Genomic DNA, 71,521 nt, shown 5'->3' with positions numbered 1-71,521 from the left:
TCCTCCTTCACTACTATTAGCTGTGTCATGTGTTCCTCTCCCTCCTCCTTCACTACTGTTAGCTGTACCACATGTGCCTCTCCTCCTTCACTACTGTTAGCTGTACCATGTGTTCCTCTCCCTCCTCCTTCACTACTATTAGCTGTGTCATGTGTTCCTCTCCCTCCTCCTTCACTATTGTTAGCTGTGCCATGTGTTCCTCTCCCTCCTCCTTCACTACTGTTAGCTGTACCATGTGTTCCTCTCCCTCCTCCTTCACTACTGTTAGCTGTGTCATGTGTTCCTCTCCCTCCTCCTTCACTACTGTTAGCTGTGTCATGTGTTCCTCTCCCTCCTCCTTCACTACTGTTAGCTGTGTCATGTGTTCCTCTCCCTCCTCCTTCACTACTGTTAGCTGTGCCATGTGTTCCTCTCCCTCCTCCTTCACTACTGTTAGCTGTGTCATGTGTTCCTCTCCCTCCTCCTTCACTACTGTTAGCTGTACCATGTGTCCCTCTCCCTCCTCCTTCACTACTGTTAGCTGTGTCATGTGTTCCTCTCCTTCCTCCTTCACTACTGTTAGCTGTGCCATGTGTTCCTCTCCTTCCTCTTTAAGTTGTCTCACCTCAGTCCAATGAGCAGCCAGCTCTCTCAGACAGCCGTCCGTCTCCACCTTCTGCCCTCCGGGTCTTGTTGGGGGGTTGTTGTTGTGCGGGTCTGTTTTGTGGTCTGTTCTGTCTGGATAGTGTGGACTAGATCTCTGAGCTCCATGTCTCTCTCCAGCTCTGTGAATGTATCCCTCTCAGTGATGGATGCAGTTGTGGGACCTGGGTGTGTTCAGTGCTGAGGGGGGCGACTATCCTCGTCTACAGGACAGTTTGAAGAGATGTGATCAGACTCACTCAGGATGGGGGAGTCGTCACAGAGAGAGATCTTGTCCTGCTATGCTTTCTCTTTGATCTCTCTCTCAATTCAATTTCAATTCAATGGGCATTATTGGCATAGGAAACATATGTTTACATTGCCAAAGGAATCTCACACCTCTCAAGATCAAACCAACAACATGTGCATGACAGTGGTGATCAGATGTTTTGTAAGTAGTAGTAAAAACAGACAAATAGCAACTGAAAATAATATCACTCTCTCCCAATGCATCTCTCCCTCCCTCCCCTATCCTTCTCTTTTCTCCTTTTCTCTCCCTCTTTTCTTTCCTCCCTCCATCTCTATCTCTTCCTCCTTCATCCCTCTGTCCCTCCGTCCCTCCCTCCGTCCGTCCGTCCCTCCCTCCATCTCTCTCTATCTCTCCCTCCTTCATCCCTCTGTCCCTCCGTCCGTCCGTCCCTCCCTCCATCTCTATCTCTCCCTCCTTCATCCCTCTCTTTCAGTCGGGTAGTGATGGCTACCCATCGGGAGCTAGAGTCTCTTCGCCGTGGCAACAAGACCGCGAGGCCTCCCCCACGCCGCGTCTTCCCCCCACGACACTCTGAGATCTAGATTGCCTCCCAAATAGCACCCTATTCCCTATATAGTGCCCTACTTTTGACCTGGGCCCATAGACACTATATAGGGAATAAGGCTCTGGTCAACAGTGGTACACTATATAGGAAACAAGGTGCCATTTGGGACCTACAGCGAACCATCATCGCAATGCCCCCAAAGGCTCATGGGTAACAGTCTTCACATAGTGGAGGCTCACTTGAAGGTTGATTTGTATTTATGTTTTGACTTGAATACTCAAGATCAGTTTGAGAACAATGATCCAAAGTATCAACCCAGATGAGAACTGAATGTTTGTCAAGTTCTATGGACACAACGTTATAATAATAAAGCTGGTCTATAATACCATTTAGGGGTTATTTTCTTCTCCTCTGCCTTTCCTAATGCTGAGGACATCAGTTTGGAACAGTATGTAGTTACTGTGTTTTGTAGAATGTGTTATAAAATAAATGATCACTAAGGTGAATCTTTGGTTATTGTACATCTCCTCATCTCAGTCGTGTCTCTATGAAACATGTGGCTTTAATAACTAACCAGTCTAAAGATTCCCAGCATAAAGATCACCTTTACCACTAAGACCTAAAGTCCAGCTGTAGACAATGCCCTATATAGTGCACTACTTTAGACCACAGCCCTATATAGTGCACTACTTTAGACCACAGCCCTATATAGTGCACTACTTTAGACCACAGCCCTATATAGTGCACTACTTTAAACCACAGCCCTATATAGTGCACTACTTTAGACCACAGCCCTATATAGTGCACTACTTTAGACCACAGTCCTATATAGTGCACTACTTCAGACCACAGTCCTATATAGTGCACTACTTTAGACCACAGCCCCATATAGTGCACTACTTTAGACCACAGCCCTATATAGTGCACTACTTTAGACCACAGGCCTATATAGTGCACTACTTTAGACCACAGCCCTATATAGTGCACTACTTTAGACCACAGCCCTATATAGTGCACTACTTTAGACCACAGTCCTATGTGATAGACTGCATCCAATTTGTTGAGTAGGGTATTGGAGGCTATTTTGTAAATGACATCGCCAAAGTCGAGGATTGGTAGGATGGTCAGTTTTACAAGGGTATGTTTGGCAGCATGAGTGAAGGATGCTTTGTTGCGAAATAGGAAGCCAATTCTAGATTTAACTTTGGATTGGAGATGTTTGATATGGGTCTGGAAGGAGAGTTTACAGTCTAACCAGACACCTAAGTATTTGTAGTTGTTCACGTATTCTAAGTCAGAGCCGTCCAGAGTAGTAATGTTGGACAGGCGGGTAGGTACAGGTAGCGATCGGTTGAAGAGCATGCATTTAGTTTTACTTGTATTTAAGAGCAATTGGAGGCCACGGAAGGAGAGTTGTATGGCATTGAAGCTTGCCTGGAGGGTTGTTAACACAGTGTCCAAAGAAGGGCCAGAAGTATACAGAATGGTGTCGTCTGCGTAGAGGTGGATCAGAGACTCACCAGCAGCAAGAGCGACCTCATTGATGTATACAGAGAAGAGAGTCGGTCCAAGAATTGAACCCTGTGGCACCCCCATAGAGACTGCCAGAGGTCCGGACAGCAGACCCTCCGATTTGACACACTGAACTCTATCAGAGAAGTAGTTGGTGAACCAGGCGAGGCAATCATTTGAGAAACCAAGGCTGTCGAGTCTGCCGATGAGGATGTGGTGATTGACAGAGTCGAAAGCCTTGGCCAGATCAATGAATACGGCTGCACAGTAATGTTTCTTATCGATGGCGGTTAAGATATCATTTAGGACCTTGAGCGTGGCTGAGGTGCACCCATGACCAGCTCTGAAACCAGATTGCATAGCAGAGAAGGTATGGTGAGATTCGAAATGGTCGGTAATCTGTTTGTTGACTTGGCTTTCGAAGACCTTAGAAAGGCATGGTAGGATAGATATAGGTCTGTAGCAGTTTGGGTCAAGAGTGTCACCCCCTTTGAAGAGGGGGATGACCGCAGCTGCTTTCCAATCTTTGGGAATCTCAGACGACACGAAAGAGAGGTTGAACAGGCTAGTAATAGGGGTGGCAACAATTTTGGCAGATAATTTTAGAAAGAAAGGGTCCAGATTGTCTAGCCCGGCTGATTTGTAGGGGTCCAGATTTTGCAGCTCATTCAGAACATCAGCTGAGCAGATTTGGGAGAAGGAGAAATGGGGAAGGCTTGGGCAAGTTGTTGTGGGGGGTGCAGTGCTGTTGACCGGGGTAGGAGTAGCCAGGTGGAAAGCATGGCCAGCCGTAGAAAAATGCTTATTGAAATTCTCAATTATGGTGGATTTATCAGTGGTGACAGTGTTTCCTATCTTCAGTGCAGTGGGCAGCTGGGAGGAGGTGTTCTTATTCTCCATGGACTTTACAGTGTCCCAGAACTTTTTTGAGTTAGTGTTGCAGGAAGCAAATTTCTGCTTGAAAAAGCTAGCCTTGGCTTTTCTAACTGCTTGTGTATAATGGTTTCTAGCTTCCCTGAACAGCTGCATATCACGGGGGCTGTTCGATGCTAATGCAGAACGCCATAGGATGTTTTTGTGTTGATTAAGGGCAGTCAGGTCTGGGGAGAACCAAGGGCTATATCTGTTCCTGGTTCTAAATTTCTTGAATGGGGCATGTTTATTTAAGATGGTTAGGAAGGCATTTTAAAAAAATATCCAGGCATCCTCTACTGACGGGATGAGATCAATATCCTTCCAGGATACCCCGGCCAGGTCGATTAGAAAGGCCTGCTCGCTGAAGTGTTTCAGGGAGCGTTTTACAGTGATGAGTGGAGGTCGTTTGACCGCTGACCCATTACGGATGCAGGCAATGAGGCAGTGATCGCTGAGATCTTGGTTGAAAACAGCAGAGGTGTATTTAGAGGGCAATTTGGTTAGGATGATATCTATGTGGGTGCCCGTGTTTAAGGCTTTGGGGAGGTACCTGGTAGGTTCATTGATAATTTGTGTGAGGTTGAGGGCATCAAGTTTAGATTGTAGGATGGCTGGGGTGTTAAGCATGTTCCAGTTTAGGTCGCCTAGCAGCACAAGCTCTGAAGATAGATGGGGGGCAATCAGTTCACATATGGTGTCCAGAGCACAGCTGGGGGCAGAGGGTGGTCTATAGCAGGCGGCAACGGTGAGAGACTTGTTTTTAGAGAGGTGGATTTTTAAAAGTAGAAGTTCAAATTGTTTGGGTACAGACCTGGATAGTAGGACAGAACTCTGCAGGCTATCTTTGCAGTAGATTGCAACACCGCCCCCTTTGGCAGTTCTATCTTGTCTGAAAATGTTGTAGTTTGGAATTAAAATGTCTGAATTTTTGGTGGTCTTCCTAAGCCAGGATTCAGACACAGCTAGAACATCCGGGTTGGCAGAGTGTGCTAAAGCAGTGAATAGAACAAACTTAGGGAGGAGGCTTCTAATGTTAACATGCATGAAACCAAGGCTATTACGGTTACAGAAGTCGTCAAAAGAGAGCGCCTGGGGGATAGGAGTGGAGCTAGGCACTGCAGGGCCTGGATTCACCTCTACATCGCCAGAGGAACAGAGTAGGAGTAGAATAAGGGTGCGGCTAAAAGCAATAAGAATTGGTTGTTTAGAACGTCTGGAACAGAGAGTAAAAGGAGGTTTCTGGGGGCGATAAAATAGCATCAAGGTATAATGTACAGACAAAGGTAAGGTAGGATGTGAATACAGTGAAGGTAAACCTAGGTATTGAGTGATGAAGAGAGAGATATTGTCTCTAGAAACATCATTGAAACCAGGAGATGTCATTGCATGTTTGGGTGGTGGAACTAATAGGTTGGATAAGATATAATGAGCAGGACTAGAGGCTCTACAGTGAAATAAGCCAATAAACACTAACCAGAACAGCAATGGACAAGGCATATTGACATTAAGGAGAGGCATGCTCAGTCGAGTGATCAAAAGGGTCCAGTGAGTGGAGAGGTTGGTTGGGGGTCACGGCGATTTAGACAGCTAAATCGGTAGCAAGCTAGCATAGGAGCAAGCTAGCATAGAATGGAGGTCTGTTATTAGCCAACTCTTGCGTTCCGTCAGTAGATTAGTGGGTTTCCGTGTGGTAGAGGGGATTAATCCAAATCACACAACAACAACAAAAATAAAAACAATAGATATAGTTATAGAGGCCCAAGAAGAAAAATAAATAAATAAATAAAATAAAATAAAAATTGTCCGATTGTCTATTCAGATAGCAGCCGATAAGATAGCCAACGGCTAGCAGGCCGCAGATGGGCGCCCAGGCAACGTTGCGCCGGAGGAGCCAGCCGGACAATTCCCTCGGGTAGACAACGTCGGCAGTCCAACTGTGAAGGCCCGGTGGGGCTCCGCGTAGGCAGCAAAACGGGTCCGGATAGGTGACTGCAGCCCAGGAGTGATTGATGGAACTCTTCAGCTGGCTAGCTCCGGAACAATTGATGTTAGCTCCGGAATCGACGAAAGCCGATAGTCACACGGATAGCAGCTAGCTAGCTGTGAGATCCAGGTATGGATGTCCAGAGCCAGCGGCCGAAATCCGGTATGTTCCGTTCCGAGCCGCGCTGCGCTGCACCGCGCCGTACAAAACTGGCGATAGATTCTCGAGCCAAAGGACAGCCGATGACCACAAACCGTGGTTAGCTGAGTACTAACGATTAGCCAGTAAATAAGCTAACTAGATTCTGAACCAGCTTCAGAGTAGCTTGTGGACCAGCTTCTGGCTAGCTCCCGGCTAGCTTCTGGCTAATTTCTGGCTAGCCTCTCGGAGGATTACAGATCTGAGGTAAATAATACTTTTGTATATAAATATAAATTGGTGAAGCGGATTGCAGGAGAGTGTTCTGAAGATGAGTTTTTGGAAAATTAAAAATGTATGTGAAAAAAAAGTTGTAAATATATCTATATATTTATATACACGACAGGACGAGGACAAAAATACGTCTGAACTGCTATGCCATCTTGGGATGTATATAAAATAAAATAAAAAGTAGCATAGTAAAATAACAGGAGGCTGTGGGTACCGGTATGGAGTCAATGTGTGGGGGTACAGGTTAGTTGAGGTCATTTGTTGGTGTAGGTAGGGGTAAAGGGGAACAACAGTTCTGTTTTTTTCCTCCCCAAAGTAGCAGGGAGAAACGTGGATAAACGTCTAATTCTCTAATGAGAGAGAATTACGTTGTTAATGTTGTAAATGACTATTGTAGCTGGAAACGGCTGATTTTTAATGGAATATCTACAGAGGTGTATAGAGGCCCATTATCAGCAACCATCACTCCTGTGTTCCAATGGCACAACATTACAACATTAACCATGTCTACACTGTATTTCTGAGCACTGATGTTATTTTAATGGACAAAGGACATTTCTAAGTGACCCCAAACTTTTGAACGGTTTTGGTCGGCCAACATATGTTTTATGACTGCATATCACCGGGAAGAGTTTTGGTTGGCCAACATATGTTTTATGACTGCATATCACCGGGAAGAGTTTTGGTTGGCCAACATATGTTTTATGAGCGCAACAATACCCACTAAAATTACGTGAAATCAAGCTTATTAAACAGTATTGCCATTGATTAAAAAATAAATATATATTCACATATATGTATATAAATGTTCCCTGGCAGAGAGCCCAAAGAGGACCATTACTTGGAGTAAATCCTGAACGGTTTCAAAATGACGACCTGTTGAATATCCTCGTCTGCAGCCAAGAAAGGTATTATAGAGCATTGGTTAAATGAGGACATTCATACTACGGAAGAGTGGAGTGGTAGACTGAAAGAACTGTATTTAATGGAAAAGATCACCCATAACATAAAACCGGCTTGGGGGAGAGAAAGCTGTTCCTAGATAAGTTACTACACTACCATTCAAAAGTTTGGGATAATTTAGAAATGTCCTTGCTTTTGAAAGAAAAGCAAAAAAAAATGTCCATTAAAATAACATCAAATTGATCAGAAATACAGTGTAGACATTGTTAATTATAGAACATTGGTTAAATGAGGACATTCATACTACGGAAGAGTGGAGTGGTAGACTGAAAGAACTGTATTTAATGGAAAAGATCACCCATAACATAAAACTACAGACAGATTTAGTCTACTTAAAAAGAATTGGAACCGCTCGTTGTAAATAATATTGTGTAGACACGACTCAGTCTCAAAGCAACCAAACAGATGATAATTGTATATATATATATATATTATTTTATTGTTTAATTATTATGACTTTAGTTTCTTAGTACTAAAGTTATCTTGTTTATTGTATAGCCTATTTGCTGGTATCTCAGACGACCAGAACCTTAATAATAATCATCACACTTACGTCACAGACAATAATTCTACTAGTTGACTGAACGGACACATAGCAGGATACTGAAACTCAGTCCGCAGTGGTCGGGAATGCGTTTTGGGGCTGGACACAAAGCAGGATACTGAAACTCAGTCCGCAATGGTCGGGAATGCGTTTTGGGGCTGGACACAAAGCAGGATACTGAAACTCAGTCCGCAGTGGTCGGGAATGCGTTTTGGGGCTGGACACATAGCAGGATACTGAAACTCAGTCCGCAATGGTCGGGAATGCGTTTTGGGGCTGGACACAAAGCAGGATACTGACATTGTCTGCTCAGAAAAATCGACAACAGTATATATAGCAATACAAACACCATTTATAAAACGGGATTAAATAAATACAACATTACGATATATTCATAACGTTCAATAATGCAGAAAATATATATATATATATATAGGCTATCGTGTTTAAAATATTGTCTTTTCTCTCGAATTAAGCCACAAAAAACGCACGAAATCTGCTGAAATACAATATGTACATGCACGAATTGAATGTGAGATTGTGTTGTCAAATTGGCCTGAACCGGTTTTAAGTGTCCATTTACAATTGATTTACAATCAATTTACAGAATAATAGCAAACCACTCAAGTCAATGGGGCACACATCAATTCACGGGAGACGGCCAGGGTTGGGTCACTAACCTTGATTTACAGAATAATGATGATTAATGGCCCATTTCAGGGACCGAGACTCATATTGTCATTGGGGCCTAAACAACAATGGTTTGAGGATTGTCCATCTGTGGAGCATTCTAGAAGGACTGGGCTGATCCAGAAAGCTGGTTGTGTGTCTTGTGCTGCACTACTTAGTTTGTTCATTTGGGAGTAAAATATTGCCTGTTGACAACATTGAAACGGCGTCTGTTTCTTTACATCAGTGTTTCCCAACTCCAGTCCCCCAACAGCACATATTGTTGTTGAAGCCCCGGACAAACTCAGCTGATTCAACTCATTGAGGGCTTGATGATTAGCTGCCATAGTCTACAAAACTAGTCAGCCTGTTCCAAACGATTTCTAAGCTAAATATCCACTCCTAAACCATCTTACAATTGTCCGCATACAGTATGTTAGAGACGCTAAAGGAAGTCGCCAACACAACAGCCTGAACAGTCTCTTCAGCGCGTCTCTAGCTCCGGTCCCACCCATCTCGCAACAACAAGTATCCTCAGGCCTGGGGTAGTGTACCAACGGCCTGGTTGAAAAAGTACCCACCTAATACTTGAGTAAAAGTAAAGATACCTTAATATAAAATGACTCAAGTATAAGTGAATGTCACCCGGTAAAATACCACTTGAGTAAAAGTCTAATAGTATATGGTTTAAAATATACTTAAGTATCTAAAGTAAATGCTAAAATATACTTAGGTATCAAAAGAAAAGCAAACCAGGTGGCACCTTTTTGTTGTTCTTTATTAATTCACAGAAAGCCAGGAACACACTACAAGCATGTCGCTACAGTCGCATTAACATCTGCTACCCAATTGTATGTGACAAATAAAATTTGATTTGACACTCCAATACTCAGACATCATTTACAAACGAAGCTTGTGTTTAGTGAGTCGGCCAGATCAGATGCAGTAGGGATGTTCTCTTGATAAGTGTGTGAATTACACAATTGTCGTGTCCCGATAAGCATAAAACATCTGAATAATAGTTTTGGGTATCGGGGAAAATCTACGGAGTAAAATATACATCATTTTCTTTAGGAATGTAGTGAAGTAAAAGTAAAAACCGTCATTTAATTAGGGATGTCAATTAAGAACAAATTCGTATTTACAATGACGGCCAAACCCGGACGACGCTGTGCGATACCCTGTCTGTAGTGACGCCTCAAACACTGAGTTGCAGTGCCTTTAGACCGCTGCGCCATTCTGATGCCCAAGTAAAGGACAGATACCCCAAAAACTACTTAAGAAGTAATTTCAAGTACTTCACTAAAGTACTTTACACCAATGGTGGACAATGGTGCATGGTGGCGGCTTGGGCCCCGGTGACCCCGCAGAGAGGGCAAAGACTTAGCTGCAGGTACCGGCACATCATGTCCCCATCTTGGTTCTTGATGCTGTGGGACAGAAACACCGACTCAGGCTGCCCGTTGTATTTGCAGAAGCTGCAGAACTTGCGCTCGGGTGATGGCATCTCCTCCGGCGTGTTTCTCCCACTCTGGTACCAGGTGCGCTCGGGTGATGGCACCTCCTCCGGCGTGTTTATCCCACTCTGGTACCAGGTGCGCTCGGGTGATGGCACCTCCTCCGGCGTGTTTCTCCCACTCTGGTACCAGGTGCGCTCGGGTGATGGCACCTCCTCCGGCGTGTTTCTCCCACTCTGGTCCCAGGTGCGCTCGGGTGATGGCACCTCCTCCGGCGTGTTTCTCCCACTCTGGTCCCAGGTGCCAGCGGGGGATCTGGACGGTGCTGTAGGGGGCTCGGGACCCTTGGTGCTGCTCGGCGATAAAGGAGCGTCTTCATGCAAGAGGACGATTTCGGAATCCAGGGGTTCCATTTCGTGCCATAGGGGTGGTGTCGCCACGGGTGTTATCGGTGACAGCAAGGCTCGCGGCGGAAACTCCTCAAATTCCACCATGGTCGACCATATCCCGGAGTCATGACCCTCAACGGTTGACGGTTCTGGGGTGAACTTGCCTAACTGCATCTCACGCACTAGGTCAGCTAACTTCATGTAGTCACGCCACGGTTCGAAACTCTTGTTTTCGGACTCCATGTAAGGCGGTAGGTCTTGGAGTTGACAAATCATAGCGTTCATACTCCCACTTGTATTTTTTATAGCCCAACAGACTAGTGTCTGATAACGATCAGAATGTACCAGAATAAAGAACGCTGGGTCTGAACTTAACTGAAGGCAAATTTGACAACGTTCACCTTTTAACCTGTCCGTGTTTTGTTTACCAGCCAACCACATGGCGTTGTGCGGAGTCCGTGGAACGTGACAACAGCCAATCAAATGGTTTCAAACTGACAACCGCTGAATTGGTCAACTATTTGGGATACAATTTTACACCTCAACAATATTAAAAACGTCAAATATAACTGTTTAATCTATTCTAGGTCTAAATTGATAGGACTTATAATTCTTAGTTATAGGAAGCTGTTTGATAATAGCCTATTTTAATAAGAAAATATCAGTAAAATAACCGTTAAAATTCAAAACTGCTTTTTTTCTTTTTTAATATTTATTTGATTTCATCTTTATTTAACCAGATTGGCCAGTTGAGAACAAGTTCTCATTTACAACTGTGACCTGGCCAAGATAAAGCAAAGCAGTGCGACACAAACAACAACACAGAGTTACACATGGAATAAACAAACACACAGTCAATAACACAATAGAAAAAAGTCTATATACAGTGAACTTCCTTGCTGTTTACTATGCTTCGACGTCCTTGCTGTTCACTATGCTTCGACATCCTTGCTGTTCACTATGCTTCGACGTCCTTGCTGTTTACTATGCTTCGACATCCTTGCTGTTCACTATGCTTCGACATCCTTGCTGTTCACTATGCTTCGACATCCTTGCTGTTCACTATGCTTCGACGTCCTTGCTGTTTACTATGCTTCGACGTCCTTGCTGTTTACTATGCTTCGACGTCCTTGCTGTTTACTATGCTTCGACATCCTTGCTGTTCACTATGCTTCGACGTCCTTGCTGTTTACTACTGCCAAAACGATTTTATAACACATTGGAAATGACAAAGGAACAACAACTTAAACATACCATATAAAACATACAATGGAAACGACATAAACAGGCATCCTACTGAAATGACCAGTCCAGACGGGGACGGGAGTTGGGGTAATCGGGGTTTGGAGAGAGGGATGGGGAACGGAGGGGAATACCGGGATCAGAGGAATGGGGAGATGGAGGAATTTAGTTACAGTCAAATAAATACACACGCAACAATCTACACAAAAGTCCTTCTGTTATCATATAAGATCAACGATTCCCTCAATCACCAATGACGATTTTCCCTTTGGGGATGACTAATAAAGTTACGTTGAAATCAATCGAATTGAAGAAAGATGACAAAGAAGGAAGGATTTAAACAGTTTAGTAACTAGGTCTGCGTGATAAATGACACCACATTCCCATCCAAAGTATCAACCCAGATGTGAACTGAAAGTATGTGAAGTTATATGGGCCCAACGTTATAATAATAATGCAAGTCTGTATATCACATTTTATTTTTATTTACACATATTTAGCAGATGTTATTGTGGGTGTAGCGAAATGCTTGTGTTCCTAGCTCCAACAGTGCAGTAGTATCTAACTATTCACAACAATACACACAAATCTAAAAGTATGAAATTATGAAAATATAAATATTAGGCATTGACTTACATACAGTAGAATATAATTTTTAATTTGATTAATCTGGGCAAGTCAGTTAAGAACCAATTCTTATTTTCAATGACGGCCTAGGAACAGTGGAACTGCCTTGTTCAGGGGCAGAAACGACAGATTAGTACCTTGTCAGCTCTAACCACTAGGCTACGCTGTATAGTATATACATGAGATGAATAAAGCAGCATGAAAACATTATTAAAGTGATTAATGTTCCATTATTAAAGTGATTAATGTTCCATTATTAAAGTGATTCATGTTCCATTATTAAAGTGATTCATGTTCCATTATTAAAGTGATTAATGTTCCATTATTAAAGTGATTCATGTTCCATTATTAAAGTGATTCATGTTCCATTATTAAAGTGATTCATGTTCCATTATTAAAGTGATTAATGTTCCATTATTAAAGTGACTAGAGTTCCATTATTAAAGTGATTCATGTTCCATTATTAAAGTGATTCATGTTCCATTATTAAAGTGACTAGAGTTCCATTATTAAAGTGATTCATGTTCCATTATTAAAGTGATTAATGTTCCATTATTAAAGTGACTAGAGTTCCATTATTAAAGTGATTCATGTTCCATTATTAAAGTGATTCATGTTCCATTATTAAAGTGATTCATGTTCCATTATTAAAGTGACTAGAGTTCCATTATTAAAGTGATTCATGTTCCATTATTAAAGCGATTAATGTTCCATTATTAAAGTGACTGGTGTTCCATTATTAAAGTGATTCATGTTCCATTATTAAAGTGATTCATGTTCCATTATTAAAGTGACTAGTGTTCCATTATTAAAGTGACTAGTGTTCCATTATTAAAGTGACTAGTGTTCCATTATTAAAGTGACTAGTGTTCCATTATTAAAGTGATTCATGTTCCATTATTAAAGTGACTAGAGTTCCATTATTAAAGTGACTAGAGTTCCATTATTAAAGTGATTAATGTTCCATTATTAAAGTGACTAGAGTTCCATTATTAAAGTGATTCAGGTTCCATTATTAAAGTGACTAGAGTTCCATTATTAAAGTGACTAGTGTTCCATTATTAAAGTGACTAGTGTTCCATTATTAAAGTGATTCATGTTCCATTATAAAAGTGACTAGAGTTCCATTATTAAAGTGATTCAGGTTCCATTATTAAAGTGACTAGAGTTCCATTATTAAAGTGACTAGAGTTCCATTATTAAAGTGATTAATGTTCCATTATTAAAGTGATTCATGTTCCATTATTAAAGTGACTAGTGGTCCATTATTAAAGTGATTCATGTTCCATTATTAAAGTGATTCATGTTCCATTATTAAAGTGATTAATGTTCCATTATTAAAGTGTCTAGAGTTCCATTATTAAAGTGATTCATGTTCCATTATTAAAGTGATTCATGTTCCATTATTAAAGTGACTAGTGTTCCATTATTAAAGTGATTAATGTTCCATTATTAAAGTGATTCATGTTCCATTATTAAAGTGACTAGAGTTCCATTATTAAAGTGATTCATGTTCCATTATTAAAGTGACTAGTGGTCCATTATTAAAGTGACTAGAGTTCCATTATTAAAGTGATTCATGTTCCATTATTAAAGTGATTCATGTTCCATTATTAAAGTGATTCATGTTCCATTATTAAAGTGACTAGTGTTCCATTATTAAAGTGACTAGTGTTCCATTATTAAAGTGACTAGTGTTCCATTATTAAAGTGACTAGTGTTCCATTATTAAAGTGACTAGTGTTCCATTATTAAAGTGACTAGAGTTCCATTATTAAAGTGATTCAGGTTCCATTATTAAAGTGACTAGAGTTCCATTATTAAAGTGACTAGAGTTCCATTATTAAAGTGATTAATGTTCCATTATTAAAGTGACTAGAGTTCCATTATTAAAGTGATTCAGGTTCCATTATTAAAGTGACTAGAGTTCCATTATTAAAGTGACTAGTGTTCCATTATTAAAGTGACTAGTGTTCCATTATTAAAGTGATTCATGTTCCATTATTAAAGTGACTAGAGTTCCATTATTAAAGTGATTCAGGTTCCATTATTAAAGTGACTAGAGTTCCATTATTAAAGTGACTAGAGTTCCATTATTAAAGTGATTAATGTTCCATTATTAAAGTGATTCATGTTCCATTATTAAAGTGACTAGTGGTCCATTATTAAAGTGATTAATGTTCCATTATTAAAGTGATTCATGTTCCATTATTAAAGTGATTCATGTTCCATTATTAAAGTGATTCATGTTCTATTATTAAAGTGACTAGTGGTCCATTATTAAAGTGATTAATGTTCCATTATTAAAGTGACTAGAGTTCCATTATTAAAGTGATTCATGTTCCATTATTAAAGTGATTCATGTTCCATTATTAAAGTGACTAGTGTTCCATTATTAAAGTGATTAATGTTCCATTATTAAAGTGATTCATGTTCCATTATTAAAGTGACTAGAGTTCCATTATTAAAGTGATTCATGTTCCATTATTAAAGTGACTAGTGGTCCATTATTAAAGTGATTCATGTTCCATTATTAAAGTGACTAGAGTTCCATTATTAAAGTGATTAATGTTCCATTATTAAAGTGATTAATGTTCCATTATTAAAGTGATTAATGTTCCATTATTAAAGTGACTAGAGTTCCATTATTAAAGTGATTCATGTTCCATTATTAAAGTGATTCATGTTCCATTATTAAAGTGATTAATGTTCCATTATTAAAGTGATTAATGTTCCATTATTAAAGTGGCCAGTGATTCCATGTCTGTGTATATAGTGCAGCAGCCTCTAACGTGCAGTTGAATTGGCATAAAAAAGCTACCACCCGGTTTAAGAGTATAACTTAAGGGTTATTTTCTTCTCCTCTGCCTTTCCAAATGGTGAGGACATCAGTTTGGAACAGTATGTAGTTACTGTGTTTTGTAGAATGTGTTATGAAATAAATGATCACTAAGGTGAATCTTTGGTTATTGTACATCTCCTCATCTCAGTCGTGTCTCTATGAAACATGTGGCTTTAATAACTAACCAGTCTAAAGATTCCCAGCATAAAGATCACCTTTACCACTAAGACCTAAAGTCCACCTGTAGACAATGCCCTATATAGTGCACTACTTTAGACCACAGCCCTATATAGTGCACTACTTTAGACCATAGCCCTATATAGTGCACTACTTTAGACCACAGGCCTATATAGTGCACTACTTTAGACCACAACCCTATATAGTGCACTACTTTTCACCACAGCCCTATGGCCCATGATCAAAAGTAGGGCACTATTTATGAAATACAATGCCATTTGGGACACAAACATGATGTGCAGACAGGGACCTCCGCTTTGAGGATAACACAGTGCCACCAACGCGGCCGCTACCAAGGACTGTGTGCTCTCCTCCTCCGTGGCCGACTTTAGTAAGACATCTAAGCATGTTAACCCTCGACAAGCTGTCTGGAGTGTTTATGGACATATTCAATCTCTCCCTATCCCAGTCTGCTGTTCCCACTTGTTTCAAGTTGTCCACCATTGCTCCTGTACTCAAGAAAGCAAAGGTTATCTGAACTAAATTACTATCGGCCCATAGCACTCACTTTGCTTTGAAAGGCTAGTTAAGGATCATATCACCTCTACCTTACCTGACACCCTAGACCCACTTCATTTTGCATACCACCCCAATAGATCCACAGACGATGCAATCGCCATCACACTGCACACTGCCCTATCCCATCTGGACAAGAGAAATACCTATGTAAGAATGCTGTTCATTGACTATAGCTCAGCATTCAACACCATAGTACCCTCCAAGCTCATCATTAAGCTCGTGGCCCTGTGTCTGAACCCCGCCCTGAGAGCATCCTGTCGGGCTGTATCACCACCTGATTGGGCAAGTGCACTTCCCTCAACCACAAGGCTCTCCAGAGGGTAGTGTTGTCTGCCCAACACATCACCAAGGGGCAAACTACCTGCCCTCCAGGACACCTACAGCACCCGATGTCACAGGAGGGCCATAAAGATCATCAAGGACATCAACCACTGCCTGTTCACCCCGCAATCATCCAGAAGGCGAGGTCAGTACAGGTGCATCAAAGCTGGGACCGAGAGACTGAAAAACAGCTTCTATCTCAAGGCCATCAGACTGGTAAATAGCCATCACTAGTCGGCTCGCACCCGATTACGCAACCCTGCACCTTAGAGGCTGCTGCCCCATATACATAGACTTAGAATCACTGGCCACTTTAATAATGGACCACTAGTCACGTTAATAATGTTTACATGCTGCTTTACTCATCTCATATGTATATGCTGTATTCTATTCTACAGTATTTTTTGAAAATGTCACTCCCCTTTATTGTTCGATCTAATGTGTACATATTTCTTAATTACGTTATTTTACTTCAATTTGTGTGTTTTGCTGTGAATTGTTAGATACTACCGCACTGTTGGAGCTAGGAACACAAGCATTTCGCTACACCCACAATAACATCTGTAAAATATGTGTATGTGACCAATAAAATGTGATTTATTTGATATGCAGAACAAGGCAGAAAGTTATCTCCCCTGCAGCCGATTGTGTTGACGAGCTGGAACGCGCTCTGCATTACGTTGGGTTGAAAGTTGCCCATGTACAGCACTGATCTTGGGTCAGTTTTCCATTATTTTCTGGTCGGCTTGGGGAGAGAAAGCTGATCCTAGATAAGTTACTGCACTACCATTCAAAAGTTTAAGGTAATTTAGAAATGTCCTTGCTTTTGAAAGAAAAGCAAAAAAAATTGTCCATTAAAATAACATCAAATTGATCAGAAATACAGTGTAGACATGGTTAATTATAGAGCATTGGTTAAAGGAGGACATTCATACTACGGAAGAGTGGAGTGGTAGACTGAAAGAACTGTATTTAATGGAAAGGATCACCCATAACATAAAACTTGCAGACAGATTTAGTCTACTTAAAAAGGATTGGAACCGCTCGTTGTAAATAATATTGTGTAGACAGGACTCAGTCTCAAAGCAACCAAACAGATGATAATTGTATATATATATATATTATTTTATTGTTGAATTATTATGACTTTAGTTTCTTAGTACTAAAGTTATCTTGTTTATTGTATAGCCTATTTGCTGGTATCTCAGACGACCAGAACCTTAATAATAATCATCACACTTACGTCACAGACAATAATTCTACTAGTTGACTGAACGGACACATAGCAGGATACTGAAACTCAGTCCGCAATCGGGAATGTGTTTTGGGGCTGGACACACCGCGAACCAGCCCCTACTGTTGTCGATCGCACATACTAATGCCACGTTCACGTGCTATTGGAGTTATCGGAAATCCATAGTTCCGACTGGGATAACCCTCAAAATTGGAATTACAAGTGGGAAACAGAGAAAATGTTGTTGGCAATCTATTGGTTTATTAATTGTTCCAACTTGAAAATAACTTGAACACAATCATGTTGGACTTACGACTTCCAATTTTCTAGTGTCCCAGGAGAATATGAAGCCAGCATAATACAGCAGTCAAGTGCTAGTCGGTGCTAGGAAACGGACACTTCTGACTTTACAGAATAATTTACAGAATAATTTACAGAATAATAGCAAACCACTCAAGGCAATTGAGCACACATCAATTCACTGGAGACGGCCAGGGTTGGGTCACTAACCTTGATTTACAGAATAATGCTGATTAATGGCCCATATCAGGGCCCTAGACTCATATGGTGATTGGGGCCTAAACAACAATGGTTTGATGATTGTCCATCTGTGGAGCATTCTAGAAGAACTGGGCTGATCCAGAAAGCTGGTTGTGTGTCTTGTGCTGCCCTACTTAGTTTGTTCATTTGGGAGTAAAATATTGCCTGTTGACAACATTGAAACGGCGTCTGTTTCTTTACATCAGTGTTTCCCAACTCCAGTCCCCCCAACAGCACATATTGTTGTTGTAGCCCCGGACAAACTCAGCTGATTCAACTCATTGAGGGCTTGATGATTAACTGCCACCACATCATAGTCTACAAAACTAGTCAGCCTGTTCCAAACGATTTCTAAGCTAAATATCCACTCCTAAACCCTCTTACAATTGTCCGCATACAGTATGTTAGAGACGCTAAAGGAAGTCGCCAACACAACAGCCTGAACAGTCTCTTCAGCGCGTCTCTAGCTCCGGTCCCACCCATCTCGCAACAACAAGTATCCTCAGGCCTGGGGTAGTGTACCAACGGCCTGGACCAGAGTTAGGCTTCTCCGACTTGAACCAGTGGTGGAAAAAGTACCCACCTCATACTTGAGTAAAAATAAAGATACCTTAATATAAAATGACTCAAGTATAAGTGAATGTCACCCGGTAAAATACCACTTGAGTAGAAGTCTAATAGTAAATGGTTGAAAATACACTTAAGTATCTAAAGTAAATGCTAAAATATACTTAGGTATCAAAAGTAAAGCAAACCAGATGGCACCTTTTTGTTGTTCTTTATTAATTCACAGAAAGCCAGGAACACACTACAAACATGTCGCTACAGTCGCATTAACATCTGCTACCCATTTGTATGTGACAAATAAAATGTGATTTGACACTCCAACACTCAGACATCATTTACAAACGAAGCATCGGCCAGATCAGATGCAGTAGGGATGTTCTCTTGATAAGTGTGTGAATTACACAATTGTCGTGTCCCGATGAGCTTAAAACATCTGAATAATAGTTTTGGGTATCGGGGAAAATGTACGGAGTAAAAAGTACATCATTTTCTTTAGGAATGTAGTGAAGTAAAAGTAAAAACCGTCATTTAATTAGGGATGTCAATTAAGAACAAATTCGTATTTACAATGACAGCCAAACCCGGACGACGCTGGGCCAATTGTGCGATACCCTATGGGACTCCCAATCACGACCGGTTGAGGTACAGCCTGGATTCGAACCAAGGTGTCTGTGGTGACGCCTCAAGCGCCTTAGACCGCTGCGCCACTCGTAAGCCCAAGTAAAGTACATATACCCCAAAAACTACTTAATACTTAAGTAGTACTTTCAAGTATTTCACTAAAGTACTTTACACCACTGGACGTGACATAGACAGAGCTGTAGGTGGTGTCGACCAGGGGACAATTGTGCTTGGTGGCGGCTTGGGCCCCGGTGGCCCCGCAGAGAGGGCAGACACACAGCCGCAGGTACGGGCACATCATGTCCCCATCCTGGTTCTTGAGGCTGTGGGACACAAACACCGACTCAGACTCCCCGTTGTGTTTACAGAAGCTGCAGAACTTGCGCTCAAGTGATGGCACCTCCTCCGGCGTGTTTCTCCCACTCTGGCCCCGAGTGCCAGCGGGGGATCTGGACGGTGCTGTAGGGGGCTCGGGACCCTCGGTGCTGCTCGGCCATAAAGGAGCGTCTTCATGCAAGAGGTAGATTTCGGATTCCAGGGGTTCCATTTCGTGCCCTAGGGGTGGTGTCGGCACAGGTGTTATCGGTGACAGCAAGGCTCGCGGCGGAAACTCTTCAAATTCCACAATGGTCAAACTTATCCCGGAGTCATGACCCTCAACGGTTGACGGTTCTGGGGTGAACTTGCCTAACTGCATCTCCCGCACTAGGTCAGCTAACTTCATGTAGTCACGCCACGGTTCGAAACTCATGTTTTCGTAAGGCAGTAGGTCTTGGAGTTGACAAATCATAGCGTTCATACTCCCACTTGTGTTTTTTATAGCCCAACAGACTAGTGTCTGATAACGATCAGAATGTCCCAGAATAAAGAACGTTGGGTCTGAACTGACAACTCAACAAAAGGCAAATTTGACGACGTTCACGTTTTTAAACTGTCAGTGTTTTGTTAATCAGCCAATCAGATGGCGTTGTGCTGAGTCCATGGAACCTGACAACAGCCAATCAAATGGTTTCAAACTGACAACTGATAAATTGGTCAACTATTTGGGATACAATTGTACACCTCAACAATATTAAAAAATATCAGTAAAATAACCGTTAAAATTCAAAACTGCTTTTTTTCTTTTTTTAATATTATTTGATTTCATCTTTATTTAACCAGATTGGCCAGTTGAGAACAAGTTCTCATTTACAACTGTGACCTGGCCAAGATTAAGCAAAGCAGTGCGACACAAACAACAACACATGGAATAAACAAGCGTACAGTCAATAACACAATAGAAAAAAGTATATTTACAGTGAACTTCCTTGCTGTTTACTATGCTTCGACGTCCTTGCTGTTTACTATGCTTCGACGTCCTTGCTGTTCACTACTACCAAAACGATTTTATAACACATTGGAAATGACAAAGGAACAACAACTGAAACAGACAATATTATAAAACATACAATGGAAACGACATAAACAGCCATCCTACTGAAATGACCCGTCCAGGCAGGGACGGGAGTTGGGGTAATCGGGGTTTGGAGAGAGGGATGGGGGACGGAGGGGAATACGGGATCAGAGGAATAGGGAGATGGAGGAATTTAGTTACAGTCACACGCAACAATCTACACAAAAGTCCCTCTGTTATCATATAAGATCAATGATTACCTCAATCACCAATAACGATTTTCCCTTTGGGGATGATTAATAAAGTTACGTTGAAATCAATCGAATTGAAGAAAGATGACAAAGAGGGAAGGATTTAAACAGTTTAGTAACTAGGTCTGCGTGTTAAATGACACCACATTCCCATCCAAAGTATCAACCCAGATTTGAACTGAAAGTATGTGAAGTTATATGGGCCCAACGTTATAATAATAATGCAAGTCTGTATATCACATTTTATTTTGTCACATACACATATTTAAGCATATGTTATTGTGGGTGTAGCGAAATGCTTGTGTTCCTAGCTCCAACAGTGCAGTAGTATCTAACTTTTCACAACAATGCACACAAATCTACAATTAAAATAATGGAATGAAGAAATAAATAAGAAATATATAAATATTATGATGAGCAATGTCGGAGTGGCATTGACTTAAATACAGTAGAATATAATATAGTATATACATGAGATGAGTAAAGCAGCATGAAAACATTATTAAAGTGATTAATGTTCCATTATTAAAGTGATTCATGTTCCATTATTAAAGTGATTAATGTTCCATTATTAAAGTGATTAATGTTCCATTATTAAAGTGATTAATGTTCCATTATTAAAGTGATTAATGTTCCATTATTAAAGTGATTAATGTTCCATTATTAAAGTGATTAATGTTCCATTATTAAAGTGATTAATGTTCCATTATTAAAGTGATTCATGTTCCATTATTAAAGTGATTCATGTTCCATTATTAAAGTGACTAGAGTTCCATTATTAAAGTGATTCATGTTCCATTATTAAAGTGATTACTGTTCCATTATTAAAGTGATTCATGTTCCATTATTAAAGTGATTCATGTTCCATTATTAAAGTGATTCATGTTCCATTATTAAAGTGATTCAGGTTCCATTATTAAAGTGACTAGAGTTCCATTATTAAAGTGATTCATGTTCCATTATTAAAGTGATTACTGTTCCATTATTAAAGTGATTACTGTTCCATTATTAAAGTGATTAATGTTCCATTATTAAAGTGATTCATGTTCCATTATTAAAGTGATTACTGTTCCATTATTAAAGTGATTCATGTTCCATTATTAAAGTGATTAATGTTCCATTATTAAAGTGACTAGAGTTCCATTATTAAAGTGATTCATGTTCCATTATTAAAGTGATTCATGTTCCATTATTAAAGTGGCCAGTGATTCCATGTCTGTGTATATAGTGCAGAAGCCTCTAACGTGCAGTTGAATTGGCATAAAAAAGCTACCACCCGGTTTAAGAGTATAATTTAAGGGTTCTTTTCTTCTCCTCTGCCTTTCCTAATGCTGAGGACATCAGTTTGGAACAGTATGTAGTTACTGTGTTTTGTAGAATGTGTTATAAAATAAATGATCACTAAGGTGAATCTTTGGTTATTGTACATCTCCTCATCTCAGTCGTGTCTCTATGAAACAGTGTATGATACTTAGATTGGAGAGGAAGGCCCATCAAATGGTTGGAGTCATCCAAATCATGCCACTGCAAGCGATACCAGAGCGCCAAGTCTAGGTCCAAAAGGTTCCTTAACAGCTCCGACACCCGAGTCATAAGACTGCTGAACAATTAATCACGTGGCCACCCGGACTATTTACAGTCACACATTATCCGCCCTTTGTTTTTACACTTCTGCTACTCGCTGTTTATTATCAAGGCATAGACACTTCACCCCCACCTACATGTACAAATGACCTCAACTAACCTGTACATTGACTCGGTACCGGTTCCCCCTGTATATAGCCTCATTTACTGTTGTTGTATTCTGTTACTTTTTCTTTTATTGTTTAGTGCCCTACTTTTGATCAGGGGCCATAGGGCTGTGGTGAAAAGTAGTGCACTATATAGGGCTGTGGTCTAAAGTAGTGCACTATATAGGGCTTTGGTCTAAAGTAGTGCGCTATATAGGGCTGTGGTCTAAAGTAGTGTGCTATATAGGGCTGTGGTCTAAAGTAGTGCACTATATAGGACTGTGGTCTAAAGTAGTGCACTATATAGGACTGTGGTCTAAAGTAGTGCACTATATAGGGCTGTGGTCTAAAGTAGTGCACTATATAGGGTTGTGGTCTAAAGTAGTGCACTATATAGGGCTGTGGTCTAAAGTAGTGCACTATATAGGGCTGTGGTCTAAAGTAGTGCACTATATAGGACTGTGGTCTAAAGTAGTGCACTATATAGGGCTGTGGTCTAAAGTAGTGCACTATATAGGACTGTGGTCTAAAGTAGTGCACTATATAGGGTTGTGGTCTAAAGTAGTGCACTATATAGGGCTGTGGTCTAAAGTAGTGCACTATATAGGGCTGTGGTCTAAAGTAGTGCACTATATAGGGCTGTGGTCTAAAGTAGTGCACTATATAGGGCTGTGGTCTAAAGTAGTGCACTATATAGGACTGTGGTCTAAAGTAGTGCACTATATAGGACTGTGGTCTAAAGTAGTGCACTATATAGGGCTGTGGTCTAAAGTAGTGCACTATATAGGACTGTGGTCTAAAGTAGTGCACTATATAGGGCTGTGGTCTAAAGTAGTGCACTATATAGGGCATTGTCTACAGGTGGACTTTGGGTCTTAGTGGTAAAGGTGATCTTTATGCTGAGAATCTTTTTAGACTGGTTAGTTATAAAAGTTTTAAAAAACAAACAAGAAACCACACTGTCTAGATCTATTAAAAAACAAGTATAACACTAAAATAGTAGCTAGCATGGTAAATTACAATGACACAAAAGTAGCTCTGCACACCACGTCATAAAACAGAAGTTATCTTGATGTCAATGGTAATGTTCTTATAATAGTTAATTTAGGCCCGTAGACCTGCATATGTACAGTTAGATTAGAGCATGTCGTTTTAAAGTCAGGAAAACAAGTCTCAAAACAAGACAACACTTCCGTTTTTTCCTCCCCAAAGTAGCAGGGAGAAACGTGGATAAACGTCTAATTCTGCAGTGAGAGTTTGTTGATAAGGGCGGTTTATTAGTAGACACAGTATTAGAGGTTGGGAGGTTTTACAAAATCTCACACCAACATGTAAAGACACAGTTAGTTTGATCACAGACAGACAGAGACATTTACACTTTAAAGTTAAAACAGAAAACTCAAACCCAACATGTTTTGAAAAGAACAAGTGCACGGATATGCAAAAACCACACGTCATAAATACATAGAAATAAGTGGACATTTTTTTTAACCACACGAGAAAAAGTAAAGTTAAAACAAATCACACGATAAACAGGCTATTACACAGTCTACAAACTAGTCAGGCTATTCCAAACGACTTTTAAGCTAAATATCCACACCTAAATCCTCTTACAATTGTCCGCATACAGTGCGCTAGAGACGCTAAAGAAAGTCTGCAAAACAACAGCCTGAAGTCTCTTCAGCGCTTCTCTAGCTCTGGTCCCACCCATCCCGCAACAACAAGTTGACTATGTTAGTAGGTCTAGAGGGTAGCGCAGTAACGGCCTGGACCAGAGCTAGCACTTCTATGACTTGACATAGACCGAGTTGTAGGTGGTTTCCACGCGGGGACAGAAGCGCTTGGTGTGGGCTTGAGCCCCGGTGGCCCCGCAGAGAGGACAATCTATGATTTGGATGACTGGAGTATTCAATCATTTGTTCGGCCTTCTTCTCTGATCTAAGTAGCATACACGGTGAAAAGTAAAAAAAACAAGTAAAAAAACAAACAAGAAACCACACTTCTAGATCTTAAAAAAAAACAAGTATAACACTAAAATAGTAGCTAGCATGGTAAATTACAATGACACAAAAGTAGCTCTGCACACCATGTCATAAAACAGAAGTTGTCTTGATGTCAATAGCAATGTTCTTATAATAGTTATTTTAGGCCTGTAGACCTGCAGATGTACAGTTAGATTAGAGCATATAGTTTTAAAATAATAGTCAGAAAAAACAAGTCTCAAAACAAGACAACCATTCCGTTTTTCCTCCTCAAAGTAGCAGGGAGAAACGTTGAGTTTTGCCTGTTGTGTTTGCAGAAGCTGCAGGACTGGCGCTCCCTCCGGTGTCTTGAAGCGGGTCGCCTTCTTTCTCTCCTTCTGGACCCAGGTGCCCACGGAGGGTCTGGGTGCAGCTGTGGGGGTCTTGGGACCCTTGCCGCTGCTCGGATGTAAAGGAGCGTCTTTACGCAAGGGGACAATTTTGGAAACCAGGTTTTTTTGCAAATAATGAAAAACCACACGTCATAAATACATTGAAATAAGTGAAAAAAGTTGAAAACACACGAGAAAAAGTAAATAAATAAATCAAATCACACGATAAACAGACACAGTCTACAGACTAGTCAGGCTATTCCAAAAGACTTCTAAACTAAATATCCACACCTAAATCCTCTTACAATTGTCCGCATACAGTGCGCTAGAGACGCTAAAGAAAGTCTGCAAAACAACAGCCTGAATGAAGTCTCTTCAGCGCTTCTCTAGCTCTGGTTCCACCCATCTCGCAACAACAAGTTGACTATGTTAGTAGGTCTAGACTAGAGGGTAGCGCAGTAACGGCCTGGACCAGAGTTAGCGCTTCTATCACTTGACATAGACAGAGTTGTAGGTGGTTTCAACCCGGGGACAGAAGCGCTTGGTGTGGGCTTGGGCCCCGGTGGCCCCGCATAGAGGACAGACATACTGCCGCAGGTACGGGCACACCACGCCCCCATCCTGGTCCTTTAGACTGTGGGACCCAAACACAGACTCAGACTCCCCGTTGTGTTTGCAGAAGCTGCAGGACTGGCACTCAGGTGATGGCACTCCCTCCGGTATCTTGGAGCGGGTCGCCTTCTTTCTCTCCCTCTGGAACCGGGTCCCCACCGAGGGTCTGGACGCTGCTGTAGGAGTCGTGGGACCCTCGCTGCTGCTCGGATGTAAAGGAGCGTCTTTACGCAAGGGGGCAATTTTGGAATCCAGGGGTTCCTTTTCGTGCCGTAGAGGTGGTGTCGCCACCGGTGCTATCGGTGACAGCAAGGCTCGCGACGGGAACTGTTCAAATTCCACCATGGTCGAGCATATACTGGAGTGATGACCGTCAACGGTTGACGGTTCTGATGTGAAGTTCCCTTTCTTCATCTCCCGCACTGCGTCCGCTAGCTTCATGTAGTCCCGCCACAGTTGGAAACTCTTATTTTCGGACTCCATTTTCGGTAGGTGTTGGAGTTGATAACTAAACGATGCCATGGTTCAATGAATTGAGAACTAAACTGAATGCAAGTTGGACAATACGCACGCTTTGACCTGTCTGCGTTTTGGAAAGCAGCCAATCAAATGGTGTTGTGCGGAGGCGGTGGGAGGTGACAACAGCCAATCAAATGGTTTCAAACGGACAACTGCGAAATTGGTCATTTTAGAAGATCAACTATTTGGGATACAATTTTACACCTCAACAATATTACAAAAAACTTCAAATATAACTGTTTAATCTATTCTAGGGTCTAAATTGATAGGACTTAGATTATAATTCTTAGTTATAAGAATATGTTTTATAATAGCCCATTTTAATAAAATATCACTTAGCGGGTCGCCTTCTTTCTCTGTTAAAATTCAAAACTGCTTCGACTTCCTCGCTGTTCACTACTACCACCATTAAGTTATTGTAGCATTTCTCCTGGCTCATCGAGTCATTCCAGTAATAGTATTGGTACTGCGGAGTTGGAGGGATGGGTGGAGGGAATGGGGGTGAAGGAGAGGTTGGCGGGTAATGTTTCGGAGGAGGCATGGCTCTTGATCCTCGCCTCTCCGGAGTCAGTACTGGAGTTGCAGCAGTTGGGGTAAGACTGTAACTACCAATTGGATGTCACGAAATTTGGAAGAAAAAGGGGTAAAAAGTAAAACAAAATAAAGAATGGCCTTACTGAAGAGCTCAGTAACCTCAACTGTTATTATTTGTGGAAGATTGTTGTTTTTGCGGACCACCTGCAGTACCCAGCGATAACCACTGATCTAGATATACCACCTGCAGTACCCAGCGATAACTACTAACTACTGATCTAGATATACCTAGATATACCATCTGCAGTACCCAGCGATAACCACTGATCTAGATATACCACCTGCAGTACCCAGCGATAACCACTGATCTAGATATACCACCTGCAGTACCCAGCGATAACCACTGATCTAGATATTTCATCTGGTTTCAGGAACATTACTGGTCAGATACATTTATCCATCTTCCTAGAACCAGTACACTATTTTATAACTTTGTATTGGCTTGTTTTGAAGCATACAATGAACCCTTATTCCCCATATAGTGCACATGTGGCCCTGGTCGAAAGTAGTACATTATATATAGGGAATGGTGCCATTCTCTGTCTCTCTCTCCCCCTTAACTAGTGAGAAAGAGGAAGAGGAGAAAGAGGAAGGGCATGAAGACGCTACAGAACTGGTCTGTGGCCTGATCAGAGAACTCTCCTACCTAAAGTGAGTCTTCGTCTCTTTTCCCTCCTCTCCCTCCATCCTTCTACTGCTTCACCCCTTTCTCCTAGTGATGACCTTTGACCTAATGAACTTTAGAAGTCAGCCTGATCCACCCCACAGATCTCTGAGCTCTGATTGGCTAGATGGCTGTCTGCTCAGATGGACACATAGATAAGAAACTCTCCTTAGTTAACACAGGAGAGGAGGAGAACAAGCCCTCCTCCATCTCTTCTCTCTCTCAATTCAATGTTTCAAGTGAAATAAAAAATGAACAGTAAACATTACACAACATTTCAAAAGAATAAATACTTTTCAAATGTCATATTATGTATATATACAGTGTTGTAATGATGTGCAAATAGTTCAACTACAAAAGGGAAATTAAATTGGGGAAACACACCGATCCATCATCCCAACGCCCCCAAAGGCTCATGGGTAATAGTCTTTACATAGCGGAGGCTCACTTGAAGTTAATTTATATTTATGTTTTGACTTGAATACTCAAGATCAGTTTGAGAACAATGATCCAAAGTATCAACCCAGATGAGAACTGAATGTTTGTTTAGTTATATGGACACAACGTTATAATAATAAAGCTGGTCTATAAATCAAATCAAGTTTTATTGTGTCACATTCACATATTTAGCAGATGTTATTGTGGGTGTAGTGAAATGCTTGTGTTCCTAGCTCCAGCAGTGCAGTAGTATCTAACTATTCACAACAAAACACACAAATCTAAAAGTAAAAGAATATAATTAAGAAATATATAAATATTGGGATGAGCAATGTCAGAGTGGCATTGACTAAAATACAGTAGAATAGAATACAGTAGAATAGAATACAGTATATACATATGATATGAGTAAAGCAGTATGTAAACATTATTAAAGTGATTTATGTTCCATTATTAAAGTGACTAGAGTTCCATTATTAAAGTGATTCATGTTCCATTATTAAAGTGATTCATGTTCCATTATTAAAGTGATTCATGTTCCATTATTAAAGTGATTCATGTTCCATTATTAAAGTGGCCAGTGATTCCATGTCTGTGTATATAGTGCAGCAGCCTCTAACGTGCAGTTGAATTGGCATAAAAAAGCTACCACCCGGTTTAAGAGTATAACTTAAGGGTTATTTTCTTCTCCTCAGCCTTTCCTAATGCTGAGGACATCAGTTTGGAACAGTATGTAGTTACTGTGTTTTGTAGAATGTGTTATAAAATAAATGATCACTAAGGTGAATCTTTGGTTATTGTACATCTCCTCATCTCAGTCGTGTCTCTATGAAACATCTGGCTTTAATAACTAACCAGTCTGAGATGAAGAAGACAGAAGAAACCCTCACACCGCTCGATAGTATCACTGCTCTTCCAGGCCTTCGTCAGAGCTGTTTATAATTTGCATCCTTATTTAGACATTGCCCCGCCCACATCCGTTCAATGCATCGAATGGGGTTGGAGTACAGGGATCACAGGCGTATGTTACCAAACATAACAATGTGCATTTCATCAGTATTCTAATGAAATGTGTACATAAAAGGTATTAAACATGACTGTAGAACCACAACGAGGACGTTAAATGTATTAAACATAACTGTAGAACCACAACGAGGACGTTAAAGGTATTAAACATGACTGTAGAACCACAACGAGGACGTTAAAGGTATTAAACATGACTGTAAAACCACAACGAGGACGTTAAAGGTATTAAACATGACTGTAAAACCACAACGAGGACGTTAAAGGTATTAAACATGACTGTAAAACCACAACGAGGACGTTAAAGGTATTAAACATGACTGTAAAACCACAACGAGGACGTTAAAGGTATTAAACATGACTGTAGAACCACAACGAGGACGTTAAAGGTATTAAACGTGACTGTAAAACCACAACGAGGACGTTAAAGGTATTAAACATGACTGTAAAACCACAACGAGGACGTTAAAGGTATTAAACATGACTGTAGAACCACAACCAGGACGTTAAAGGTATTAAACATGACTGTAAAACCACAACGAGGACGTTAAAGGTATTAAACATGAATGTAGAACCACAACGAGGACGTTAAAGGTATTAAACATGACTGTAAAACCACAACCAGGACGTTAAAGGTATTAAACATGACTGTAGAACCACAACGAGGACGTTAAAGGTATTAAACATGACTGTAGAACCACAACGAGGACGTTAAAGGTATTAAACGTGACTGTAAAACCACAACGAGGACGTTAAAGGTATTAAACATGACTGTAAAACAGCAACGAGGACGTTAAAGGTATTAAACATGACTGTAAAACCACAACGAGGACTTTAAAGGTATTAAACATGACTGTAAAACCACAACGAGGACGTTAAAGGTATTAAACATGACTGTAAAACCACAACGAGGACGTTAAAGGTATTAAACATGACTGTAAAACAGCAACGAGGACGTTAAAGGTATTAAACATGACTGTAAAACCACAACGAGGACGTTAAAGGTATTAAACATGACTGTAAAACCACAACGAGGACGTTAAAGGTATTAAACATGACTGTAAAACCACAACGAGGACGTTAAAGGTATTAAACATGATTGTAAAACCACAACGAGGACGTTAAAGGTATTAAACATGACTGTAAAACCAATATGAGGACGTTAAAGGTATTAAATATGACTGTAAAACCACAACCAGGACGTTAAAGGTATTAAACATGATTGTATAACCACAACGAGGACGTTAAAGGTATTAAATATGATTGTAAAACCACAACGAGGACGTTAAAGGTATTAAACATGACTGTAGAACCACAACGAGGACGTTAAAGGTATTAAACATGACTGTAGAACCACAACGAGGACGTTAAAGGTATTAAATATGATTGTAAAACCACAACGAGGACGTTAAAGGTATTAAACATGACTGTAGAACCACAACGAGGACGTTAAAGGTATTAAACATGACTGTAGAACCACAACGAGGACGTTAAAGGTATTAAACATGACTGTAGAACCACAACGAGGACGTTAAAGGTATTAAACATGACTGTAAAACCACAACGAGGACGTTAAAGGTATTAAACATGACTGTAGAACCACAACGAGGACGTTAAAGGTATTAAACATGACTGTAGAACCACAACGAGGACGTTAAAGGTATTAAACATGACTGTAGAACCACAACGAGGACGTTAAAGGTATTAAACATGACTGTAGAACCACAACGAGGACGTTAAAGGTATTAAACATGACTGTAAAACCACAACCAGGACGTTAAAGGTATTAAACATGACTGTAAAACCATAACGAGGACGTTAAAGGTATTAAACGTGACTGTAAAACCACAACGAGGACGTTAAAGGTATTAAACATGACTGTAGAACCACAACGAGGACGTTAAAGGTATTAAACATGACTGTAGAACCACAACGAGGACGTTAAAGGTATTAAACATGACTGTAGAACCACAACGAGGACGTTAAAGGTATTAAACATGACTGTAGAACCACAACGAGGACGTTAAAGGTATTAAACATGACTGTAAAACCACAACCAGGACGTTAAAGGTATTAAACATGACTGTAGAACCACAACGAGGACGTTAAAGGTATTAAACATGACTGTAAAACCACAACGAGGACGTTAAAGGTATTAAACATGACTGTAAAACCACAACGAGGACGTTAAAGGTATTAAACGTGACTGTAAAACCACAACGAGGACGTTAAAGGTATTAAACATGACTGTAAAACCACAACGAGGACGTTAAAGGTATTAAACATGACTGTAGAACCACAACCAGGACGTTAAAGGTATTAAACATGACTGTAAAACCACAACGAGGACGTTAAAGGTATTAAACATGAATGTAGAACCACAACGAGGACGTTAAAGGTATTAAACATGACTGTAAAACCACAACCAGGACGTTAAAGGTATTAAACATGACTGTAGAACCACAACGAGGACGTTAAAGGTATTAAACATGACTGTAGAACCACAACGAGGACGTTAAAGGTATTAAACGTGACTGTAAAACCACAACGAGGACGTTAAAGGTATTAAACATGACTGTAAAACAGCAACGAGGACGTTAAAGGTATTAAACATGACTGTAAAACCACAACGAGGACTTTAAAGGTATTAAACATGACTGTAAAACCACAACGAGGACGTTAAAGGTATTAAACATGACTGTAAAACCACAACGAGGACGTTAAAGGTATTAAACATGACTGTAAAACAGCAACGAGGACGTTAAAGGTATTAAACATGACTGTAAAACCACAACGAGGACGTTAAAGGTATTAAACATGACTGTAAAACCACAACGAGGACGTTAAAGGTATTAAACATGACTGTAAAACCACAACGAGGACGTTAAAGGTATTAAACATGATTGTAAAACCACAACGAGGACGTTAAAGGTATTAAACATGACTGTAAAACCAATATGAGGACGTTAAAGGTATTAAATATGACTGTAAAACCACAACCAGGACGTTAAAGGTATTAAACATGATTGTATAACCACAACGAGGACGTTAAAGGTATTAAATATGATTGTAAAACCACAACGAGGACGTTAAAGGTATTAAACATGACTGTAGAACCACAACGAGGACGTTAAAGGTATTAAACATGACTGTAGAACCACAACGAGGACGTTAAAGGTATTAAATATGATTGTAAAACCACAACGAGGACGTTAAAGGTATTAAACATGACTGTAGAACCACAACGAGGACGTTAAAGGTATTAAACATGACTGTAGAACCACAACGAGGACGTTAAAGGTATTAAACATGACTGTAGAACCACAACGAGGACGTTAAAGGTATTAAACATGACTGTAAAACCACAACGAGGACGTTAAAGGTATTAAACATGACTGTAGAACCACAACGAGGACGTTAAAGGTATTAAACATGACTGTAGAACCACAACGAGGACGTTAAAGGTATTAAACATGACTGTAGAACCACAACGAGGACGTTAAAGGTATTAAACATGACTGTAGAACCACAACGAGGACGTTAAAGGTATTAAACATGACTGTAAAACCACAACCAGGACGTTAAAGGTATTAAACATGACTGTAAAACCACAACGAGGACGTTAAAGGTATTAAACGTGACTGTAAAACCACAACGAGGACGTTAAAGGTATTAAACATGACTGTAGAACCACAACGAGGACGTTAAAGGTATTAAACATGACTGTAGAACCACAACGAGGACGTTAAAGGTATTAAACATGACTGTAGAACCACAACGAGGACGTTAAAGGTATTAAACATGACTGTAGAACCACAACGAGGACGTTAAAGGTATTAAACATGACTGTAAAACCACAACCAGGACGTTAAAGGTATTAAACATGACTGTAGAACCACAACGAGGACGTTAAAGGTATTAAACATGACTGTAAAACCACAACGAGGACGTTAAAGGTATTAAACATGACTGTAAAACCACAACGAGGACGTTAAAGGTATTAAACGTGACTGTAAAACCACAACGAGGACGTTAAAGGTATTAAACATGACTGTAAAACCACAACGAGGACGTTAAAGGTATTAAACATGACTGTAGAACCACAACCAGGACGTTAAAGGTATTAAACATGACTGTAAAACCACAACGAGGACGTTAAAGGTATTAAACATGAATGTAGAACCACAACGAGGACGTTAAAGGTATTAAACATGACTGTAAAACCACAACCAGGACGTTAAAGGTATTAAACATGACTGTAGAACCACAACGAGGACGTTAAAGGTATTAAACATGACTGTAGAACCACAACGAGGACGTTAAAGGTATTAAACGTGACTGTAAAACCACAACGAGGACGTTAAAGGTATTAAACATGACTGTAAAACAGCAACGAGGACGTTAAAGGTATTAAACATGACTGTAAAACCACAACGAGGACTTTAAAGGTATTAAACATGACTGTAAAACCACAACGAGGACGTTAAAGGTATTAAACATGACTGTAAAACCACAACGAGGACGTTAAAGGTATTAAACATGACTGTAAAACAGCAACGAGGACGTTAAAGGTATTAAACATGACTGTAAAACCACAACGAGGACGTTAAAGGTATTAAACATGACTGTAAAACCACAACGAGGACGTTAAAGGTATTAAACATGACTGTAGAGGACGGTAAAGGTATTAAACATGACTGTAAAACCACAACCAGGACGTGGAAGTCAGTTTTCATAAATCGTCGGGTAGAGTGCAAAAAAAAGCATCAGAGTCATTTGACGTTTTCAACATAACATGAACGTGCATTTATTTATTTTATTTAACTAGGCATGTCAGTTAAGAACAAATGCAAATGTTTAATGACGGACTAGGAACAGTGGGTTAACTGCCTGTTCAGGGGCAGAACGACAGATTTGTACCTTGTCAGCTCGGGGGTTTGAACTTGCAACCTTCCGGTTAGTAGCCGAACGCTCTAACCACTAGGTACGTGGCACTGTTGCACAGTGCGCAGCCTCTGCATTTATAGCTACCATTCCGAAGAGGGCGTAAAAGCGCCTGGTTCACTTCTTTTTGTGGCTGGCAGTTGGCATGGACCAAGTTGTTGCGTAAATTGCGACCTCTCTTATATACAATATGTGGTGGGTTCTTAAATTCAGCTGGCAGAGCTGGGTCCGATGATAAAACATGTGTGTCTTGACAGCATCTCCCACTTTGCGCGAGTTCAAAGTATATGTGGTGGTGAACATTAGTGTTCTTTAGCTCGTGGGTCAATTTTATAGGACTCCATCTCGTGTTTTCCCCATTGCCAAATCAAGCTCCATCCACACACCGTGGAGAGTAGTGGCTTCCTAGAGACCTATTGCGCACCTCCGCTTCTTTTTCTAGGTTGTCCGGAGTGGAGTGGCATATACGGCACAGACTGAAAAACTCGCTTCTTGGAAGTCCTCTTTTTAAATGGCTCAGCGTGGAAGCTGTTCGCCTGTATTAGAGTATTTCTGTCCGTTTCTTTTCTATACAGAGTTGTCAACAGTGTTCCGTTTGATTTCTCAATCCACATATCGAGGTAATGAACACGTTCAGTGTCACATTCCATAGTGAATTTGAGATTGGGGTCAGTGTCATTGAGTAATGCCATACAGTCTGACAGCTCTTCTCCCGTGACCTTTAGATTTGGTGGCATAGAGAAAGTCAAGATATCAGACAGGGGAGGTGACATAAATAATACTCTTTGTAAAAGAGAATGTTTTGGGATTTTCACCCTCCAGACAATATTGCCTAAAGGTCTTAATAATTAAATGCCCGCGCAGATGATGCTGTAAATGTGAACCTTAATACCTCCACTTCATATTACTCTGACGGTTTATCCTGCACAGTACGCGACGATTTATAAAAACTTACTTGACGGGTCATCTCATCGTTGTGGTTTTACAGTATGGTTTAATACTTTATATACACACTTTATTAGAATACTTATGAAATGCACATTGTTATATGTGGTAACATACGCTTGTGTTCCCTCTACTCCAACCCCATTTGATGCATTGAACGGATGTGGGCAGAGCAATGTTTAAATAAGGGTGCAAATTAAAAACAGCTCTGAGCAAGACCTCGAGGCTTAAAGCTTAATGAAGAGCAGTGGCAGGTTTATTATGTTTTCTCATTTTATTCAACTGTTACCAGGCATCTGCAACAAAGACAGCTCACATGTGCGATTGCCTTTTGAATAACTAACCAGTCTAAAGATTTCCAGCATACATATCACCTTTACCACTAAGATCTAAAGTCTACCTGTAGACAATGCCCTATATAGTGCACTACTTTAGACCACAGGCCTATATAGTGCACTACTTTAGACCACAGCACAGGGACACCTCGCAGATAATTAAGACACACAGGAGTAGCCAATGCAGATATTATTGTTGTTATTATTATAGAAGACATGTATCATAATAAACAAACATACTATTCAACATGGGGTAGCGCAGTTCTTTAAAGTGAGATTAGACTTAACATTAAAGTCATGTACAGCCAATGTAAAAAAAAAACACTTCTAGATCTATTAAAGTAATTCAAATATAACAGTTCTTAATAGTAGCTAGCATGGTAAATGAGAAATACAAAGTAGCTCTGCTCACCACATCATCAAATAGTCTTGTCAATAGCAATGTTCTTATAATAGTTATTTTAGGCCTGTAGACTTGCAGATGTACAGTTAGATTAGAGCATGTCGTTTTAAAGTCCGGAAAACAAGTCTCAAAACAAGACAACACTTCCGTTTTTTCCTCCCCAAAGTAGCAGGGAGAAACGTGGGATAAACGTTTAATTCTGCAGTGAGAGTTTGTTGATAAGGGCGGTTTATTAGTAGATACAGTATTAGAGGTTGGGAGGTTTTACAAAATCTCACAGCAACATATAAATACTCAGTTAGTTTGGTCAGACAGACAGAGACATTTACACTTGAAAGAAGAAAAACAAAACTCAAACCCAAAATAAATGCACGGGCACGCAAATAATCACACGTCATAAATACATAGAAATACGCGACAATGGTTGAAAACACACGAGAAAAAGTCAAGGAAGTAAATAATAAAAAAAAAATCACACGACTAACAGGAAATTACACAGTCTACAAACTAGTCAGCCTGTTCCAAACAGCGTCTAAGCTAAATATCCACTTGTAAATCCTCTTACAATTGTCCGCATACAGTGCGCTAGAGACGCTCAAGAAAGTCTGCAAAACAACAGCCTGAAGTCTCTCCAGCACTTCTCTAGCTCTGGTCCCACCCATCTCGCAACAACAAGTTGACTATGTTAGTAGGTCTAGAGGGTAGCGCAGTAACGGCCTGGACCAGAGCTAGCGCTTCTATGACTTGACATAGACCGAGCTGTAGGTGGTTTCGACTTGGGGACAGAAGCGCTTGGTGTGGGCTTTGGCCTTGGTGGCCCCGCAGAGAGGGCAGATATATTGCCGCAGGTACGGGCATACCACGTCCCCATCCTGGTTCTTGAGACTGTGGGACCCAAACACAGACTCAGACTCCCCGTTGTGTTTGCAGAAGCTGCAGATCTTGCGCTCAGGTGACGACACCTCCTCCGGCGTCTTAGAGCGGGTCGCCTTCATTCTCTCCCTCTGGCCCCGGGTGCCCGCGGAGGGTCTGGACGCTGCTGTAGGGGGCTCGGGACCCTTGGTGCTGCTCGGACGTAAAGCAGCGTGTTTATGCAAGGGGACGATTTCGGAATCCAGGGGTTCCATTTCGTGCCATAGGGGTGGTGTCGCCACCGGTGCTATCGGTGACAGCAAGGCTCGTGGCGGAAACTCTTCAAATTCCACCATGGTCGAGCATATCCCCGAGTCATGACCCTCAACGGTTGACGGTTCTGATGTGAAGTTCCCTAACTGCATCTCCCGCACTGCGTCCGCTAGCTTCATGTAGTCCCGCCACGGTTGGAATCTCCTGTTTTCGGACTCCATGTAACGCGGTAGGTGTTGGAGTTGACAAATCATAGCGTTCATACTCCCAACAGACTTGTGTCTGACAATCAGAATGCGCCAGAATAAAGAAAGCGGTGTCTAAACTTCTGAACAATGCGATGGGTTCAATTAATTGAGAACTCGACTGAAGGCAAGCTTGACAACATGCATCTTTGGGTTTTTCCGTGTTTTGGAAAGCAGCCAATCAGATGGTGTCGTGCGCCAGCAGTGGGGAGTCCGTGGCACGCGACAACAGCCAATCAAATGGTTTTAAACTGACAACCGCTAAATTGGTCATTTTAGAAGATCAACTATTTGGGATACAATTTTACACCTCAACAATATTAAAAACTTCAAATATAACTGTTTAATACATTCTAGGGTCTAAATTGTTAGGACTTAGATTATAATTCTTAGTTATAAGAATATGTTTTATAATAGCCCATTTTAATAAAATATCACTTAGCGGGTCGCCTTCTTTCTCTGTTAAAATTCAAAACTGCTTCGACTTCCTCGCTGTTCACTACTACCACCATTAAGTTATTGTAGCATTTCTCCTGGCTCATCGAGTCATCCCAGTAAACATTAGTAGAGAAGGAACCTGTCAAACAATTAATCTTTATTAAACACCTTAAAACACGATTTCATAAAACACAACAGAAACGACAAACAACTGAAACAGACAAAATGATAAAACATACAATGGAAACGACATATAAAACAGCAATACTACTGAAATGACCCGTCCAGGTGAGGACCAGGGGGGGCGAACTGGAGCCTCTCTGCCCCCACATCCCAGCACTCTGACTGGGCATCACTCTCACTGGACCTGCAGAGTTGGAGGGACAGGGCGGGGTAATGGCAGAATTTATTTCTATATTATATATATATATATATATATCACACACACCAATCTACAACAAAAATCCATCTGTAATCATAGAAGATCTGCAATTACCTCAATCACTAATAATGATTTTCCCTTTGGGGGTGATTAATAAAACATCTTACTGAAGAAAGATGACAAAGACTGGATGGATTTAACAGTTTAGTAACTAGGTCCACATCTTAAATGACATCCCATTCCCTATATAGTGGCCTACCAGGCCCTGGTCAATAACAGAGCACCAAATAGGGAATAGGGGGCCATTTGGAACTGAGCCAGGACATGTCTGGGCCTGACCTGCAGCTGTAGGGCAGTTGGAGGGCAGAGTAGAGCTCTGGGGTGCTGGGCGTGTGAACTTTGACTTTGCCATGAACCTGCAGAGACACCGATGACCCTAACCAGGGTATGATCCCAGACTCGGCAGAGGAGGGCGTGGCCAGCCGGCAGCCGGACAAGATCATGTGATCAGAATCTGAGAGATCTGCGAGTGCACACAGGAATCCCCTGAAGTGACTAAAATACGATGCTATAGTAAAACCCGTTAGTAAAGCAATAACTATAGTCGAAACCAAACTAGTAACGCTTTTGCAAATATCTAGCAGTATGTAGTGTTCATTGTTGATTATAAACTGGGTAGTTGGAGCCTAAATACTGATTGGCTGAAAGCCATGGTATATCAGACATGTACCATGGGTATGACAAAAACAAAGTAAAATTTACATTGGTGACCAGTTTATAATAGCAATAAGGCACCTCAGGGGTTTGTGGTATATGGCCAATATTTTAAATTTAACTAGGCAAGTCAGATAAGAACAAATTCTTATTTACAATCGACGGCCTACCGCGGCCAAACCCGGACAATGCTGGGACAATTGTGCGCCATCCTATGGGACTCCCAATCACGGCCGGTTGTGATACAGCCTGGAATCAAACCAGGGTGTCTGCTGTGACGCATCAGCCCTGAGATGCAGTGCCTTAGACCGCTGCGCCACTCGGGAATAACCAATATACACTACATTACAAAAGTATGTGGACACCCCTTCAAATTAGTAGCTTCGGCTTTTTCAGCCACGTTCCTTGCTGACAGCTGTATAAAATCCAGCACACAGCCATGCAATCTTCATAGACAAACATTGGCAGTAGAATGGCCTAACTGATTTTCAACATGGCACAGTGATAGGAGCTAGAGCTGCTCCTGTCAACTAAGTGCCATTATTGTGAAGTGGAAACATCTAGGAGCAACAACGGCTCAGCCGCAAAGTGGTAGGCCACGCAAGCTCACAGAACGGGACCACCGAGTGCTGAGGCACGTAGCGAGTAAAAATAGTCTGTCCTCGGTTGCAACAGTCAGTTCCGAACTGTCTCTAGAAGCAACATCGACACAATAACTGTTCGTCGGGAGCTTCATGAACTGGGTTTCCATGGCCGAGCAGCCGCACACAAGCTTAGGACCAACATACACAGTGGTGTAAAGCTCACTGCCATTAGACTCTGGAGCAGTGGAAACGCGTTCTCTAGAGTGATGAATCACGCTTCACCATCTGGCAGTCCGACGGACAAATCTGGGTTTGGAGGATGCCAGGAGAACGCTACCAGCCCCAATGTATAGGGCCAACTGTAAAGCTTGGTGGTGGAGGAATAATGTTCTGGGGCTGTTTTTCATGGTTCGGGCTAGGCACCTTAGTTCCAGTGAAGGGAAATCTTAATGCTACAGCATACAATTACATTCTAGACGATTCTGCGCTTCCAACTTTGTGGCAACAGTTTGCGGAAGGCCCTTTCCTGTTTCAGCATGACAATGCCCCTGTGCACAAAGTAAGGTCCATACAGAAATGGTTTGCCGAGATCGGTGTGGAAGAACTTGACTGGCCTGCTCAGAGCCCTGACCTCAACCCCATCGAACACCTTAGGGAAAATTTGGAACGCCGACTATGAGCCAGGCCTAATTGTCCAACAGAGCCCGACCTCACTAATGCTCATGGCTGAATGGAAGTAAGTCCATGCAGCAATGTTCCAACATCTAGTGGAAATCCTTCCCAGAAGAGTGGATGGGGACCAACTCCATATTAATGCCCATGATTTTGGAATGAGATGTTTGACCAACAGGTGTTCACATACTTCTGGTCATGTCATGTATATACAGTAGATGCATAGAACAAGATTTATGCTGACTCACTGAGGACGGTGCTCTCTCTCCTGTTGTGACGCTGCAACGTCCTCCCCAACGGAGAGTCAAACAGATACTGCTGCTTCACCACACAGGCCCTCTGCTGCTCAAACTCACGTCTCTACACACACACACACACACACACACACACACACACACACAGCAGTATTTTTTCTAATGTATTACAAGCATTTCGCTACACTTGCAATAACATCTGCTAACCATGTATGTGACCAATAAACATTTGAATTGATTTGAGACACTAAGTACGTAATAAAATAATCACAGTCAAACACTTCACTAAGAGGGGTTGGGTTAAATGCGGAAGACACATTTCAGGTGACTGCATTCAGTTGCACCACTGACTTGGTATCCCTCTTTCCCTAAACACACATTCCTCGAAACTTTCTTTCAATCCAAGGAGACAGTTTTCACTCCCTCCCCCTTTCTGTCTCTCACCTCGTGGCCCAATCGGATGGCGGCGTCGGTGAAGGCCCGTCGCTCCCTATGGAAGCTCCGCCTCTGGTGTTCTAGCTCCGCCCAGCTGTCCTGAAGCCGCTCCCACTCTTCCAGGAAGTAGCAGTCTGTCAGAGCGGCCGGGACCGGAGTGATCACACTGTCCTGGGGAGGGGGAGATTACATGGGGAAATGGGGAGGAGAGGAGAAAGAGGGGCGTGGGGAGAGAGAGGGCACGGGAGAAGGGGGATGACACGGGAGAAGGGGGATGACACGGGAGAAGGGGGATGACACGGAGAAGGGGGATGACACGGAGAAGGGGGATGACACGGAGAAGGGGGATGACACGGAGAAGGGGGATGACACGGAGAAGGGGGATGACACGGAGAAGGGGGATGACACGGAGAAGGGGGATGACACGGAGAAGGGGGATGACACGGAGAAGGGGGATGACACGGAGAAGGGGGATGACACGGAGAAGGGGGATGACACGGAGAAGGGGGATGACATGGAGAACCGGAGAGAAAGATAACTATGTAACTTCGTCCAAAATTTCAAAGCCCCTTCCTCCCACCCCAAGACCCCGCCCCTTCCTCCCACCCCAAGACTCTTGCCTTAGCTGCCAAGTTAATGCCTAGACTAGCTCAGCGGATTAACATTCCTGTGTTTCACAGGTTTGAACCCAGCTGGTCACATACGTGTGTTTCTATGAACGCCAGTGTGTGTCGGTTTCTTTAGTAATTAGCCGCAACATTTTAGCGTGTGTCGGTTTCTTTAGTAACTAGCCATAACATTGTAGCGTGTGTCGGTTTCTTTAGTAATTAGCCGCAACATTTAAGCGTGTGTCGGTTTCTTTAGTAACTAGCCATAACATTGTAGCGTGTGTCGGTTTCTTTAGTAATTAGCCGCAACATTTTAGCGTGTGTCGGTTTCTTTAGTAACTAGCCATAACATTGTAGCGTGTGTCGGTTTCTTTAGTAATTAGCCGCAACATTTTAGCGTGTGTCGGTTTATTTAGTAACTAGCCGTAACATTGTAGCGTGTGTCGGTTTCTTTAGTAACTAGCCGTAACATTGTAGCGTGTCGGTTTCTTTAGTAATTAGCCGCAACATTTTAGCGTGTGTCGGTTTCTTTAGTAATTAGCCGCAACATTTTAGCGTGTGTCGGTTTCTTTAGTAACTAGCCATAACATTGTAGCGTGTGTCGATTTCTTTAGTAACTAGCGATAACATTGTAGCGTGTCGGTTTATTTAGTAACTAGCCATAACATTGTAGCGTGTGTCGGTTTCTTTAGTAACTAGCCATAACATTGTAGCGTGTGTCGGTTTCTTTAGTAACTAGCGATAACATTGTAGCGTGTGTCGGTTTATTTAGAAATTAGCCGCAACATTGTAGCGTGTGTCGGTTTCTTTAGTAACTAGCCGTAACATTGTAGCGTGTCGGTTTCTTTAGTAATTAGCCGCAACATTTTAGCCCGTGTCGGTTTCTTTAGTAACGAGCCGCCGTAACATTGTAGGGTGTGTCGGTTTCTATAGTAATTAGCCATAACATTGTAGCGCGTGTCGGTTTCTTTAGTAACGAGCCGTAACATTGTAGCGGGTATAGTCCACCTGTAGTAGATGCTGCTGCAGTTTGACCAACTGTTGACTCTGATCCAACTCTGTCTCTAGCTGGGCCAAGAGCTTATCCTGGTCGGTCCCCACAGCCACGTGACCTATACACACAAAAAACACTGAATATTTCTTTAGTCATAAACAAATTCATGTTTATCTCCTACAAGTCGCTGTGTGCGTCCAAAATGGCCCTATGTTCATAAGTGGTGCACTACGTAGGGAACACGGTGCCGCTTCATCCCCTCTCACCCTGACTCAGGAGGTCCCCTAGTCTCCTCTGCACACTCTTCCATCCCTGGACCACACCCCCTGTCACATGTTCGCCCAGGGACTCCTCTGACTGGACCAGCATATTGGCGCTGTCTGGGTCCTCTTCCTGGTCACCCACAGTGTCCAAAAAGGTCTGTGGGAAAAGTGACAAAGTAGTAGCTTTCAGCTCAATCCTCTCACCATACCCAGGGTTGGGCTCAGTTGCCAAATATTGCAGATAGAAATGCCATGAATAGAGCTGACATGATTCCATGCATCGAGAGGCATGTTAGTTCTACATAACATGTTTATAGCTGAATGTTCCAAAATGTTCTCCCCTGCTGACCGTGCACAAGTTTCAGTTCCCATCCGTAGCCCCTTCCTCCCGCCCCAAGACCGTGCCCCTTCCTCCACCCCAAGACCGTGCCCCTTCCTCCCACCCCAAGACCGTGCCCCTTCCTCCCACCCCAAGACCGTGCCCCTTCCTCCCGCCCCAAGACCGTGCCCCTTCCTCCCGCCCCAAGACCGTGCCCCTTCCTCCACCCCAAGACCGTGCCCCTTCCTCCCACCCCAAGACCGTGCCCCTTCCTCCCACCCCAAGACCGTGCCCCTTCCTCCCACCCCAAGACCGTGCCCCTTCCTCCCACCCCAAGACCGTGCCCCTTCCTCCCACCCCAAGACCGTGCCCCTTCCTCCCACCCCAAGACCGTGCCCCTTCCTCCCCCCCCACGTCCGTGCCCCTTCCTCCCACCCCAAGACCGTGCCCCTTCCTCCCACCCCAAGACCGTGCCCCGCCCTCCACCCCAAGACCCCGCCCCGCCCTCCACCCCAAGACCCCGCCCCGTCCTCCACCCCAAGACCCCGCCCCGTCCTCCACCCCAAGACCCCGCCCCGTCCTCCACCCCAAGACCCCGCCCCGTCCTCCACCCCAAGACCCCGCCCCGTCCTCCACCCCAAGACCCTGCCCCTTCCTCCACCCCAAGACCCTGCTCCATCTGTATCCCCTTCCTCCACCCCAAGACCCTGCCCCTTCCTTCCACCCCAAGACCCTGCCCCTTCCTCCACCCCAAGACCCCGCCCCAAGACCGTGCCCCTTCCTCCACCCCAAGACCCCGCCCCGCCCTGCCCCACCTGGTCCTGGGAACACCCCTTCCTTCACCAAAAGACCCCGCCCCTTCCTCCACCCCAAGACCCCGCCCCTTCCTCCACCCCAAGACCCCGCCCCTTCCTCCACCCCAAGACCCCGCCCCGCCCTGCCCCACCTGGTCCTGGGAACCAGGATGTGTTAGTACTAAGGCACCCCTTTGGTGGAGACCTCTCCCCAGGACCAGGAAAGGTACAGGTCTAGGACCAGCATCCCCTCCCCCAATCATAACCTTAAATCATTAGTGGAGGAAATGCAAAACAGTGTCTAGGGCCACCGTCACCCTGCTCTGAGCTATAGGAGCCGTCTAACCCGTTCCATGTCTGCTCTGAGCGCGTGCAGTAGCGTGGTGAGTTTGTGTCGGAGCTTCATGGCCTCCCTTATCTCCGCCTCTCGCCGCTCCAGCATCACACGTAGCGCTGCCTCCTCCTTCCTGTGTGTGTGTGTGTGGGGGGGGGGGGGGGGGGGGGGGGTAAATCAGGTGCATTAGTGCTGGGCTGGAACAGAAGCCTGCGTCTCAATTTCCTGGATCAGAATAGGTGATCTCCGGGGTTCCAACCGGAGTCCACAGCCCCAGTAGTCAACAGTAGTGCACTATAAAGGGAATAGGGTGCCATTTTGGACTCTCTCTACCTTCCGTTGGTCCTGGCTGGTCTGTCCCTCTTCACCTGACCTCTGGGCACCGGGTTCAACAGCTCCATGGCTACAGAGAGAGGGAGAGAGACAAGGATGCAGTTAAGCCCCGCCCTCTTCAACATATCCATCAACAAATTGGCGAGGGCACTAGAACAGTCTGTCACCAAACAAGGAGGGTCTACAGCAGCACCTAGATCTTCTGCACAAATTCTGCCAGACCTGTGCCCTGACAGACCCTGGGCCCTGACAAAATCTCAGTAAGACAAAAATAACGGTGTTCCAAAAAAAGTCCAGTTGCCAGGCCCACAAACACAAATTCCATCTAGACCCCGTTGTCCTGGAGCACACAGGTACATACCTCGGCCTAAACATCAGCGCCACAGGTAACTTCCACAAAGCTGTGAACGATCTGAGAGACAAGGCAAGGGCCTTCTATGCCATCAAAATAAACTCAATTTGACATACCAATTAGGATCTGGCTAAAAATACTGGATTCTGTTATAAAACCCATTGCCTTTTATGCTTGTGAGGTCTGGGGTCCGCTAGCCAACCAAGAATTCACAAAATGGGACAAACACAAAATTGAGATTCTGCATGCAGAATTCTGCAAAATTACCCTCCGTGTACAACGTAAAACACCAGATAATGTATGCAGAGCAGAATTAGGTTGATACCCGCTAATGATCAATATTCATAAGAGACGTTTATTTTCCCTTTTGAAATGTCTAACTTGTGAGTGTAATGTTTACTGTACATTATTGTATTGTTTATCTATTTCACATGTGAACATGTTTTCCATGCCAATAAAGCCTCTTAAATTGAAATTGAATTGAGAGAGAGCTAATCATGTTTAGTCTGAAGTTACTTTAAAAACCTCTTAATTAACCTCTACAGGATTGGTGGGTCCCCCCGCAGGACAGTTGAGCTAACGTAGGCTAATGCGATTAGCATGAGGTTGTAAGTAACAAGAACATTTCCCAGGACATATCTGATATTGTCTGAACGCTTAAATTCTTGTTAATCTAACTGCACTGTCCACTTTACAGTTGCTATGACAGTGAAAGAATACCATGGCACAGTTTTGAACTGGAAAAGTTGTTAAACAAATTAGGCACATTTGGGCAGTCTTGATACAACATTTTGAACAGAAATTCAATGATTCATTGGATCAGTCAAACTTTACATACACTGCTACCATCTAGTGGCCATAATCTAAATTGCACCTGGGCTGGAATAATACATTATGGCCTTTCTCTTGCATTTCAAAGATAGTTTTTTTAACAACATTTTTTTCTCCATTGTATTACCTTTTACCAGATCTAATGTGTTATATTCTCCTACATTGATTTCACATGTCCACAAAGTGTTTCCTTTCAGATGGTATCAGGAATATGCATATCCTTGCTTCAGGACCTGAGCTACAGCCAGTTACATTTGGGTCATTTTAGGCAAAAATTGAAGAAAAAAAAGTGGAAGATCCTTCAAGCCAATAAGAAAAAGTTAAATGTATTACTGTCATTTATTTATAAGGACTGAATGCTAAGGTTACCTTGGTTGCTAGCAACTTCAATTAGCACTGAAGTGTGACGTGAGGTGTCAAAGCTCATGAGCCCAACAACAGCAGGAGAGTTTCACAGCCTCCCCCACCCAAATGCAAAGGCCCTTGAAGCCCTCTCCCTCTGTGCAGAGGTCATTACAATAGGTAGGTAGAAGGAGAGTGACAGAATGGTGTGTGGGTTTAGGATTAGGAGAAATTTAGAGAGAAAGATGGAGTGGGATAGAATATGAGAGGGCACATTAAGTGTGAGAGAGATGGTTAGACAGAGATCCTTACAGGCGCCTCTCTCTCTGTGTCTCTCTGAAAGTTGGGTTAGTCTCTCCTTCAGTCTGGCGCTGTGCTGCTCTCTACGCCTCAACTCTGACCCCTGCTGATTACACCGACACTGCAGGCTGGAACCCTTTAGAGTGTGTGTGTGAAATAGATAAGAGGGAAATGGTTATTCATCAACATGGTTGATATTTTCCATCAAACTCATGACACATGAGACACACCTTCTCTCTCTCGCGTCTCAGTGCATCCTGTAGTCTGGCAACGTGCTGATTTCTCTCAACCAGTTGCTCCTGTGAACAAAACACTTTATTTTTTAAATCAACCCATATTTTACCAGGTGAGTTAACGGATGGTATGAGGGCCAGATTGGGAATTTAGCCAGGACACCAGGGTTAACACCTCTACTCTTATGATGAGTCCCATGGGATCTTCTTGCCTTGTGTCTCAGATCGTTCACAGCTTTGTGGAAGTTACCTGTGGCGTTGATGTTTAGGCCGAGGTACATACATCCCATCCGAAAGACAGCACAGGGCAATGTCCCCTATCACTGCCCTGGGGCATTGGGATATTTCTTTAGACCAGAGGAAAGAGTGGGACCTATTGGTCCTCCAACACCACTTCAGCAGCATCTGGTCTCCCATCCAGGGACCAGATGCTTGAGAAGCCAGGGATGCAGGGTGCTATGCTGCTGGCATGAGTTGTTAACACAGTAAAACACACTATTCTGTCACTCACATTCTCACCTGACTGACTCTCAAACCCACAATGTTCATTTGTTAAGTACACACCACACGCACAAGCTTACCCCAAGGGAGGGCCCTGTCTCTCTGTGCTCGTCCCTGCCAGACCACCAGGAGGCATGGAGAGACAGGTTACTGAGAGGGGGGCTAGGCTCCCCATGGAGGAGGTATGTGTCCTGGAGGTCTGGAGACAGTGAGAGAGGAGAGGGAGGGGGTTGGATGGTGGTATGAGTAGAGAGAGGGAGGGGGTGGTATGAGTAGAGAGAGGGAGGGGGTTGGATGGTGGTATGAGTAGAGAGGGGGAGGGGGTTGGATGGTGGTATGAGTAGAGAGGGGGAGGTATGAGTAGAGAGGGGGAGGTATGAGTAGAGAGGGGGAGGGGGTGGTATGAGTAGAGAGGGGGAGGGGGTGGTATGAGTAGAGAGAGGGAGGGGCAGAGGTGGTAAGAGATTATTTTTTATTGAACTAGGCAAGTCAGTTAAGAACAAACAATTATTTACAATGACGGCCTCCACCTGCCAAACCCAGACGACGCTGGGCCAGTTGAGCACCACCCTGTGGGACTCCCAATCATTTCTAGTGAGATGAGGGAGCGGTATATACAGTGGACTTGGACTGAAATAGGTTCCGGTACTCATTATGGGTGACAGTACTGTTTATATGTAGGTACAGGAGCTCCACAATACTTCTGAACTAATATTCTAGAAGAGGAACAGCAGGTGTGAGTTAATATAAAGATTTACCTGAGCTCTCCTGTCGTCTCCTCTGGGACCCTGCTGCCCGTCCCTGCCCACATCTAAAAGCCATCTGTGTTAACGTTTACGAATGGTAACGAGCTTAACAGGTATTCAGGTGTGTGTGTGTTGTGTTGGCCGATCTACCTGAGCAGAGGTTTGCTACCTCACTTGGCCGCCATCTTTAATTACCAGCTGGCAAGTGCAACCAGGTGCTAGCATTTCAGCTAATCAATAACCTCATTGATTGACATGCTCACACCACTCTTTTTTCATACTGTTTGGTCACGTTCCTCTACTCAGACATTGCTGACGCATAACAGATCTTACAATGCCTGGATAGGTATTTTACGTACGCTATACAAAAGTATGTGGACACCCAAATTAGTGGATTTGGCTATTTCAGCCACACCAGTTGCTGACCGGTGTATACAATTGAGCACACAGCCATGCAATCTCAATCTCCATGCAATCTCCATCTCAGCCACGAAACTGGTAGGCCACACAAGCTCACAGAACGAGACCCCTGAGTGTTGAAATCGTCTGTCCTTGGTTGCAACGCTAACGAGTTCCAAGCTGCCCCTGGAAGCATCGTCAGCACAATAACTGTTCGTCGGGAGCGTCGGCTGGAGAGGTGTAAAGCTCTCCGCCATTGGACTCTCTCAGGTCAAACCTGGGTTTGCCGGATGCCAGGAGAACGCTACCTGCCTGAATGCAGAGTGACAACTGTAAAGTTTGGTGGAAGAGGAATAATGGTCTGGGGCTGTTTTTCATGGTTTGAGCTATGCCCCTTCGTTGCAGTGAAGGGAATTCTTAACACTACAGAATACAATGAGTATCAGCTAACCACGTTATAGCAATCTGGTACCCGAGCACAGTCGATGACATAGCCCGCAACCATTGGTTGATGCATGCAACATCTGAGCAGGGGAACACAACCTATATGTGTAAAAGGATTGGAGAAATGTAAGCCATTTTGATTATTGACAATCCATTTAAAATGGCTTAAAATGTAGGCCTATAATAGTGTGTCATGTAAATGTTGATTATCTATATCAAGGGTGTCAAAACTCAAATCCTGGAGGGCAGTAAAGTACAAGAGAGGAATGAAAAGCAGCAGACACTCGGCCCTCCAGGAATTGAGTTCTGCACCCTTTATATTCTAGGGCAGACGTATTCAACTCTGACCCTTCGAGGAGCCTGCTGGTTTTCTGTTCTACCTAATAATGAATTGCGCCCACATGGTGTCCCAGGGCTAACTCAGTCCCTGATTAGAGGGGAACCACCCACATGGTGTCCCAGGGCTAACTCAGTCCCTGATTAGAGGGGAACCACCCACATGGTGTCCCAGGTCTAACTCAGTCCCTGATTAGAGGGGAACCACCCACATGGTGTCCCAGGGCTAACCCAGTCCCTGATTAGAGGGGAACCACCCACATGGTGTCCAGGGCTAATTCAGTCCCTGATTAGAGGGGAACCACCCACTCGGTGTCCCAGGGCTAACAGAGTCCCTGATTAGAGGGGAACCACCCACATGGTGTCCCAGGTCTAACTCAGTCCCTGATTAGAGGGGAACCACCCACATGGTGTCCCATGTCTAACTCAATCCCTGATTAGAGGGGAACCACCCACATGGTGTCCCAGGTCTAACTCAGTCCCTGATTAGAGGGGAACCACCCACGGGGTGTCCCAGGTCTAACTCAGTCCCTGATTAGAGGGGAACCACCCACATGGTGTCCCAGGTCCAACTCAGTCCCTGATTAGAGGGGAACCACCCACATGGTGTCCAGGTCTAACTCAGTCCCCGATTAGAGGGGAACCACCCACATGGTGTCCCAGGTCTAACTCAGTCCCTGATTAGAGGGGAACCACCCACATGGTGTCCAGGTCTAACTCAGTCCCTGATTAGAGGGGAACCACCCACGGGGTGTCCCAGGTTAAACTCAGTCCCTGATTAGAGGGTAACCACCCACAGGGTGTCCCAGGTCTAACTCAGTCCCTGATTAGAGGGGAACCACCCACATGGTATCCCAGGTCTAATTCAGTCCCTGATTAGAGGGGAACCACCCACATGGTGTCCCAGGTCTAACTCAGTCACTGATTAGAGGGTAACCACCCACAGGGTGTCCCAGATCTAACTCAGTCCCTGATTAGAGGGGAACCACCCACATGGTATCCCAGGTCTAATTCAGTCCCTGATTAGAGGGGAACCACCCACATGGTGTCCCAGGTCTAACTCAGTCCCTGATTAGAGGGGAACCACCCACAGGGTGTCCCAGGTCTAACTCAGTCCCTGATTAGAGGGGAACCACCCACAGGGTGTCCCAGGTCTAACTCAGTCCCTGATTAGAGGGGAACCACGGAAAGAATGCAGTGGAACTGACTTCCAGGTTCAGAGTGGAGTCTGAGGGTTCTACAGTAAAGTATCACATTCTCCCTATAAAATGGATGGGGCTCATTAAATACTTAATATTGCCATGAGACAGTCCACATACATTAGAAATCTGAGAATGCACACAACTGTATATTAGGAAGAATCCATACAATATATATAAATTAGAAAGCCGACTTGTTCTCCAGCAATGTTTAATTTGCCTCTTTGGAGGGTATTTCTGTTTTAACTTTTTATTTATGGGGAAAAGGAAGAAAACAAAGAGATGAAAACAAAACCACGAACATTTTAGACTGTTTGACCAAACAGATGATGTAGGGGGGACTGAGTCTTTATCTCAGGGATGGGTATCTCCCTAACAGATGATGTAGGGGGGGACTGAGTCTTTATCTCAGGGATGGGTATCTCCCTAACAGATGATGTAGGGGGGACTGAGTCTTTATCTCAGGGATGGGTATCTCCCTAACAGATGATGTAGGGGGGGACTGAGTCTTTATCTCAGGGATGGGTATCTCCCTAACAGAAGATGTAGGGGGGACTGAGTCTTTATCTCAGGGATGGGTATCTCCCTAACAGAAGATGTAGGGGGGACTGAGTCTTTATCTCAGGGATGGGTATCTCCCTAACAGAAGATGTAAGGGGGGACTGAGTCTTTATCTCAGGGATGGGTATCTCCCTAACAGATGATGTAGGGGGGACTGAGTCTTTATCTCAGGGATGGGTATCTCCCTAACAGATGATGTAGGGGGGACTGAGTCTTTATCTCAGGGATGGGTATCTCCCTAACAGAAGATGTAGGGGGGGACTGAGTCTTTATCTCAGGGATGGGTATCTCCCTAACAGAAGATGTAGGGGGGACTGAGTCTTTATCTCAGGGATGGGTATCTCCCTAACAGAAGATGTAGGGGGGACTGAGTCTTTATCTCAGGGATGGGTATCTCCCTAACAGATGATGTAGGGGGGACTGAGTCTTTATCTCAGGGATGGGTATCTCCCATCTCCCTAACAGATGATGTAGGGGGACTGAGTCTTTATCTTAGGGATGGGTATCTCCCATCTCCCTAACAGAAGATGTAGGGGGGACTGAGTCTTTATCTCAGGGATGGGTATCTCCCATCTCCCTAACAGATGATGTAAGGGGACTGAGTCTTTATCTCAGGGATGGGTATCTCCCTAACAGAAGATGTAGGGGGGACTGAGTCTTTATCTCAGGGATGGGTATCTCCGTAACAGAAGATGTAAGGGGGGACTGAGTCTTTATCTCAGGGATGGGTATCTCCCTAACAGATGATGTAGGGGGGACTGAGTCTTTATCTCAGGGATGGGTATCTCCCTAACAGAAGATGTAGGGGGGACTGAGTCGTTATCTCAGGGATGGGTATCTCCCTAACAGAAGATGTAGGGGGGACTGAGTCTTTATCTCAGGGATGGGTATCTCCCTAACAGAAGATGTAGGGGGGACTGAGTCTTTATCTCAGGGATGAGTATCTCCCTAACAGATGATGTAGGGGGGACTGAGTCTTTATCTCAGGGATGGGTATCTCCCATCTCCCTAACAGATGATGTAGGGGGGACTGAGTCTTTATCTCAGGGATGGGTATCTCCCATCTCCCTAACAGAAGATGTAGGGGGGGACTGAGTCTTTATCTCAGGGATGGGTATCTCCCATCTCCCTAACAGAAGATGTAGGGGGGACTGAGTCTTTATCTCAGGGATGGGTATCTCCCTAACAGATGATGTAGGGGGGACTGAGTCTTTATCTCAGGGATGGGTATCTCCCTAACAGAAGATGTAGGGGGGACTGAGTCTTTATCTCAGGGATGGGTATCTCCCTAACAGATGATGTAGGGGGGACTGAGTCTTTATCTCAGGGATGGGTATCTCCCTAACAGATGATGTAGGGGGGGACTGAGTCTTTATCTCAGGGATGGGTATCTCCCTAACAGAAGATGTAGGGGGGGACTGAGTCTTTATCTCAGGGATGGGTATCTCCCTAACAGATGATGTAGGAGGGGACTGAGTTTTTATCTCAGGGATGGGTATCTCCCTAACAGATGATGTAGGGGGGACTGAGTCTTTATCTCAGGGATGGGTTTCTCCCTAACATAAGATGTAGGGGGGACTGAGTCTTTATCTCAGGGATGGGTATCTCCCTAACAGAAGATGTAAGGGGGGACTGAGTCTTTATCTCAGGGATGGGTATCTCCCTAACAGAAGATGTAAGGGGGGACTGAGTCTTTATCTCAGGGATGGGTATCTCCCTAACAGAAGATGTAAGGGGGGACTGAGTCTTTATCTCAGGGATGGGTATCTCCCTAACAGATGATGTAGGGGGGACTGAGTCTTTATCTCAGGGATGGGTATCTCCCTAACAGATGATGTAGGGGGGACTGAGTCTTTATCTCAGGGATGGGTATCTCCCTAACAGATGATGTAGGGGGGGACTGAGTCTTTATCTCAGGGATGGGTATCTCCCTAACAGAAGATGTAGGGGGGGACTGAGTCTTTATCTCAGGGATGGGTATCTCCCTAACAGAAGATGTAGGGGGGACTGAGTCTTTATCTCAGGGATGGGTATCTCCCTAACAGAAGATGTAGGGGGGACTGAGTCTTTATCTCAGGGATGGGTATCTCCCTAACAGATGATGTAGGGGGGGACTGAGTCTTTATCTCAGGGATGGGTATCTCCCTAACAGATGATGTAGGGGGGACTGAGTCTTTATCTCAGGGATGGGTATCTCCCATCTCCCTAACAGAAGATGTAGGGCGGGACTGAGTCTTTATCTCAGGGATGGGTATCTCCCATCTCCCTAACAGAAGATGTAGGGGGGACTGAGTCTTTATCTCAGGGATGGGTATCTCCCATCTCCCTAACAGAAGATGTAGGGGGGGACTGAGTTTTTATCTCAGGGATGGGTATCTCCCTAGGGGGGACTGAGTCTTTATCTCAGGGATGGGTATCTCCCATCTCCCTAACAGAAGATGTAGGGGGGGACTGAGTCTTTATCTCAGGGATGGGTATCTCCCTAACAGAAGATGTAGGGGGGGACTGAGTCTTTATCTCAGGGATGGGTATCTCCCTAACAGATGATGTAGGGGGGACTGAGTCTTTATCTCAGGGATGGGTATCTCCCATCTCCCTAACAGAAGATGTAGGGGGGGACTGAGTCTTTATCTCAGGGATGGGTATCTCCCATCTCCCTAACAGAAGATGTAGGGGGGGACTGAGTCTTTATCTCAGGGATGGGTATCTCCCATCTCCCTAACAGAAGATGTAGGGGGGGACTGAGTTTTTATCTCAGGGATGGGTATCTCCCTAACAGAAGATGTAGGGGGGACTGAGTCTTTATCTCAGGGATGGGTATCTCCCATCTCCCTAACAGAAGATGTAGGGGGGGACTGAGTCTTTATCTCAGGGATGGGTATCTCCCTAACAGAAGATGTAGGGGGGACTGAGTCTTTATCTCAGGGATGGGTATCTCCCTAACAGATGATGTAGGGGGGGACTGAGTCTTTATCTCAGGGATGGGTATCTCCCTAACAGATGATGTAGGGGGGACTGAGTCTTTATCTCAGGGATGGGTATCTCCCATCTCCCTAACATAAGATGTAGGGGGGGACTGAGTCTTTATCTCAGGGATGGGTATCTCCCTAACAGAAGATGTAGGGGGGACTGAGTCTTTATCTCAGGGATGGGTATCTCCCTAACAGAAGATGTAGGGGGGGACTGAGTCTTTATCTCAGGGATGGGTGTCTCCCTAACAGATGATGTAGGGGGGACTGAGTCTTTATCTCAGGGATGGGTATCTCCCATCTCCCTAACAGAAGATGTAGGGGGGGACTGAGTCTTTATCTCAGGGATGGGTATCTCCCTAACAGATGATGTAGGGGGGACTGAGTCTTTATCTCAGGGATGGGTATCTCCCATCTCCCTAACAGATGATGTAGGGGGGACTGAGTCTTTATCTCAGGGATGGGTATCTCCCATCTCCCTAACAGAAGATGTAGGGGGGACTGAGTCTTTATCTCAGGGATGGGTATCTCCCTAACAGAAGATGTAAGGGGGGACTGAGTCTTTATCTCAGGGATGGGTATCTCCCTAACAGAAGATTTAAGGGGGGACTGAGTCTTTATCTCAGGGATGGGTATCTCCCTAACAGAAGATGTAAGGGGGGACTGAGTCTTTATCTCAGGGATGGGTATCTCCCTAACAGAAGATGTAAGGGGGGACTGAGTCTTTATCTCAGGGATGGGTATCTCCCTAACAGAAGATGTAAGGGGGGACTGAGTCTTTATCTCAGGGATGGGTATCTCCCTAACAGATGATGTAGGGGGGACTGAGTCTTTATCTCAGGGATGGGTATCTCCCTAACAGATGATGTAGGGGGGGACTGAGTCTTTATCTCAGGGATGGGTATCTCCCTAACAGAACAGAAGATGTAGGGGGGGACTGAGTCTTTATCTCAGGGATGGGTATCTCCCTAACAGAAGATGTAGGGGGGACTGAGTCTTTATCTCAGGGATGGGTATCTCCCTAACAGAAGATGTAGGGGGGACTGAGTCTTTATCTCAGGGATGGGTATCTCCCTAACAGATGATGTAGGGGGGGACTGAGTCTTTATCTCAGGGATGGGTATCTCCCTAACAGATGATGTAGGGGGGACTGAGTCTTTATCTCAGGGATGGGTATCTCCCATCTCCCTAACAGAAGATGTAGGGCGGGACTGAGTCTTTATCTCAGGGATGGGTATCTCCCATCTCCCTAACAGAAGATGTAGGGGGGACTGAGTCTTTATCTCAGGGATGGGTATCTCCCATCTCCCTAACAGAAGATGTAGGGGGGGACTGAGTTTTTATCTCAGGGATGGGTATCTCCCTAACAGAAGATGTAGGGGGGACTGAGTCTTTATCTCAGGGATGGGTATCTCCCATCTCCCTAACAGAAGATGTAGGGGGGGACTGAGTCTTTATCTCAGGGATGGGTATCTCCCTAACAGAAGATGTAGGGGGGACTGAGTCTTTATCTCAGGGATGGGTATCTCCCTAACAGATGATGTAGGGGGGGACTGAGTCTTTATCTCAGGGATGGGTATCTCCCTAACAGATGATGTAGGGGGGACTGAGTCTTTATCTCAGGGATGGGTATCTCCCATCTCCCTAACATAAGATGTAGGGGGGGACTGAGTCTTTATCTCAGGGATGGGTATCTCCCTAACAGAAGATGTAGGGGGGACTGAGTCTTTATCTCAGGGATGGGTATCTCCCTAACAGAAGATGTAGGGGGGGACTGAGTCTTTATCTCAGGGATGGGTGTCTCCCTAACAGATGATGTAGGGGGGACTGAGTCTTTATCTCAGGGATGGGTATCTCCCATCTCCCTAACAGAAGATGTAGGGGGGGACTGAGTCTTTATCTCAGGGATGGGTATCTCCCTAACAGATGATGTAGGGGGGACTGAGTCTTTATCTCAGGGATGGGTATCTCCCATCTCCCTAACAGATGATGTAGGGGGGACTGAGTCTTTATCTCAGGGATGGGTATCTCCCATCTCCCTAACAGAAGATGTAGGGGGGACTGAGTCTTTATCTCAGGGATGGGTATCTCCCTAACAGAAGATGTAAGGGGGGACTGAGTCTTTATCTCAGGGATGGGTATCTCCCTAACAGAAGATTTAAGGGGGGACTGAGTCTTTATCTCAGGGATGGGTATCTCCCTAACAGAAGATGTAAGGGGGGACTGAGTCTTTATCTCAGGGATGGGTATCTCCCTAACAGATGATGTAGGGGGGACTGAGTCTTTATCTCAGGGATGGGTATCTCCCTAACAGATGATGTAGGGGGGGACTGAGTCTTTATCTCAGGGATGGGTATCTCCCTAACAGAAGATGTAGGGGGGGACTGAGTCTTTATCTCAGGGATGGGTATCTCCCTAACAGAAGATGTAGGGGGGACTGAGTCTTTATCTCAGGGATGGGTATCTCCCTAACAGAAGATGTAGGGGGGACTGAGTCTTTATCTCAGGGATGGGTATCTCCCTAACAGATGATGTAGGGGGGGACTGAGTCTTTATCTCAGGGATGGGTATCTCCCTAACAGATGATGTAGGGGGGACTGAGTCTTTATCTCAGGGATGGGTATCTCCCATCTCCCTAACAGAAGATGTAGGGCGGGACTGAGTCTTTATCTCAGGGATGGGTATCTCCCTAACAGAAGATGTAGGGGGGACTGAGTCTTTATCTCAGGGATGGGTATCTCCCTAACAGAAGATGTAGGGGGGGACTGAGTCTTTATCTCAGGGATGGGTATCTCCCTAACAGATGATGTAGGGGGGACTGAGTCTTTATCTCAGGGATGGGTATCTCCCATCTCCCTAACAGAAGATGTAGGGGGGGACTGAGTCTTTATCTCAGGGATGGGTATCTCCCTAACAGAAGATGTAGGGGGGGACTGAGTCTTTATCTCAGGGATGGGTATCTCCCTAACAGATGATGTAGGGGGGACTGAGTCTTTATCTCAGGGATGGGTATCTCCCATCTCCCTAACAGAAGATGTAGGGGGGGACTGAGTCTTTATCTCAGGGATGGGTATCTCCCATCTCCCTAACAGAAGATGTAGGGGGGGACTGAGTCTTTATCTCAGGGATGGGTATCTCCCATCTCCCTAACAGAAGATGTAGGGGGGGACTGAGTTTTTATCTCAGGGATGGGTATCTCCCTAACAGAAGATGTAGGGGGGACTGAGTCTTTATCTCAGGGATGGGTATCTCCCATCTCCCTAACAGAAGATGTAGGGGGGGACTGAGTCTTTATCTCAGGGATGGGTATCTCCCTAACAGAAGATGTAGGGGGGACTGAGTCTTTATCTCAGGGATGGGTATCTCCCTAACAGATGATGTAGGGGGGGACTGAGTCTTTATCTCAGGGATGGGTATCTCCCTAACAGATGATGTAGGGGGGACTGAGTCTTTATCTCAGGGATGGGTATCTCCCATCTCCCTAACATAAGATGTAGGGGGGGACTGAGTCTTTATCTCAGGGATGGGTATCTCCCTAACAGAAGATGTAGGGGGGACTGAGTCTTTATCTCAGGGATGGGTATCTCCCTAACAGAAGATGTAGGGGGGGACTGAGTCTTTATCTCAGGGATGGGTGTCTCCCTAACAGATGATGTAGGGGGGACTGAGTCTTTATCTCAGGGATGGGTATCTCCCATCTCCCTAACAGAAGATGTAGGGGGGGACTGAGTCTTTATCTCAGGGATGGGTATCTCCCTAACAGATGATGTAGGGGGGACTGAGTCTTTATCTCAGGGATGGGTATCTCCCATCTCCCTAACAGATGATGTAGGGGGGACTGAGTCTTTATCTCAGGGATGGGTATCTCCCATCTCCCTAACAGAAGATGTAGGGGGGACTGAGTCTTTATCTCAGGGATGGGTATCTCCCTAACAGAAGATGTAAGGGGGGACTGAGTCTTTATCTCAGGGATGGGTATCTCCCTAACAGAAGATTTAAGGGGGGACTGAGTCTTTATCTCAGGGATGGGTATCTCCCTAACAGAAGATGTAAGGGGGGACTGAGTCTTTATCTCAGGGATGGGTATCTCCCTAACAGAAGATGTAAGGGGGGACTGAGTCTTTATCTCAGGGATGGGTATCTCCCTAACAGAAGATGTAAGGGGGGACTGAGTCTTTATCTCAGGGATGGGTATCTCCCTAACAGATGATGTAGGGGGGACTGAGTCTTTATCTCAGGGATGGGTATCTCCCTAACAGATGATGTAGGGGGGACTGAGTCTTTATCTCAGGGATGGGTATCTCCCTAACAGATGATGTAGGGGGGGACTGAGTCTTTATCTCAGGGATGGGTATCTCCCTAACAGAAGATGTAGGGGGGGACTGAGTCTTTATCTCAGGGATGGGTATCTCCCTAACAGAAGATGTAGGGGGGACTGAGTCTTTATCTCAGGGATGGGTATCTCCCTAACAGAAGATGTAGGGGGGACTGAGTCTTTATCTCAGGGATGGGTATCTCCCTAACAGATGATGTAGGGGGGGACTGAGTCTTTATCTCAGGGATGGGTATCTCCCTAACAGATGATGTAGGGGGGACTGAGTCTTTATCTCAGGGATGGGTATCTCCCATCTCCCTAACAGAAGATGTAGGGCGGGACTGAGTCTTTATCTCAGGGATGGGTATCTCCCATCTCCCTAACAGAAGATGTAGGGGGGACTGAGTCTTTATCTCAGGGATGGGTATCTCCCATCTCCCTAACAGAAGATGTAGGGGGGGACTGAGTTTTTATCTCAGGGATGGGTATCTCCCTAACAGAAGATGTAGGGGGGGACTGAGTCTTTATCTCAGGGATGGGTATCTCCCTAACAGAAGATGTAGGGGGGACTGAGTCTTTATCTCAGGGATGGGTATCTCCCTAACAGATGATGTAGGGGGGGACTGAGTCTTTATCTCAGGGATGGGTATCTCCCTAACAGATGATGTAGGGGGGACTGAGTCTTTATCTCAGGGATGGGTATCTCCCTAACAGAAGATGTAGGGGGGACTGAGTCTTTATCTCAGGGATGGGTATCTCCCTAACAGATGATGTAGGGGGGGACTGAGTCTTTATCTCAGGGATGGGTATCTCCCTAACAGATGATGTAGGGGGGACTGAGTCTTTATCTCAGGGATGGGTATCTCCCATCTCCCTAACAGAAGATGTAGGGGGGGACTGAGTCTTTATCTCAGGGATGGGTATCTCCCATCTCCCTAACAGAAGATGTAGGGGGGGACTGAGTCTTTATCTCAGGGATGGGTATCTCCCTAACAGAAGATGTAGGGGGGACTGAGTCTTTATCTCAGGGATGGGTATCTCCCTAACAGATGATGTAGGGGGGGACTGAGTCTTTATCTCAGGGATGGGTATCTCCCTAACAGATGATGTAGGGGGGACTGAGTCTTTATCTCAGGGATGGGTATCTCCCATCTCCCTAACAGAAGATGTAGGGGGGGACTGAGTCTTTATCTCAGGGATGGGTATCTCCCATCTCCCTAACAGAAGATGTAGGGGGGGACTGAGTTTTTATCTCAGGGATGGGTATCTCCCTAACAGAAGATGTAGGGGGGACTGAGTCTTTATCTCAGGGATGGGTATCTCCCATCTCCCTAACAGAAGATGTAGGGGGGGACTGAGTCATTATCTCAGGGATGGGTATCTCCCTAACAGAAGATGTAGGGGGGACTGAGTCTTTATCTCAGGGATGGGTATCTCCCTAACAGATGATGTAGGGGGGGACTGAGTCTTTATCTCAGGGATGGGTATCTCCCTAACAGATGATGTAGGGGGGACTGAGTCTTTATCTCAGGGATGGGTATCTCCCATCTCCCTAACATAAGATGTAGGGGGGGACTGAGTCTTTATCTCAGGGATGGGTATCTCCCTAACAGAAGATGTAGGGGGGACTGAGTCTTTATCTCAGGGATGGGTATCTCCCTAACAGAAGATGTAGGGGGGGACTGAGTCTTTATCTCAGGGATGGGTGTCTCCCTAACAGATGATGTAGGGGGGACTGAGTCTTTATCTCAGGGATGGGTATCTCCCATCTCCCTAACAGAAGATGTAGGGGGGGACTGAGTCTTTATCTCAGGGATGGGTATCTCCCTAACAGATGATGTAGGGGGGACTGAGTCTTTATCTCAGGGATGGGTATCTCCCATCTCCCTAACAGATGATGTAGGGGGGACTGAGTCTTTATCTCAGGGATGGGTATCTCCCATCTCCCTAACAGAAGATGTAGGGGGGACTGAGTCTTTATCTCAGGGATGGGTATCTCCCTAACAGAAGATGTAAGGGGGGACTGAGTCTTTATCTCAGGGATGGGTATCTCCCTAACAGAAGATTTAAGGGGGGACTGAGTCTTTATCTCAGGGATGGGTATCTCCCTAACAGAAGATGTAAGGGGGGACTGAGTCTTTATCTCAGGGATGGGTATCTCCCTAACAGATGATGTAGGGGGGACTGAGTCTTTATCTCAGGGATGGGTATCTCCCTAACAGATGATGTAGGGGGGGACTGAGTCTTTATCTCAGGGATGGGTATCTCCCTAACAGAAGATGTAGGGGGGGACTGAGTCTTTATCTCAGGGATGGGTATCTCCCTAACAGAAGATGTAGGGGGGACTGAGTCTTTATCTCAGGGATGGGTATCTCCCTAACAGAAGATGTAGGGGGGACTGAGTCTTTATCTCAGGGATGGGTATCTCCCTAACAGATGATGTAGGGGGGGACTGAGTCTTTATCTCAGGGATGGGTATCTCCCTAACAGATGATGTAGGGGGGACTGAGTCTTTATCTCAGGGATGGGTATCTCCCATCTCCCTAACAGAAGATGTAGGGCGGGACTGAGTCTTTATCTCAGGGATGGGTATCTCCCATCTCCCTAACAGAAGATGTAGGGGGGACTGAGTCTTTATCTCAGGGATGGGTATCTCCCATCTCCCTAACAGAAGATGTAGGGGGGGACTGAGTTTTTATCTCAGGGATGGGTATCTCCCTAACAGAAGATGTAGGGGGGACTGAGTCTTTATCTCAGGGATGGGTATCTCCCATCTCCCTAACAGAAGATGTAGGGGGGGACTGAGTCTTTATCTCAGGGATGGGTATCTCCCTAACAGAAGATGTAAGGGGGACTGAGTCTTTATCTCAGGGATGGGTATCTCCCTAACAGATGATGTAGGGGGGGACTGAGTCTTTATCTCAGGGATGGGTATCTCCCTAACAGATGATGTAGGGGGGACTGAGTCTTTATCTCAGGGATGGGTATCTCCCATCTCCCTAACAGAAGATGTAGGGGGGGACTGAGTCTTTATCTCAGGGATGGGTATCTCCCATCTCCCTAACAGAAGATGTAGGGGGGGACTGAGTTTTTATCTCAGGGATGGGTATCTCCCTAACAGAAGATGTTGGGGGGACTGAGTCTTTATCTCAGGGATGGGTATCTCCCATCTCCCTAACAGAAGATGTAGGGGGGGACTGAGTCTTTATCTCAGGGATGGGTATCTCCCTAACAGAAGATGTAGGGGGGACTGAGTCTTTATCTCAGGGATGGGTATCTCCCTAACAGATGATGTAGGGGGGGACTGAGTCTTTATCTCAGGGATGGGTATCTCCCTAACAGATGATGTAGGGGGGACTGAGTCTTTATCTCAGGGATGGGTATCTCCCATCTCCCTAACATAAGATGTAGGGGGGGACTGAGTCTTTATCTCAGGGATGGGTATCTCCCTAACAGAAGATGTAGGGGGGACTGAGTCTTTATCTCAGGGATGGGTATCTCCCTAACAGAAGATGTAGGGGGGGACTGAGTCTTTATCTCAGGGATGGGTGTCTCCCTAACAGATGATGTAGGGGGGACTGAGTCTTTATCTCAGGGATGGGTATCTCCCTAACAGATGATGTAGGGGGGACTGAGTCTTTATCTCAGGGATGGGTATCTCCCATCTCCCTAACAGATGATGTAGGGGGGACTGAGTCTTTATCTCAGGGATGGGTATCTCCCATCTCCCTAACAGAAGATGTAGGGGGGACTGAGTTTTTATCTCAGGGATGGGTATCTCCCTAACAGAAGATGTAGGGGGGACTGAGTCTTTATCTCAGGGATGGGTATCTCCCATCTCCCTAACAGAAGATGTAGGGGGGGACTGAGTCTTTATCTCAGGGATGGGTATCTCCCTAACAGAAGATGTAGGGGGGACTGAGTCTTTATCTCAGGGATGGGTATCTCCCTAACAGATGATGTAGGGGGGACTGAGTCTTTATCTCAGGGATGGGTATCTCCCTAACAGAAGATGTAGGGGGGACTGAGTCTTTATCTCAGGGATGGGTATCTCCCTAACAGATGATGTAGGGGGGACTGAGTCTTTATCTCAGGGATGGGTATCTCCCATCTCCCTAACAGAAGATGTAGGGGGGGACTGAGTCTTTATCTCAGGGATGGGTATCTCCCTAACAGAAGATGTAGGGGGGACTGAGTCTTTATCTCAGGGATGGGTATCTCCCTAACAGAAGATGTAGGGGGGGACTGAGTCTTTATCTCAGGGATGGGTGTCTCCCTAACAGATGATGTAGGGGGGACTGAGTCTTTATCTCAGGGATGGGAATCTCCCATCTCCCTAACAGAAGATGTAGGGGGGGACTGAGTCTTTATCTCAGGGATGGGTATCTCCCTAACAGATGATGTAGGGGGGACTGAGTCTTTATCTCAGGGATGGGTATCTCCCATCTCCCTAACAGATGATGTAGGGGGGACTGAGTCTTTATCTCAGGGATGGGTATCTCCCTAACAGATGATGTAGGGGGGACTGAGTCTTTATCTCAGGGATGGGTATCTCCCTAACAGATGATGTAGGGGGGGACTGAGTCTTTATCTCAGGGATGGGTATCTCCCTAACAGAAGATGTAGGGGGGGACTGAGTCTTTATCTCAGGGATGGGTATCTCCCTAACAGATGATGTAGGAGGGGACTGAGTTTTTATCTCAGGGATGGGTATCTCCCTAACAGATGATGTAGGGGGGACTGAGTCTTTATCTCAGGGATGGGTATCTCCCTAACATAAGATGTAGGGGGGACTGAGTCTTTATCTCAGGGATGGGTATCTCCCTAACAGAAGATGTAAGGGGGGACTGAGTCTTTATCTCAGGGATGGGTATCTCCCTAACAGAAGATGTAAGGGGGGACTGAGTCTTTATCTCAGGGATGGGTATCTCCCTAACAGAAGATGTAAGGGGGGACTGAGTCTTTATCTCAGGGATGGGTATCTCCCTAACAGATGATGTAGGGGGGACTGAGTCTTTATCTCAGGGATGGGTATCTCCCTAACAGATGATGTAGGGGGGACTGAGTCTTTATCTCAGGGATGGGTATCTCCCTAACAGATGATGTAGGGGGGGACTGAGTCTTTATCTCAGGGATGGGTATCTCCCTAACAGAAGATGTAGGGGGGGACTGAGTCTTTATCTCAGGGATGGGTATCTCCCTAACAGAAGATGTAGGGGGGACTGAGTCTTTATCTCAGGGATGGGTATCTCCCTAACAGAAGATGTAGGGGGGACTGAGTCTTTATCTCAGGGATGGGTATCTCCCTAACAGATGATGTAGGGGGGGACTGAGTCTTTATCTCAGGGATGGGTATCTCCCTAACAGATGATGTAGGGGGGACTGAGTCTTTATCTCAGGGATGGGTATCTCCCATCTCCCTAACAGAAGATGTAGGGCGGGACTGAGTCTTTATCTCAGGGATGGGTATCTCCCATCTCCCTAACAGAAGATGTAGGGGGGACTGAGTCTTTATCTCAGGGATGGGTATCTCCCATCTCCCTAACAGAAGATGTAGGGGGGGACTGAGTTTTTATCTCAGGGATGGGTATCTCCCTAACAGAAGATGTAGGGGGGACTGAGTCTTTATCTCAGGGATGGGTATCTCCCATCTCCCTAACAGAAGATGTAGGGGGGGACTGAGTCTTTATCTCAGGGATGGGTATCTCCCTAACAGAAGATGTAGGGGGGACTGAGTCTTTATCTCAGGGATGGGTATCTCCCTAACAGAAGATGTAGGGGGGGACTGAGTCTTTATCTCAGGGATGGGTATCTCCCTAACAGATGATGTAGGGGGGACTGAGTCTTTATCTCAGGGATGGGTATCTCCCATCTCCCTAACAGAAGATGTAGGGGGGGACTGAGTCTTTATCTCAGGGATGGGTATCTCCCTAACAGATGATGTAGGGGGGACTGAGTCTTTATCTCAGGGATGGGTATCTCCCATCTCCCTAACAGATGATGTAGGGGGGACTGAGTCTTTATCTCAGGGATGGGTATCTCCCTAACAGAAGATGTAAGGGGGGACTGAGTCTTTATCTCATGGATGGGTATCTCCCTAACAGATGATGTAGGGGGGACTGAGTCTTTATCTCAGGGATGGGTATCTCCCAAACAGAAGATGTAGGGGGGGACTGAGCCTTTATCTCAGGGATGGGTATCTCCCAAACAGAAGATGTAAGAGTCTTTATCTCATGGATGGGTATCTCCCAAACAGAAGATGTAGGGGGGGGGGGGGGGGGGGGGGGGGGGGGGGACTGAGCCTTTATCTCAGGGATGGGTAACTTCCAACCAGAAGATGTAAGAGTCTTTATCTCAGGGACGGGTATCTCCCATCTCCCTAACAGAAGATGTAGGGGGGGACTGAGTCTATCTCAGGGATGGGTAACTCTAGTCCTCTGGGGCCTGATTAGTGTCACACTTTTCCTCCAGCTCGTTACTACACCCGCCTCAAATCAATCAACCAATCCTGATCTTCAGGTTGGAATGCAATTATATAAACACAACATGACACAATTTCAAAGATTTTCCTGAGTTACAGTTCATAGAAGGAAATCAGTCAATTGAAATAAATTAATTAGGCCCTAATCTATGGATTTCACATGACTAGGCAATGGGTGAGGTATAGGCCCACACTTGGGAGCCAGGCCAAGCAAATCAGAATGAGTTTCGCCCCACAAAATGGCTTTATTACAGACAGAAATACTCCTCAGCACCACCCCTCCTCCACAGACGATCCTGCAGGTGAAGAAGCAAGATGTGGATGTCCTGGGCTGGCATGGTTACACGTGGTCTGTGGTTGTGAGGCCGGTTAGACGTACTGCCAAATTCTATAAAATGTTGGATTACGGTAGAGAAATTAACATTACATTATCTGGCAACAGCTTTGGTGGACATTCTTGCAGTCAGCATGTCAATTGCACACTCCATCAACTTGAGACATCTGTGGCGTTGTGTTGTGTGAACAAAAAAAACTGCATATTTTTGAGCTGCCTTTTAAAATTGTCCCCAGCACAAGGTGCACCTGTGTAACAATCATGCTGTTTAATCAGCTTCTCGATATTCCTTAACTTGTCAGGTAGATTAGCAAATGAGAAATGCTCACTAACAGGGATGTAAACAAATTTGTGCACAAAATTTGAAATAATGTTTGTGCGTATGGAAAATGTCTGGGATCTTTTATTTCAGCTGATGAAACATGGGACCAACACTCTACATGATGTGTCTGTAAGGTGACTGTCAGTGTCCCAAACGGCGCCCTATATAGCATACATCTGTAGACCAGAGCCCCATGGGACCTTCAAAGGAGTCCACTGGGGAATATGGAGCCATTTGGGATTTCCTAGGAGGTTGCATGACGTGTCTCACAGTTCCCAATAAACACTTGTTAAACAGTGAAAACATTACACCTTAAACAACAGGGGCCATATTCAGTAAGGTGCCAGGAATCCCCTCGCTAGTCTACAGACTCCACCCTACAGAACCCCTGGCTAGTCTACAGACGCCACCCTACAGAACCCCTGGCTAGTCTACAGACTCCACCCTACAGAACCCCTGGCTAGTCTACAGACCCCACCCTACAGAACCCCTGGCTAGTCTACAGACCCCACCCTACAGAACCCCTCACTAGTCTACAGACCCCACCCTACAGAACCCCTGGCTAGTCTACAGACGCCACCCTACATAACCCCTGGCTAGTCTACAGACGCCACCCTACATAACCCCTGGCTAGTCTACAGACGCCACCCTACATAACCCCTGGCTAGTCTACAGACCCCACCTTACAGAACCCCTGGCTAGTCTACAGACCCCACCCTACAGAACCCCTGGCTAGTCTACAGACCCCACCCTACAGAACCCCTGGCTAGTCTACAGACGCCACCCTACAGAACCCCTGGCTAGTCTACAGACCCCACCCTACAGAACCCCTGGCTAGTCTAGACTCCACCCTACAGAACCCCTGGCTAGTCTACAGACCCCACCCTACAGAACCCCTGGCTAGTCTACAGACCCCACCCTACAGAACAGAACCCCTAGCTAGTCTACAGCGGCTACAGACCCCACCCTACAGAACAGAAACCCTAGCTAGTCTACAGCGGCTACAGACCCCACCCTACAGAACAGAACCCCTAGCTAGTCTACAGCGGCTACAGACCCCACCCTACAGAACAGAACCCCTAGCTAGTCTACAGACCCCACCCTACAGAACAGAACCCCTAGCTAGTCTACAGACCCCACCCTACATAACCGAACCCCTGGCTAGTCTACAGCCCCCACCCTACAGAACAGAACCCCTGGCTAGTCTACAGACCCCACCCTACAGAACAGAACCCCTGGCTAGTCTACAGACCCCACCCTAAAGAACCCCTGGCTAGTCTACAGACCCCACCCTACAGAACCCCTGGCTAGTCTACAGACCCCACCCTACAGAACAGAACCCCTGGCTAGTCTACAGACCCCACCCTACAGAACAGAACCCCTGGCTAGTCTACAGACCCCACCCTACAGAACCCCTGGCTAGTCTACAGCGACTACAGACCCCGCCCTACAGAGACAATCTCCTGTCCCGATTGGCTAAAACCTGGATCACCCTCTCTTCCTCGTAGCTGCCGGTTTGGTCAGACACTCAGACGGTTTGCTTTGATTGGTCGGTTGAATAAGGTAACCTTGGGTGAAAGGTTAGGATTCAGGAATTTATTGATCGGGACGTTGGGTCACAAGCGACGGGCTGGGGAAGATGGGAGTGACTGATAAAACTTCACAGAAGCTCAAAGTCATTTCTGTCCTGCAGGAGGCTCTGTGTGTATAATACAACGTGTGTGTGTGTGTGTGTATAATACAACGTGTGTGTGTGTGTGTGTGTATATAATACAACTGTGTGTGTGTGTGTGTATATAATACAACTGTGTGTGTGTGTGTGTGTATAATACAACTGTGTGTGTGCGTTTCTAAACCCCCATAGCCACAGTAAGTACATAAGATCCTTCTAAATGTTTCTATGTGGGTTGTGAATACATAAAACAGAATGGTTACGAGCACACACCTTTCACTCTGCCTCAGAATGTGTTGAGATGAAGGGGATGTGTTTAGGCAACATTACTTAAACCATCAACGGGTGCAATCCAGACAGAACAAGTAGGACATCAGAAATCCTCCAACCAGAATGGAGAACCTGGACATTTGACAGCCCTAAACCTATCCAACCCTGTCAGTGTGTAGTTGTTTCTGGACTGGGCCGGAGACATCAGGAACAAGAGAACGGAGGGGTGAAGGGAGGAGAGGCACGTCCATATTATCAGTCTAGTTTGGTTTCCTTCCAGGAGGGGGGGTGGGAGGGAGAGAGAGAAGAGGGGGATGGGAGGGAAGAGGGGGAGCTACGGACGGTTGGTAGGTCTTAGCTCCCATAGTGCATAGTGTTGCTAGGCATCGCCATGGGAGACGACATGGAGATGGAAGGCCCGCCCATGGTGAACTGGCTGTTGTTGATTGGGTATTGAGGACTGTTGCCGGGCCCCGATTGTCCAGTTGTCACTCCTGAGGAAGAGAGAAAACAGGAAGTGAATTGCGGTCTTCAAAGAGCAGCTCGGGACAGTTTCCCAGACCCAGATAAAACCTAGTGCTGGACTAGAAAGCACGATATATCTAAAATAAATCAAACATTAAAACAACTAAAATGTCAGACCACACACTAACTGAACTGTGGACAAGACTACAACATTAGCAACAGTAAACAGCTGTAGCTCTGTAACCATGGCGACACACTCACTCACCCTGGCCCACGCCTGTACTCATGATAGACCCAACTCTAGAAGATGTATGGTTCACTACCCCTGTGTTCACTGCCCACGCACACACACACACGTGCAAGCGCGCGCACACACACACACACACAGAGAGGAGATAATTTACAAATTGGCAAATTTTATTTGGAACAAGAAAACACAGCAAAACTAGTATACAAAAGGTCAGTTACAGATACAGCCGGAGTCCAACACATAGATACACAACTGACATTACACACAGTCAGGGCTACAACATCCCAGTAACTTTCACAACCTTTCCACAAATCCTGGTAAGACGAATAACGGATTTCCAGGAATATTCTAACTGGAATTTCTGGAAAACTTGGGGAACATTTCCAGTATGTTGTAACCCGATACAGCAGAGGTATTCCACTGGAACACTGGAACGTCTAGACTACTGCTGGTTTTCTACCTGATTATTCATTACACACCCAGCTGGTCTCCCAGGTGGAAATCAGTCCCTGGAACGTCTAGACTACTGCTGGTTTTCTACCTGATTATTCATTACACACCCAGCTGGTCTCCCAGGTGGAAATCAGTCCCTGGAACGTCTAGACTACTGCTGGTTTTCTACCTGATTATTCATTACACACCCACCTGGTCTCCCAGGTGGAAATCAGTCCCTGATTAGAAGGGATTCATTTTTAAAAAACAGTGAAACTGGCTTAGGAGATTCAGATTTGAATTTGAGGGCTATACAGAACAGAAAAGAGGGTTAGGGGTTGGTCAGTCACACACACACAGCGTACCAAGAGGGATGAGATTGTTGTGAGACACGGTGGAGCCCCCGCCACCGATGACCGTACTGAGGTCATACACAGCAGGCATCCCTCCTGATAGACAGAGAGACACATTAACAACAGAGAGACACATCTGTATTCACCTGTCTGTGTGTGTATAGATCTATATGTGTGTGAGTGTATAGATCTATATGTGTGTAGTACCTTATTAATGCCGTGTGTGTGTGTGTATAGATCTATATGTGTGTGTAGTACCTGATTAATGCTGTGTGTGTATAGATCTATATGCGTGTGTGTGTATAGATCTATATGTGTGTAGTACCTTATTAATGCCGTGTGTGTGTGTGTGTATAGATCTATATGTGTGTGTAGTACCTGATTAATGCTGTGTGTGTGTGTGTATAGATCTATATGTGTGTGGTACCTGATTAATGCCGTGTGTGTGTGTGTGTATAGATCTATATGTGTGTGGTACCTGATTAATGCTGTGTGTGTGTGTGTATAGATCTATATGTGTGTGGTACCTGATTAATGCTGTGTGTGTGTAGATCTATATGTGTGTGTAGTACCTGATTAATGCTGTGTGTGTGTGTATAGATCTATATGTGTGTGTAGTACCTGATTACTGCCGTGTGTGTGTGTGCGTATAGATCTATATGTGTATGGTGTGTGTAGTACCTGATTAATGCTGTGTGTGTGTGTGTGCGTATAGAACCTGATTAATGCCGTGTGTGTGTGTGCGTACCCTGGTTCATGTTGTAGACTCCTCCATTGCTCCACATGTTCTCTGAGGGGGAGGAGTAGTGAGAGCCTGGGGGCGGGGCTGACGTGCTGCCTGTGTACCTGCGGAACACACAATCAACCAATCAGAGGGAGGCAAGCTCAGGGACAGTAGGTCATATACAGAGGACTTTAACGTGTCTAGCAGGGAAAGAGGTTTGAGACCACGATAAAGAGGATAGATAGCAGATAAATAACAGCTTTAGGAACAACAGAAGGGATAGAAAGTGAAAGAGAAGGAAAGAGAGAGAGAGACGGTATAGTGTTGTTGACTTGGAGAGAGAGAGAGAGAGGGAGAGAGAGACGGTATAGTGTTGTTGACTTGGAGAGAGAGAGAGAGAGAGAGAGAGAGACGGTATAGTGTTGTTGACTTGGAGAGAGCGAGAGAGAGAGAGAGAGACGGTATAGTGTTGTTGACTTGGAGAGAGAGAGAGAGAGAGAGAGACGGTATAGTGTTGTTGACTTGGAGAGAGAGAGAGACGGTATAGTGTTGTTGACTTGGAGAGAGAGAGAGAGAGAGAGAGAGAGAGAGACGGTATAGTGTTGTTGACTTAAAGAGAGAGAGAGAGACGGTATAGTGTTGTTGACTTGGAGAGAGAGAGAGAGAGAGACGGTATAGTGTTGTTGACTTGGAGAGAGAGAGAGACGGTATAGTGTCGTTGACTTGGAGAGAGAGAGAAGAGAGAGAAGAGGGGTAGAGAAGAGGGGTAGAGAGTGCCTCTGACCTGAAGAAGGGGTTCTTGAGATCCAGCAGGTTGCTAGACTTGCTTCCTGTCTGGTCCACCTGGGCCACCATACTGATGTCATAGCTCTGTCTGGGAGCACAGGTCAGATGAATCCTTTAAGGGTACCTTGGCAGGTGTGTGTGTGTGTGTTCAGTGTGGTAGTTACCTGTTTAGGTGTTCAGGTGGGTGTGCCCTGTTTAGGTGTGCAGGTGGGTGTGACCTGTTTAGGTGTGCAGGTGGGTGTGCCCTGTTTAGGTGTGCAGGTGGGTGTGACCTGTTTAGGTGTGCAGGTGGGTGTGACCTGTTTAGGTGTGCAGGTGGGTGTGCCCTGTTTAGGTGTGCAGGTGGGTGTGCCCTGTTTAGGTGTGCAGGTGGGTGTGACCTGTTTAGGTGTGCAGGTGGGTGTGACCTGTTTAGGTGTGCAGGTGGGTGTGACCTGTTTAGGTGTGCAGGTGGGTGTGACCTGTTTAGGTGTGCAGGTGGGTGTGACCTGTTTAGGTGTGCAGGTGGGTGTGACCTGTTTAGGTGTGCAGGTGGGTGTGACCTGTTTAGGTGTGCAGGTGGGTGTGACCTGTTTAGGTGTGCAGGTGGGTGTGACCTGTTTAGGTGTGCAGGTGGGTGTGACCTGTTTAGGTGTGCAGGTGGGTGTGACCTGTTTAGGTGTGCAGGTGGGTGTGACCTGTTTAGGTGTGCAGGTGGGTGTGACCTGTTTAGGTGTGCAGGTGGGTGTGACCTGTTTAGGTGTGCAGGTGGGTGTGACCTGTTTAGGTGTGCAGGTGGGTGTGACCTGTTTAGGTGTGCAGGTGGGAGTGACCTGTTTAGGTGTGCAGGTAGGTGTGACCTGTTTAGGTGTGCAGGTAGGTGTGACCTGTTTAGGTGTACAGGTGGGTGTTACCTGTTTAGGTGTGTGAGTGGTAAAGTTACCCGGGGGTGTGTGTGTCTCACCTCTTGTTAGCGATGAGCGTTGCAGTGCCGGACAGGGTGTCTCCTGCCTTGGTGAAGAGAGGGGACTGGAGCAGACAGCGGACCTGGTACCAGTGGGTCAGAGGCTCCGTAGGAGAGGTGGAGAGCCACACTGTTACCCTGGACACAGTTAGATGGACCCACACACACAGTTAGATAAACACACACACACATACAGTTACAGTGGGGCAAAAAAGTATTTAGTCAGCCACCAATTGTGCAAGTTCTCCCACTTAAAAAGATGAGAGGCCTGTAATTTTCATCATAGGTACACTTCAACTATGACAGACAAAATGAGAAAAAAATCCAGAAAATCACATTGTAGGATTTTTAATGAATTTATTTGCAAATTATGGTGGAAAATAAGTATTTGGTCAATAACAAAAGATTCTCAATACTGTTATATACCCTTTGTTGGCAATGACAGAGGTCAAACGTTTGCTGTAAGTCTTCACAAGGTTTTCACACACTGTTGCTGGTATTTTGACCCATTCCTCCATGCAGATCTCCTCTAGAGCAGTGATGTTTTGGGGCTGTTGCTGGGCAACACAGACTTTCAACTCCCTTCAAAGATTTTATATGGGGTTGAGATCTGGAGACTAGCTAGGCCACTCCAGGACCTTGAAATGCTTCTTACGAAGCCACTCCTTCATTGCCCGGGCAGTGTGTTTGGGATCATTGTCATGCTGAAAGACCCAGCCACGTTTAATCTTCAATGCCCTTGCTGATGGAAGGAGGTTTTCACTCAAAATCTCACGATACATGGCCCCATTCATTTTTTCCTTTACACGGATCAGTCGTCCTGGTCCCTTTGCAGAAAAAGAGCCCCAAAGCATGATGTTTCCACACCCATGCTTCACAGTAGGTATGGTGTTCTTTGGATGCAACTCAGCATTCTTTGTCCTCCAAACACGACGAGTTGAGTTTTTACCAAAAAGTTCTATTTTGGTTTCATCTGACCATATGACATTCTCCCAATCTTCTTCTGGATCATCCAAATGCTCTCTAGCAAACTTCAGACGGGCCTGGACATGTACTGGCTTAACCTGTTGAAGACATGGCAGATTTACGCCCCCTTTGGAGAAATTGGGTACCCCTAGAAAACTGGAAAAACTTATAAAAAATTGCTAATATATGCATATAATAATTATTATTGGATAGAAAACACTCTAAAGCTTCTAAAACCGTTAAGCAGGG

The 71,521-nt window shown here is 44.6% G+C and overlaps 6 protein-coding genes and 1 long non-coding RNA gene across 9 annotated transcripts in view; 1 reads left to right on the top strand and 6 right to left on the bottom strand.

Moving 5' to 3' along the window:
• LOC139369966 (uncharacterized) overlaps positions 1 to 1,527 on the top strand; it is a 5,036-nt gene extending 3,509 nt beyond the window's left edge. The window contains exon 3 of the long non-coding RNA XR_011627082.1: positions 1,365 to 1,527. This is a non-coding gene — a long non-coding RNA (uncharacterized lncRNA). The remainder of the gene's footprint in view (positions 1 to 1,364) is intronic.
• Positions 1,528 to 9,764: 8,237 nt separating this feature from the next.
• On the bottom strand, positions 9,765 to 10,541 carry LOC139370575 (nanos homolog 3-like). The gene is made up of 2 exons (XM_071110151.1): positions 10,176 to 10,541; positions 9,765 to 9,962 (listed from the first exon to the last, which is right to left on the bottom strand). The coding sequence occupies exons 1-2, from the start codon at positions 10,539 to 10,541 to the stop codon at positions 9,765 to 9,767; spliced, it is 564 nt and encodes a 187-aa protein (XP_070966252.1).
• Positions 10,542 to 19,181: 8,640 nt separating this feature from the next.
• LOC139370573 (nanos homolog 3-like) lies at positions 19,182 to 19,847 on the bottom strand. The gene has a single exon (XM_071110147.1). It carries the CDS (start codon positions 19,845 to 19,847, stop codon positions 19,182 to 19,184), a length of 666 nt encoding a protein of 221 aa, XP_070966248.1.
• Positions 19,848 to 25,264: 5,417 nt separating this feature from the next.
• LOC139369560 (nanos homolog 3-like) lies at positions 25,265 to 25,909 on the bottom strand. The gene has a single exon (XM_071108804.1). It carries the CDS (start codon positions 25,907 to 25,909, stop codon positions 25,265 to 25,267), a length of 645 nt encoding a protein of 214 aa, XP_070964905.1.
• Positions 25,910 to 35,989: 10,080 nt separating this feature from the next.
• Positions 35,990 to 36,640, bottom strand: LOC139369558 (nanos homolog 3-like). Its single transcript, XM_071108803.1, has one exon. The coding sequence runs from the start codon at positions 36,638 to 36,640 to the stop codon at positions 35,990 to 35,992; it is 651 nt and encodes a 216-aa protein (XP_070964904.1).
• A 687-nt stretch (positions 36,641 to 37,327) lies between these two features.
• LOC139369557 (afadin- and alpha-actinin-binding protein-like) lies at positions 37,328 to 47,127 on the bottom strand. Its single transcript, XM_071108802.1, has 12 exons — positions 47,064 to 47,127; positions 46,386 to 46,504; positions 45,802 to 45,870; positions 45,584 to 45,707; positions 43,747 to 43,816; positions 43,426 to 43,546; positions 41,970 to 42,123; positions 41,718 to 41,821; positions 40,111 to 40,272; positions 39,661 to 39,772; positions 37,782 to 37,965; positions 37,328 to 37,427 (listed from the first exon to the last, which is right to left on the bottom strand). The coding sequence occupies exons 1-12, from the start codon at positions 47,125 to 47,127 to the stop codon at positions 37,328 to 37,330; spliced, it is 1,383 nt and encodes a 460-aa protein (XP_070964903.1).
• Positions 47,128 to 65,992: 18,865 nt separating this feature from the next.
• LOC139370237 (histone-arginine methyltransferase CARM1-like) overlaps positions 65,993 to 71,521 on the bottom strand; it is a 17,856-nt gene continuing 12,327 nt past the window's right edge. The window contains exons 11-16 of one of the 3 annotated variants that reach the window (XM_071109591.1): positions 70,307 to 70,444; positions 69,362 to 69,451; positions 68,602 to 68,699; positions 67,866 to 67,949; positions 67,084 to 67,152; positions 65,993 to 66,847 (exon numbers count right to left, since the gene is read on the bottom strand). In XM_071109591.1, the coding sequence (XP_070965692.1) occupies positions 66,708 to 66,847; positions 67,084 to 67,152; positions 67,866 to 67,949; positions 68,602 to 68,699; positions 69,362 to 69,451; positions 70,307 to 70,444 (619 nt within the window). In that variant the 3' untranslated portion in view covers positions 65,993 to 66,707. Of the gene's footprint in view, positions 66,848 to 67,083; positions 67,153 to 67,214; positions 67,633 to 67,713; positions 67,950 to 68,601; positions 68,700 to 69,361; positions 69,452 to 70,306; positions 70,445 to 71,521 lie in introns of those variants that run through there. The other 2 variants (XM_071109592.1, XR_011627123.1) reach the window with 2 other exon arrangements.

Source organism: Oncorhynchus clarkii, chromosome 17 (genome assembly GCF_045791955.1).
Source record: "Oncorhynchus clarkii lewisi isolate Uvic-CL-2024 chromosome 17, UVic_Ocla_1.0, whole genome shotgun sequence".
NCBI lineage: Eukaryota > Metazoa > Chordata > Actinopteri > Salmoniformes > Salmonidae > Oncorhynchus > Oncorhynchus clarkii.
The sequence above is the reverse complement of the archived record's forward strand: the minus strand, read 5'-3'. Positions and strand labels throughout refer to the sequence as shown.

Bases quoted from the DNA above. Each gene is read 5' to 3' on its own strand.
- LOC139369558 (XM_071108803.1), bottom strand. From the start codon at position 36,640: ATGAACGCTATGATTTGTCAACTCCAACACCTACCGCGTTACATGGAG.
- LOC139369557 (XM_071108802.1), bottom strand. From the start codon at position 47,127: ATGGCTTTTAGATGTGGGCAGGGACGGGCAGCAGGGTCCCAGAGGAGA. The intron at 45,871-46,385 runs GTAAGCTTGTGC...TTTTGTTCACAG, and splicing joins AGACAGGGCCCTCCCTTGGG to GAGCAACTGGTTGAGAGAAA. The intron at 43,817-45,583 runs GTAAGGATCTCT...CTCTCTCTGTAG, and splicing joins ACACAGAGAGAGAGGCGCCT to CCATGGAGCTGTTGAACCCG.
- LOC139369560 (XM_071108804.1), bottom strand. From the start codon at position 25,909: ATGGCATCGTTTAGTTATCAACTCCAACACCTACCGAAAATGGAGTCC.
- LOC139370573 (XM_071110147.1), bottom strand. From the start codon at position 19,847: ATGAACGCTATGATTTGTCAACTCCAAGACCTACTGCCTTACGAAAAC.
- LOC139370575 (XM_071110151.1), bottom strand. From the start codon at position 10,541: ATGGAGTCCGAAAACAAGAGTTTCGAACCGTGGCGTGACTACATGAAG. The intron at 9,963-10,175 runs GTGCCATCACCC...AACACGCCGGAG, and splicing joins GGAGAAACACGCCGGAGGAG to GAGATGCCATCACCCGAGCG.